General features: G+C 31.4%; 2 protein-coding genes and 1 pseudogene across 2 annotated transcripts; 2 read left to right on the top strand and 1 right to left on the bottom strand.

The window, feature by feature from the left end:
* The first annotated feature begins 19,899 nt into the window (after positions 1 to 19,899).
* LOC124934950 (secreted RxLR effector protein 161-like) lies at positions 19,900 to 20,595 on the top strand. The gene has a single exon (XM_047475433.1). It carries the CDS (start codon positions 19,900 to 19,902, stop codon positions 20,593 to 20,595), a length of 696 nt encoding a protein of 231 aa, XP_047331389.1.
* Positions 20,596 to 23,153: 2,558 nt separating this feature from the next.
* On the bottom strand, positions 23,154 to 32,106 carry LOC124934948 (annotated as a pseudogene).
* Positions 32,107 to 38,752: 6,646 nt separating this feature from the next.
* LOC124934947 (agamous-like MADS-box protein AGL103) lies at positions 38,753 to 39,208 on the top strand. The gene has a single exon (XM_047475432.1). It carries the CDS (start codon positions 38,753 to 38,755, stop codon positions 39,206 to 39,208), a length of 456 nt encoding a protein of 151 aa, XP_047331388.1.
* Positions 39,209 to 72,089: the final 32,881 nt, after the last annotated feature.

Raw genomic sequence — 72,089 nt, 5'->3', positions numbered from 1 at the left:
AATAAAATAATATATAATTAATACATATTAGATACTATTAATAATAAGAAATATTATTTATTTGTGAAAAAAATAATATATAATTAATGGTTAATTATAGAGTTAAGATTATAAAATAAAATAATATATAATTAATGGTTAATTATGGAGTTAAGATTGTGAAATAAAATAATATATAATTAATAAATATTAGATATTATTAATTAATAATAAGAAATATTATTTATTTGTGAAATAAAATAATATATAATTAATGGTTAATTATGTAATTTTATTTAATACAAAATGAATAACTTATTTGCAAGAAAACGGAAGTGAATAGAGAGAGAATTGTTCCTCTTTTAAAACGGCTTTTACTATATTACGGTGAGAACTCCAAGAGGAAGAAATTATCTTTTAATCTAGCAATTGGATTGCTTCCCCTTTGTCTTTTTCGTCCTAGCAGTCGAAAGTAAAGAGATCTAGTCGGGCTCGTGTGGACCAAGTAGAGGAGCAACACGTGGGGCTCTCGATTATTCATTACTACCAAATCTGATCCGGTTCACGCATCAAAGGTATATTTTTATAAACTATATATCATGATTTTATCAATTATGCATGATCATATGATTAGATGTTTAGATTAGATCTATAAATTATTCCGCTGCGAACATCTAATTAACCTACAGTGGTATCAGAGCGCAAGTATGCATATACTGAAAGGATCAATAAATTAACTGTTAATTTTGATGCGGATCTATATCGATGATATAATTTTACATAGATTAAGATGTAAAACTATCTTTAAAAAAATAAAAGAAATATTTATTTTAATTGGATTATATAAATATTTGGATTAAATAAATATGATATATTTGTTTTTTAAAAGTTAGGAAATCCCACTTATTAAAGATTAATATTTTTCTAGTATGGCCCAGAAATACGACCTGAGCATCGTTATGTTTTCTTATAACACGTATCGTTATGTATTTTGTAATTTATTTTGATAATTAGATTATTATGAATAATTATGTAATAGAAATAAGAACCATGAAGTTCAAGGATGGAGATCCATAAAGGGTGCAAGCATGGAGACCAAAGAAGTTTAGTTCTTTATATATATATATATTTTTTTGCATCTTAGGGGCCATACTAGGATCACAATTTTCATTGCATTATTTTTATTTATAATAATTTTCACTAATAAATAAAAGACAATCAAAACTTAAGTTCCTAAAGAAAATTGGGGCAATGTCTTTCCGTGTCATGACCCATGAAGTTTATGGTTTTGGTTGGATAGGTTTCGCAAAAGCGAGGGTGTCTTTCCTCAACCTTAGGCTCCTGAGGATGAATCTATACGGGGATTCATAAACCTTGATACGGTTGTACCCAACAAGAGACCAAAAGGCAAAGTTTTGGATCTTGAGGCATGGGGATGAATCCCACATTGGATGTCGATCATCAACCAAGAATTATAAGAAATTATAATTAGTAATTGTTACTTACCTTGAACACACAAGACCTAAGGCAGTGCAAAAGTACGTTGGGGATTGTCTGTAATGGGATCTTGGAATCATTTTATTCATAAGGGACTATAAAAACTTGAATAAAATGTGCATTCACTTATTTTAAATTGTTCACTTATAAGTATTTTGCAAATTTCAAAACATAAATTGATTTGTATGTCATTTATATTCTGTAGAATATGTCGAACGATAATTTGAAATTCTCTCTGCGTTCAATTGTTGAGAAAAACAAGCTTAATGAAACGAACTTCCTTGATTGGGAAAAGAATCTGTGAATTATTCTCAGGTCTGAGGGACGTGAGGACGTCCTAACTACCCCTATCCCTACTGTGACCGGAACCTCATCAAATGAGGACAAGGCAACATCAACTCGGGTGAAAACTGAAGCATTACCTGTTACTTGCCTCATGCTAGCTGCAATGGAGCCTGAATTGCAAAAGAGGTTTTTGCATTCTGATGCTTATACTATCATAACTGAACTGAAAACGTTGTTTCAGGATCAGGCAAGGATAGAGCGATATGAGACTCACAAGGCTATACTTGATAGCAAGCTTGTGAAGGGAAAACCAGTGAGTCCTCATGTGATTAGCCTGACTGGGCTTTTCAAGAGGATGGAAAATCTAGGGACCCCATATGACCAAGAGTTGGCCACTGATATTATTCTTAGATCCTTACATGATGGTTTTACACCATTTAGAATGCAATACCATATGAATGGTCTAAAGCATGATCTGAATGAGCTCCATACCATGCTTAAAAATGCTGAAGGCAATATTATTGATGACAAGAAGAATGAAGTTCTAAATGTCAACAATGGGAAGGGGTTTAAGAAGGTGGCTAAAAAAAAAACAATAACCAAGGGAAAGACAAGCAAGTTGCCAAACCCAAGGGTGGTGAGAAGCCAAAGATGGTTGTTGATCATGATTGTTTTTACTGCAAGGCCAAGGGACATTGGAAAAGAAATTGTCCCAAGTACCTAGAAGACAAGAAGAACGGGACTGTGAGTTCCACTTCAGATATTTATGTTATTGAGATTATGACAACCGATGTTCTCACATTAAATAATGGTCTTACTTGGGTATTAGATACTGCATGTGGTGCTCACATTATTTCATATGTGCAGAGACTTAGAAATAAAAGACAAGTGAAGAAATGAGAGATAGACCTGCGCGTTGGAAATGGAGCAAGTGTTGCTGCACTTACCGTAGGAGATTTAAGTCTATCTTCACCTTCTGGTTTAATATTAGAACTGAATAATTGTTATTATATTCCTTGCATTACTAAGAACCTTCTTTCGGTTGCTGTATTAAATTCTGAAGGTTTTGAATTTAACATTAAAAATGGAAATATTTCTGTTTTTAAGAATGATATTTTCTATGCGACTGCTCCAATGAGTAATGGACTCTTTGTATTGCAAATCAGAATTGTATAACATAAATAACAAAAGACAAAAATTAAATAGTTTGAGTGAGGCCTACCTATGGCATTGTCGATTGGGTCACATTAGTGCGAATCGCATGAAGAAGATCCACAAAGATGGGCTTCTAAAAGACATGGATTTTGAATCCATTGATACATGTGAATCATGTCTAATGGACAAGATGACAAGGTCACCTTTCAAAGGAACGTTTGATAGGGCTACTGGACTACTGGGCGTAATACATACTGATGTATGTGGTCCAATGAGCACTGAAGCTAGAGGTGGCTATAGATACTTCATCACATTTAATGATGACATGAGTAGATATGGGTATATTTACCTTATGTCACATAAATTAGAGTCCTTTGAAAAGTTCAAGGAATTTCAAAACGAAGTAGAAACTCAAAGTGGCAAGAAAATAAAAGCACTTCGATCTGATCGTGGTGGTGAGTACTTGAGCCACGAATTTGATCATCATTTGAAAAACTGTAGGATAGTCACACAGTTGTCTACCCCAGGAACACCTCAGCTAAATGGTGTGTCTGAAAGGAGAAACAGGACTTTGTTAGATATGGTCCGATCAATGATGAGTTTTGTTAATCTTCTGGTCTCCTTCTGGGGATATGCCCTCACTACCGCTGTACTTACACTAAATAGGACTGCGTCAACAACTGTAAACAAAACTCCATATGAGATATGGATTGGAAAGGTTCCAAATTTGTCTTTTCTGAAAATATGGGGATGTGAAGCTTATGTAAAGCGTTTACAAACAGAGAAGCTTGCCCTAAAATCAGATAAATGCTTTTTTATAGGGTATCCAAAAGGAAGTTTTGGATATTACTTCTACAATCCAACTCAGCAAAAGGTGTTTGTTGCAAGGGATAGTGTCTTTTTAGAAAGAGAGTTCATTTCCAACAAGTCAAGTGGGAGAAATATTCATCTTGAAACAGTTCAAGATGATGAAGAGCAACAAACTCAACAACAAAATGACATGGATGATGTCGATGCAGAGATGATTACTTTTGAAGGCTCAGGGCCTCAGAACATCCAAGAACCAGAACAAGAGGATCTACAAACAGTTGTAGATCATGTTCCGGATTTAGTTGTTGAACATGTTGAACCCGCTCGTAGATCGGAAAGGCCAAGGGTACAACCAAGACGTTATGATGATTTCATCTTAAATGTAAGCCTTGATGTTCTTATGCTAGAACATAGTGAGCCTTCGACCTATAAGCAAGCAGTGACGGGTCCAAACTCCAATAAATAGCTTGACGCCATGAGGTCTGAAATGGATTCGATGTTTGAAAATCAAGTATGGGACTTGATAGATTTGCCAGATGGGGTAAAACCCATAGGAAGCAAATGGATTTTCAAACTAAAAAATGACAAGGATGGAAATGCATCTGTTTACAAGGCAAGACTAGTTGCCAAAGGTTTTAGACAAATTCATGGTATAAACTATGACGAGACATTTTCACCAGTTGTCATGATTAGATCCATTAGGATAATCCTAGCTATTGCTGCATATTATGACTATGAGATATGGCAAATGAATGTCAAAACCGCTTTTCTAAATGGTTTTTTGGAAGAGGATGTGTACATGACACAACCTGAAGGTTTTGAAGATCCAAATTATGCTGGGAAGGTATGCAAGATTAAGAAGTCCATTTATGGACTTAAGCATGCATCCAGGAGTTGGAACTTTCGATTTGATGAAAAGATCAAAGAGTTTGAATTCATTAGATGCGAAGAGGATCCTTGTGTTTATAAGAAGTTTAGTGGGAGTAAGGCAACCTTCTTAGTCTTGTATGTGGATAACATACTACTTATTGGGAATGACATTCCGATGCTAGAGTCCGTAAAAGAATGGTTGAAGAAATGTTTCTCAATGAAAGACTTAGAAAAGGCCGAGTACATACTTGGAATTAAGATCTATAGAGATAGATCTAAGAGGCTTCTTGGATTAAGTCAAGGAACTTATATTGATAAGATTCTTAATAGATTCAAGATGCAAGATTCCAAGAAGGGATTTTTACCCATTCAATAAGGTGTATATCTCAGCAAGACGCAGTGTGCTAAAACACTTGCTGAGCTTGAGAAGATGAACAAGATCCCATATGCTTCTACTATAGGATCTATCATGTATGCCATGGTATGTACACGTCCAGATGTTGCATATGCTTTGAGCATGTGTAGAAGATACCAATCAAGTCCTGGAGAAGCACACTGGAGTGCAGCTAAGAATATCCTGAAGTACTTAAGAAGAACAAAGGATGATTTCTTAGTATATGGGGGAGATAAAAAATTGATCGTACAAGGCTATAATGATGCAAGCTTTTAGACTGACCGAGATGGATTGGAGTCTCAATCGGGTTATGTCTTTATCCTTAACGGAGGAGCTGTGAGCTGGAAGAGCTCCAAGCAAGGTACTATAGCAGATTCTACAACAGAGGCTGAGTACATTGCTGCTAGTGAAGCAGGAAAGGAGGCCGTTTGGATGAGGAAGTTCCTAGATGAACTCAGTGTTGTTCCTAGAATTTCAATGCCTATCGACATCTATTGTGACAACAATGGTGCCATAGGTCAGGCAAAGGAACCGAGTTCGATTTCCAAATCTAGACACGTTATGAGAAAGTATCACCTTATTCGACATATCATCACTATGGGTGATATTAGGATGTGTAAGGTGCATACTGATGACAACATTGCAGATCCATTAACCAAACCTATGCCTAGGCCCAAGCATGAGAGTCACACTAGGGCTAAGGGTCTCAAGCACATTGGAGAATGGCTTTGAGTTTGCTTTTGTATTACATTATGTATTTATGAGTGTTAGACACCAGTTTTATATTTGACTTGATGATTTTTTTATCGAAATTGAATAATATGTCCAAATAATTCATTATTAACAAATGGGATCACCTTAAGTGTTCTGGTGAATGAAACCCCATTAAGTGAAATGAAGTTTTGAATTATTAAAAGTCTATAGTTTGAAATCATCAAATGGACATAGATGATTTTATAAGTTACTTTATTGTAAGTTGACTGATAACGTCATGTTTCATGGGATATAAGGACATGGAGATGTCTAGTCAATTACATATATGTGTATGGATGATACATGTAAGACTGACCCACCTTAAGACTCTCCAAAAGAGATTGTAGAGTTTTAAGTTAAACCATGTTTAGTAGATTCCTCAAACATGAGTATGTTGTGGCTTCACTTGATGATTGATATTTCTTTGACACTGTTAAACGCTTTCCGTAAAAGGGAGTTATAAAGGCAGTAGTTGGGATTGCTAAAAATTGAGTGGGAGCCATAGTCATACAAGAATGGAGAAGTCCTCCTACTTCATGTATACTGTGATACATTGAACAGGAATGGCGTCTCGGCCACTTGAAGAGCGAGAACTAAAAATGCATGGCCATGCTCGGATGGATTAATATGAATCATCCGTTTAATTGACAGTTCAAACTCAGAGTTTAAGAAACATATTTGATAGAAAGGTATGAATGTTACCATATCATCAAATAAGACATTAAGAGACAAAGGTATCTTATATTGCACACTTGTTTAAGGACAAGTGGGAGATTGAAGGAATTGTGTCCTTAAATTTAATGTGCAATGACTAAACTTGGATAGGACAAATTAACAGATATAATTTAATCCGATTATTTTAGGAGTCGTAGTGCTTTGCTAGAAGCCAACTACGATTAATGGGGTTAAACCTATAACTATTATAATCGGGTCCTATGAGGTCACACACTTAGAGTTGACCGACTAAACAAACGAGAAAGATGGTTAATTATTAATACATATTAGATATTATTAATAAGAAGAAATATTATTTATTTGTGAAATAAAATAATATATAATTAATACATATTAGATATTATTAATAATAAGAAATATTATTTATTTGAGAAATAAAATAATATATAATTAATGGTTAATTATGGAGTTAAGATTGTGAAATAAAATAATATATAATTAATGGTTAATTATGGAGTTAAGATTGTAAAATAAAATAATATATAATTAATACATATTAGATATTATTAATAATAAGAAATATTATTTATTTGTGAAATAAAATAATATATAATTAATGGTTAATTATGGAATTTTATTTAATACAAAAGGATTCACTTATTTGCAAGAAAACGGAAGTGAATAGAGAGAGAATTGTTCCTCTTTTAAAACGGTTTTTGCTATATTACGGTGAGAACTCCAAGAGGAATAAATCATCTTTTAGTCTAGCAATTGGATTGCTTCTCCTTTGTCTTTTTCGTCCTAGCAGTCGAATGTAAAGAGATTTAGTCGGGCTCGTGTGGACCAAATGAGGAGCAACACGTGGGGCTCTCGATTATTCGTTACTACCAGATCTGATCCGGTTCACGCATCAAAGATATATTTCTATAAACTATATATCATGATTCTATCAATTATGCATGATCATATGATTAGATGTTTAGATTAGATATATAAATTATTCCGCTGCGAACATCTAATTAACCTACATGACTACCACCTGAAGTGGCATTTGAGATTTCCCATGCAGCTTCTTTCTTCAAATCAAACTCAGCAGTTTGCAGCATATTAATAAGAGGACCAAATAACTCGTATCATCGATTATATCCTACCGCCATTAGAAGAACATAAGAGAGCCATTTCATGGTTTCTATATATATTCCGTTGAGAGATGGTTTAGGGTTTAGCTGACTATTTAAGTTCATCAAAGATTAACTTCGTCATTTTCAGTTAATTAGAGAGTTGAAAGTGATGAGATTTAACGATATTCCCCTTTCGCATCTCTTTCAAAGTTTCAACATATCTGAGTTAAGTGAAGGTCACCTTCTTTGATAAGTTTAATATAAGTATTAAAATTAAATTCCAGATACTTCATGAAGATAAAAATTTTTGATCAAACAAGTCATTACCATGTTAAATGTGGCATTATCTTCATTTTCTAGCCATGGAATTACATGGCATTATCTTTACTAGCCAAGGAATTACATGCAAACATTCAACAACGTTGGCAACCTGGGCTGCTTGTACAAGAACACAAAATGCCCCCATCAACATAGACCTATAAGTGGCCTCGTTTGGATTTACATTCTCTTTCATTTTCTCAACTACAGAAAACACTTCATTTATTAAAATTGTGTATGTAAATACATTTGGAACCCTCCATTTGTTTAACCAAATGAAGTGATTCATCTACAACACCAGTTTTGCAAGTTCAATGAATGAGGAATTAGGCTTGCATTTGTCAGAATTTCAAATAAGCTAAATCTAATTAATTGGATATCACAAGTGCATCGATAACTACATTGTATAATCTGGTTGTTAGACTAATACTGTGCTAACCCAATTACGTGTTAAAGCCAAGAGCAAATCTTCATTTTACCTATAGCCTAAATCTCTTATATCTTGGATAAACTCAACTGACAATAGAACCCCTTTCAATAATAACATTGGTTAAAACAATGTGAATTGATCAATTTTTTAACAACAATGGATTAACATTCATAACCCACAAATAAAATGTCAAAGGGTGTGGAGGGTTTTCTTGATTCTGTAAAATGATCAGGACTTTATTAGGATCCAAGCTTATCAGTAAAAATGATTAGCCTTGAGTTCATGATTTAACAGTAAAAATTTTAATTATAAGCTTTGGTCGTTGGGTGAAAACTGATAGACGTTGAAGATTCGGGCTTTATGGAGTTGCCTCTCCCTAGTTTTAAAATGTACTTGATCACGAGTTTCGTCATTAGGAGAGCACATAAGATTCGCAAATATAGGGACGGCTCCATTAATTTTTTTTGTGAATGGGAACGACTCCATTATCGATAACTGTCAATCATTGTTATGCTGCTCTGAACAACTAAACATCAATTATCTGCCGGGAGGGAGAGAACTTGATGGATGTTATCAAAGGCAAGATTTAAGGTCAAAATATCTAGGGTCCTTAATAGATTGAATGTATTGTTCATCTTATTCTTTTAGAAGTAAAACTAAAAAGAACATTCAAGAAAGCCAATAAAATAGTTGTGCTAGCTTACATCTTCAGACAATTAGATAGAGCCATATTTCCAAGCCTAAATCCCCATAAAGGAACGGTAAACCGTTCTTAACAGCATCACCAGAAATATACAACAATGGAGCGGAATTCAACACAGATGTATATAGAATTAGCAAATAGGAGCGGAATTTGAGCAACCATGTACAAAATAAGTTTTATTGTGAAATTCATAAATTATAGTAGATCAGCATTCGATACGGATTAAGAATGTAACTTACGGTGATTTGAGAACCAGTGTTAAGTACTTTTGTCCTCACACAAGACCTTCAGTACGTACGCACCATCCGTAGCTATCGTCCTCATCAAATGTTGGGCCATTTCAAGCACCATCTTCAGGATACAGGCACTAGGCTAATTAAGACAATCTCTGCATTAGTAGATCAGCATTCATTCGATACAGATTAAATAAGAATGTAACTTACGGACGGTGGTGGTGGTGATTGGAGAACCAGCCAGTGTTAAGAGTACTTTCTGTCCTTCTTCGCTACCATCCATAGCAATCGAGTGATCCTTCAAATCCATCCATCCATCCATCCATAGCAATCAAGTGATCCTTGACCTAGCTACATTCGTCAAACCTCGCGGCGTCTACAACAGCACCAATGACACCTGACAGACAGACCTTTCCGTTAGATCGATCCAGCGCCAGTGAACTCGTCGTCGGTGATCTTTCCATTTGAGATCCATCCATCCATCAGACTTGGTTGGAGCAATCCAACAACACACGATTGAGTAGGAAGGAATCCCTTGGGAGAAGCGCAAGTTGTTGTTGTTGTTGAAGATGGTGAAACAGATCGATCGATCTAAGAACGGATCTAGATGGAGATGGTGATCGAAGAAGAAAAGATTATATCAAGTATAAGAAGAAATCGATCAACTACAAAAATCAATCCGAATCCCAACGGTAACATAATCACTTTAATTAAAATCTAACTACAAAATCCTAATATATCTAACATAATTACTTTTAAATCCCTAACATAATCTAATTACAAAATCCCAATATATCTAACATAATTACTTTACAAAATCCGATAACATAGTCACTCTAAATCTAACTACAAAATCCTAATATATCTAACACAATTACTTTTAATCGGCCCAAATCCCTAACATAATCTAAATAAAATCGGCCCAAATCTCTAATACATCTAGCTACCCTACAAAATCAATCCAAATCTCTAACCCATCTAACAGAAAATATATTTTCCCTCTCTTTTCAAAAATATAACACAAATTCTCTTAACCCTAATAACGGTAACAAACTTAAAATCAGCCACCTATATATATTACCAAATCTATTCATTGGTTTATTTGCTCTAATTACCAGCAATTAACAACTCAAACAAATCTCATTTTCTCTCTTCTTTTTTTTAAGACAACTTCATTAATCCTTCAAGTACAACAATGGTGAAAGAAGGTGCGAAAGAGAATACGATCAAGTGCGATAAGAAGAAACAGCAATTTACAATGAAGATGGCCAGCATTAAGAAGAAGAGCATGGAGCTCTCCTCCCTCTGCGACATCGACGTATGTTTTCTCAGTTTGGAAGAAAATGGAAGAATAGAGTCTTGGCCGGATAATTTAAATCAAGTTAAGCCCATTCTTGAACGCTACAAAAAAGAAGTTTCAAAGAGGAAGATGAAGACGTCCACTACTACTGCAGCAACAGATCATGTTCAAACATCTAAATCTGGATTCTCTAAAGCTAGAATCGGATCTCTACTTGATGGGTTGTCTCAGAAGTCTTTGAAAATATTCTCGAATCAAATTTCAGAAAAAAATATTGTGTAAAATAAAAAAGACAGATCCATGAACTTGAATATTTTCTTTATCTTAATTTAGTTAAAAAAAATATATAGAGATCATAGGGTGAAATGCAACAAATATTCAACAAAAACCCAATAATATTTCACATAAGCATTTTTCTAGATGGTTTGTTTAGGGTTGCATTTGTATTTAGATTTAACACCAAAATATATAGTATAACATAAAAACTTTGACAAATTACTATATGGTAATTTAAAACGAGAGACATTAAGGATATATCATTTTTAAACATAGAGAAATGTATTTGTCGTTTAGAAAATGTAACCATTATGAACATTTATCCAAGTTGTTCTATTTTGGATCAAATGTTGAGCAATCTACTTTATTTGAACCTTTCATTAACTTTTGAAAGACCTATAACACATGTAAAATATTTGCAAATGAAGGTGTTTTCATTTAGTTGAATTATAAGATATAAAATAATAAGAATTTTTTATCATAACATAATATTTATATATAATAAAAGGGGCATAGCTAATCTAAATAACCTGTGATTAGGGGTGAACAAACGAGTAAACCCAACCCGTATTACCCAACCCATATTCAAACCAAATTAAATTTACCCAACCCATAATTCAACCCATATTATTTACTAATATGGGTTGGATATGGGTTGGGTTGAGTATGGGTTGGGTAACCCAAATTATTTTATTTTTATTTTTTTATTTAACATGTATTTCACTCATTTAACACATTTTTATTCGTTTAACACATTTTCACGTTTTTGACATTTTTAATACGTTTTTCACACGTTTAACACGTTTTTGATACGTTTAACACGTTTTTAGCACGTTTAACACATTTTTGACACGTTGAACACGTTTTTGGCATGTTGAACACGTTTTTAACACGTTTAACACATTTTGACACGTTTTGACACGTTTTTTCACGTTTTCGACACGTTTAACACATTTTGACACATTTTTGACACATTTAACACGTTTTAACACATTTTGACACGTTTAACATATTTTTAACATTTTTGACACGTTTCACACGTTTTTCACGTTTTGGCACGTTTTGACACATTTAACACGTTTTCCACGTTTTTGACACGTTTTGACACGTTTAACACGTTTTCGACACGTTTAATACGTTTTTCACAATAACAACACGTTTCACACATTTTTCACATTTTTGGCACGTTTAACACGTTTTGACACGTTTAACACGTTTTGACATGCTTAACAGGTTTTCCACGTTTTGAGACGTTTAACACATTTTTGACACGTTTCACACGTTTCACATGTTTTTTACGTTTTTGGCACGTTTTGACACGTTTAACACGTTTTCGACACGTTTAATACATTTTTCACATTATTGACACGTTTCACACGTTTTTCACATTTTTGGCACGTTTCACACGTTTTGACACGTTTAACTTGTTTTCCACGTTTTGAGACGTTTAACACATTTTGACACGTTTTTCACGTTTTCAACACGTTTAATATGTTTTCGACACGTTTAATACGTTTTTCACAAATTCAACACGTTTAACACATTTGACACGTTGGATACTATTTTCATGTTTTGACATGTTTAACACGTTTAACACGTTTTTAACACGTTTGACACATTTTTCACGATTACGACACATTTTAACACATTTTTCACGTTTTTGGCATGTTTAACACGTTTTGACATGTTTAACATGTTTTTCAAGTTTTTCACATTATGAACACGTTTAACACGTTTGTAACATGTTTAACACGTTTGTAACACGTTTAATATGTTTTCACACGTTTTTCACGTTTTTGTCACGTTTAACACGTTTTGACACATATTCCACTTTTTTGGCACGTTTAACACGTTTTCCTCATTTTTGGCACATTTTGATACGTTTAAATGTTTTTCACATTTTTGACACGTTTAATACGTTTTCACACGTTTAATGTCAAACGTGTGAAAAACATATTAAACGTGTCAAAAATGCCAAAAACGTGTTAAACGTGACAAAACGTGTTAAAACTTATCAAAACGTGTTAACGTGCAAAATAATATGTTAAACATGTCAAAAATATGTTAAATGTGTAAAACGTGTTAAAATATCAAAAACGTGTTAAACGTAGCAAAAACGTGTTACAAACGTATTAAACATGTTACAAACATGTTAAACGTGTTAATAATGTGAAAAACATGTTAAACGTGTTAATAATGTGAAAAACATGTTAAACATGTCAAAAACGTATTAAACGTACCAAAATGTGAAAAACGTGTTAATGTGTAAAAAACGTGTCAAATATGTCAAAAACGTGTTTAACATGTCAAAAACGTGAAAAACATATTAAATGTGTAAAACATGTGTTAAACGTGTGAAAACGTGTTAAACATATCAAAAACGTGTTAAAATGTTAAAAACGTGTTAAACGTAAAAAAAATGTGAATACCGTGTTAAACTTAATAAAAGCGTGTTAACGTGTTAGTTATGTTAAAAACGTGTTAAATGTGTCAAAAACGTAAAAAAATGTGTTACATTTGTCAAAAACGCGTTAAATGTATTAAACATGTCAAAAACGTGTTAAACATGACAAAAACGTGTTATTAGTATGAAAACGTGTTAAACATGTCAAAAACTTGTTAAACGTGCCAAAAACATAAAAACGTGTTAAACATGTGAAAAACATGTTTTAAGTGTAAAAACGTGATATAAATATTAAAAACGTATTAAACGTGTGAAAAACGTGTTAAACATACCAAAAACGTTTTAAAATGTCAAAAACGTGGTAAACATGCCAAAAACGTGAAAATCGTGTTAAATATGTTTAAAACGTGTTAAACGTGCCAAAAACGTGAAAATCGTGTTAAACTTATCAAAAACGTGTTAACGTGTTATATATGTTAAAAACGTGTTAAACGTATTAAACTTGTCAAAAACGTGTTAAACGTATTAAACATGTCAAAAACGTGTTCAACGTGACAAAAACGTAAAAAACGTGTTGTTAGTGTGAAAATGTATTAAACATGTCAAAAACGTGTCAAAAACGTGAAAACGTGTTAAATATGTCAAAAATGTGAAAACGTGTCAAAAATGTGAAAACGTGTTAAATATGTCAAAAATGTGAAAACGTGTCAAAAATGTGAAAACGTGTGAAAAACGTATTAAACGTATGAAAAACGTGTTAAACGTGTGAAAAACGTGTTAAACGTGTGAAAAACATGTTAAATGTGTGAAAAACATGTTATAAGTGAAACGTGTTAAAAATATTAAAAACGTGTTAGATGTGTGCAAAACGTGTTAAACGTATGAAAAATATGTTAAACATGTTAAAAACGTGTTCGACTTAAAGTTGGAAGATGATTAGTTTATATTGGATTAATAATAGAGAATTAAACTAAATTTATATAATTTGGGTAATTTGGGTAACCTTAACCCAACCCAAATTAAACTCAACCCATACTCAACACAACCCATACTCAACCCAACCCATATTAACCAACCCAAATTAATATTTTGGGTTTGGGTTAGGATTGGGTTTGGATAAACCCATATTATGCTCACCCCTACCTGTGATGTTAGTTCTACTATCAAAAAGAACAAGACATTGACAAACACCAGCTTCAACAACGTCATTATGTTATTTCACAAACAATTTGATGTATTTTTTTTGTAGTTAAAAGCCTAAGAGTGTAATTTTTGTGTTGTCATTATATTTTACGCAAATATAATTAATACACCTGGTCAAAAAAGATTATGGCTAGTCCCTACAGTATTTCTAAGCATTGAGAGTTTGGAATGCTCATTCAATTATGACAATAAAGCCATTATAACTTGAAGGAATTGTGTCCTTTAATTTAATGTGCAATGACTAAACTTGGATAGGACAAATTAACAGATATAATTTAATCTGATTATTTTAGGAGTCGTAGTGCTTTGCTAGAAGCCAACTACGATTAATGGGGTTAAACCTATAACTATTATAATCGAGTCCTATGAGGTCACACACTTAAAGTTGACCGACTAGACAAACGAGAAAGATGGTTAATTATTAATACATATTAGATATTATTAATAATAAGAAATATTATTTATTTGTGAAATAAAATAATATATAATTAATACATATTAGATATTATTAATAATAAGAAATATTATTTATTTGTGAAATAAAATAATATATAATTAATGGTTAATTATGGAGTTAAGATTGTGAAATAAAATAATATATAATTAATAAATATTAGATATTATTAATTAATAATAAAAAATATTATTTATTTGTGAAATAAAATAATATATAATTAATGGTTAATTATGGAATTTTGTTTAATACAAAAGGATTCACTTATTTTGCAAGAAAACGGAAGTGAATAGAGAGAGAATTGTTCCTCTTTTAAAACGGCTTTTACTGTATTACGGTGAGAACTCCAAGAGGAAGAAAATCATCTTTTAATCTAGCAATTGAATTGCTTCCCCTTTGTCTTTTTCGTCCTAGCAGTCGAAAGTAAAGAGATCTAGTCGGGCTCGTGTGGACCAAGTAGAGGAGCAACACGTGAGGCTCTCGATTATTCATTACTCCAGATCTGATCCGGTTCACGCATCAAAGGTATATTTCTATAAACTATATATCATGATTTTATCAATTATGCATGATCATATGATTAGATGTTTAGATTAGATCTATAAATTATTCCGCTACGAACATCTAATTAACCTACAGTGGTATCAGAGCGCAAGGTTGCATATATTGAAAGGATTAATAAATTAACTGTTAATTTTGATTCGGATCTATATCGATGATATAATTTTACATAGATTAAGATGTAAAATTATCTTTAAGAAAATAAAAGAAATTTTTATTTTAATTGGATTATATAAATATTTGGATCAAATAAATATGATATATTTGTTTTCTAAAAGTTAGGAAATCCCACTTATTAAAGATTAATATTTTTCTAGTATGGCCCAGAAATACGACATGAGCATCGTTATGTTTTCTTATAACACGATCTACGTATCGTTATGTATTTTGTAATTTATTTTGATAATTAGATTATTATAAATAATTATGTAATACAAATAAGAACCATGAAGTTCAAGGATGGAGATCCATGAAGGGTGCAAGCATAGAGACCAAAGAAGTTTAGTTCTTTATATATATATATATATATATATATATATATATATATATATATATATATATATATATATATATATATATATATATATGTTTTTTTGCATCTTAGGGGCCATACTAGGATCACAATTTTCATTGCATTATTTTTATTTATAATAATTTTCACTAATAAATAAAAGACAATCAAAACTTAAGTTCCTAAAGAAAATTGGGGCAATGCCTTTCCGTGTCATGACCCGTGAAGTTTATGGTTTTGGTTGGATAGGTTTCGCAAAAGCGAGGGTGTCTTTCCTCAACCTTAGGCTCTTGAGGATGAATCTATACGAGGATTCATAAACCTTGATACGGTTGTACCCAACAAGAGACCAAAAGGCAAAGTTTTGGATCTTGAGGCATGGGGATGAATCCTACATTGGATGTGGATCATCAACCAAGAATTATAAGAAATTAGAATTAGTAATTATTACTTACCTTGAACACACAAGACCTAAGGCAATGCAAAAGTACGTTGGGGATTGTCTGTAATGGGATCTTGGAATCATTTTATTCATAAGGGACTATAAAAACTTGAATAAAATGTGCATTCACTTATTTTAAATTGTTCAATTATAAGTATTTTGCAAATTTCAAAACATAAACTGATTTGTTTGTCATTTATATTTTGTAGAATATGTCGAACGATAATTTGAAATTCTCTCTGCGCTCAATTGTTGAGAAAAACAAGCTTAATGAAACGAACTTTCTTGATTGGGAAAGGAATCTGAGAATTATTCTCAGGTCTGAGGGACGTGAGGACGTCCTAACTACCCCTATCCCTACTGTGACCGGAACCTCATCAGATGAGGAGAAGGCAACATCAACTCGGGTGAAAACTGAAGCATTACCTGTTACTTGCCTCATGCTAGCTGCAATGGAGCCTGAATTGCAAAAGAGGTTTTTGCATTCTGATGCTTATACTATTATAACTGAACTGAAAACGCTGTTTCAGGATCAGGCAAGGATAGAGCGATATGAGACTCACAAGGCTATACTTGATAGCAAGCTTGTGAAGGGAAAACTAGTGAGTCCTCATGTGATTAGCCTGACTGGGCTTTTCAAGAGGATGGAAAATCTGGGGACCCCATATGACCAAGAGTTGGCCACTGATATTGTTCTTAGATCCTTACATGATGGTTTTTCACCATTTAGAATGCAATACCATATGAATGGTCTAAAGCATGATCTGAATGAGCTCCATAACATTCTTAAAAATGCTGAAGGCAATATTATTGATGACAAGAAGAAGGAAGTTTTAAATGTCAACAATGGGAAGGGGTTTAAGAAGGTGGCTAAGAAAAAGAACAATAACCAAGGGAAAGGCAAGCAAGTTGCCAAACCCAAGGGTGGTGAGAAGCCAAAGATGGCTGCTAATCATGATTGTTTTTACTGCAAGGCCAAGGGACACTGGAAAAGAAATTGTCCCAAGTACCTAGAAGACAAGAAGAACGGGACTGTGAGTTCCACTTCAGGTATTTATGTTATTGAGATTATGACAGCCGATGTTCTCACATTAAATAATGGTCCTACTTGGGTATTAGATACTGCATGTGGTGCTCACATTATTTCATATGTGCAGGGACTTAGAAATAAAAGACAAGTGAAGAAAGGAGAGATAGACCTGCGCGTTGGAAATGGAGCAAGTGTTGCTGCACTTACCGTAAGAGATTTAAGTCTATCTTTACCTTTTGGTTTAATATTAGAACTGAATAATTGTTATTATGTTCCTTGCATTACTAAGAACCTTGTTTCGGTTGTTGTATTACATTCTGAAGGTTTTGAATTTAGCATTAAAATTGGAAATATTTCTGTTTTTAAGAATGATATTTTCTATGCGACTGCTCCAATGAGTAATGGACTCTTTGTATTGGATCTCAAATCAGAATTGTATAACATAAATAACAAAAGACAAAAATTAAATAGTTTGAGTGAGGCCTACCTATGGCATTGTCAATTGGGTCACATTAGTGCGAATCGCATGAAGAAGATCCACAGAGATGGGCTTCTAAAAGACATGGATTTTGAATCCATTGATACATGTGAATCATGTCTGATGGACAAGATGACAAGGTCACCTTTCAAAGGAACGTTTGATAGGGCTACTGAACTACTGGGCGTAATACATACTGATGTATGTGGTCCAATGAGCACTGAAGCTAGAGGTGGCTATAGATACTTCATCACATTTACTGATGACATGAGTAGATATGGGTATATTACCTTATGTCACATAAATTAGAGTCCTTTGAAAACTTCAAGGAATTTCAAAACGAAGTAGAGACTCAAAGTGGCAAGAAAATAAAAGCACTTCGATCTGATCGTGGTGGTGAGTACTTGAGCCACGAATTTGATCATCATTTGAAAAACTGTGGGATAGTCACACAGTTGTCTACCCTAGGAACACCTCAGCTAAATGGTGTGTCTGAAAGGAGAAACAAGACTTTGTTAGACATGGTCCGATCAATGATGAGTTTTGTTAATCTTCCGGTATCCTTCTAGGGATATGCCCTCACTACCGCTGTACTTACACTAAATAGGACTCCGTCAAGAACTGTAAACAAAACTCCATATGAGATATGGACTGAAAAGGTTCCAAAGTTGTCTTTTCTGAAAATATGGGGATGTGAAGCTTATGTAAAGCGTTTACAAACAGAGAAGCTTGCCCCAAAATTAGATAAATGCTTTTTTATAGGGTATCTAAAAGGAAGTTTTGGATATTACTTCTACAATCCAACTCAGCAAAAGGTGTTTGTTGCAAGGGATAGTGTCTTTTTAGAAAGAGAGTTCCTTTCCAACAAGTCAAGTGGGAGAAATATTCATCTTGAAACAGTTCAAGATGATGAAGAGCAACAAACTCAACAACAAAATGACATGGATGATGTCGATGTAGAGATGATTACTTTTGAAGGCTCAGGGCCTCAGAACATCCAAGAACCAGAACAAGAGGATCTACAAACAGTTGTAGATCATGTTCCGGATTTAGTTGTTGAACAAGTTGAACCCTCTCGTAGATCGTAAAGGCCAAGGGTACAACCAAGACGTTATGATGATTTCATCTTAAATGTAAGCCTTGATGTTCTTATGCTAGAACATAGTGAGCCTTCAACCTATAAGCAAGAAGTGACGGGTCTGAAATGGATTCGATGTTTGAAAATCAAGTATGGGACTTGATAGATTTGCCAGATGGGGTAAAACCCATAGGAAGCAAATGAATTTTCAAACTCAAAAATGACAAGGATGGAAATGCATCTGTTTACAAGGCAAGACTAGTTGCCAAAGGTTTTAGACAAATTTATGGTATAGACTATGATGAGACATTTTCACCAGTTGTCATGATTAGATCCATTAGGATAATCCTATCTATAGCTACATATTATGACTATAAGATATGGCAAATGGATGTCAAAACCGCTTTTCTAAATGGTTTTTTGGAAGAGGATGTGTACATGACACAACCTAAACGTTTTGAAGATCCAAATCATGCTGGGAATGTATGCAAGCTTAAGAAGTCCATTTATGGACTTAAGCAAGCATCCAGGAGTTGGAACTTTCGATTTGATGAAAAGATCAAAGAGTTTGAACTCATTAGATGCGAAGAGGATCCTTGTGTTTACAAGAAGTTTAGTGGGAGTAAGGCAGCCTTCTTAGTCTTGTATGTGGATGACATACTACTTATTGGGAATGACATTCTGATGCTAGAGTCCGTAAAAGAATGGCTGAAGAAATGTTTCTCAATGAAAGACTTAGGAAAGGCCGAGTACATACTTGGAATTAAGATCTATAGAGATAGATCTAAGAGGCTTCTTGGATTAAGTCAAGGAACTTATATTGATAAGATTCTTAATAGATTCAAGATGCAAGATTCCAAGAAGGGATTTTTACCCATTCAACAAGGTGTATATCTCATCAAGACGTAGTGTCCTAAAATACCTGCTGAGCTTGAAAAGATGAACAAGATCCCATATGCTTCTGCTATAGGATCTATCATGTATGCCATGGTATGTACACGTCCAGATGTTGCATATGCTTTGAGCATGTGTAGCAGATACCAATCAAGTCCTGGAGAAACACACTGGAGTGCAGCTAAGAATATCCTGAAGTACTTAAGAAGAACAAAGGATGATTTCTTAGTATATGGGGGAGATGAAAAATTGATCGTACAAGGCTATACTGATGCAAGCTTTCAGACTGACCGAGATGGCTTGGAGTCTCAATCGGGTTATGTCTTTATCCTTAACGGAGGAGCTGTGAGCTGGAAGAGCTCCAAGCAAGGTACTATAGCAGATTCTACAACAGAGGCTGAGTATATTACTGCTAGTGAAGCAGCAAAGGAGGCCGTTTGGATGAGGAAGTTCCTAGATGAACTTAGTGTTGTTCATAGCATTTCAATGCCTATCGACATCTATTGTGACAACAATGGTTCCATAGCTCAGGCAAAGGAACCGAGTTCGAGCTCCAAATCCAGACACGTTATGAGAAAGTATCACCTTATTCGACACATCATCACTATGAGTGATATTAGGATGTGTAAGGTGCATACTGATGACAACATTGCAGATCCATTAACCAAACCTATGCCTAGGCCCAAGCATGAGAGTCACACTAGGGCTAAGGGTCTCAGGCACATTGGAGAATGGCTTTGAGTTTGCTTTTGTATTTCATTATGTATTTATGAGTGTTAGACACCAGTTTTATGTTTGACTTGATGATTTTATGATATATGATATTTCATCCTTATTTATATTGTTTTTATCGAAATTGATTAATATGTCCAAATAATTCATTATTAATAAATGGGATCACTTTAAATGTTCTGGTGAATGAAACCCCATTAAGTGAAATGAAGTTTTGAATTATTAAAAGTCTATAGTTTGAAATCATCAAATGGACATAGATGGTTTTATAAGTTACTTTATTGTAAGCTGATTGATAGCGTCATGTTTCATGGGCTATAAGGACATGGAGATGTCTAGTCAATTACATATATGTGTATGGATGATACATGTAAGACTGACCCACCTTAAGACTCTCCAAAAGAGATTGTAGAGTTTTAAGTTAAACCATGTTTAGTAGATTCCTCAAACATGAGTATGTTGTGGCCTCACTTGATGATTGGTATTTCTTTGACACTGTTAAACGCTTTCCGTAAAAGGGAGTTTTAAAGGCAGTAGTTGGGATTGCTAAAAATTGAGTGGGAGCCATAGTCATACAAGAATGGAGAAGTCCTCCTACTTCATGTATACTGTGATACATTGAACAGGAATGGTGTCTCGGCCACTTGAAGAGCGAAAACTGAAAATGCATGGCCATGCTCGGATGGATTAATATGAATCATCCGTTTAATTGACAGTTCAAACTCAGAGTTTAAGAAACATATTTGATAGAAAGGTATGAATGTTACCATATCATCAAATAAGACATTAAGAGACAAAGGTATCTTATATTGCACACTTGTTTAAGGACAAGTGGGAGATTGAAGGAATTGTGTCCTTTAATTTAATGTGCAATGACTAAACTTGGATAGGACAAATTAACAGATATAATTTAATCCGATTACTTTAGGAGTCGTAGTGCTTTGCTAAAAGCCAACTACGATTAATGGGGTTAAACCTATAACTATTATAATCGGGTCCTATGAGGTCACACACTTAGAGTTGACCAACTAGACAAACTAGACAAACGAGAAAGATGGTTAATTATTAATACATATTAGATATTATTAATAATAAGAAATATTATTTATTTGTGAAATAAAATAATATATAATTAATACATATTAGATATTATTAATAATAAGAAATATTATTTATTTGTGAAATAAAATAATATATAATTAATGGTTAATTATGGAGTTAAGATTGTGAAATAAAATAATATATAATTAATGGTTAATTATGGAGTTTAGATTGTGAAATAAAATAATATATAATTAATACATATTAGATATTATTAATAATAAGAAATATTATTTATTTGTGAAATAAAATAATATATAATTAATGGTTAATTATGGAATTTTATTTAATACAAAAAGATTCACTTATTTGCAAGAAAACGAAAGTGAATAGAGAGAGAAATGTTCCACTTTTAAAACGTCTTTTGCTATATTACGGTGAGAACTCCAAGAGGAATAAATCATCTTTTAATCTAGCAATTGGATTGCTTCTCCTTTGTCTTTTTCGTCCTAGCAGTCGAAAGTAAAGAGATCTAGTCGGGCTCGTGTGGACCAAGTAGAGGAGCAACACGTGGGGCTCTCGATTATTCATTACTACCAGATCTGATCCGGTTCACGCATCAAAGGTATATTTATATAAACTATATATCATGATTTTATCAATTATGCATTATCATATGATTAGATGTTTAGATTAGATCCATAAATTATTCCGCTGCGAACATCTAATTAACCTACATGACTACCACCTGAAGTGGCATTTGAGATTTCCCATGCAGCTTCTTTCTTCATATCAAACTCAGCAGTTTGCAGCATATTAATAAGAGGACCAAATAACTCGTATCATCGATTATATCCTACCACCATTAAAAGAACATAAGAGAGCCATTTCATGGTTTCTATATATATTCTGTTGAGAGATGGTTTAGGGTTTAGGGTTCAGGGTTTAGCTGACTATTTAAGTTCATCAAAGATTAACTTCGTCATTTTCAGATGACGGTTTAAACATGGTTGGGTATTGTTTTGTCAAATTATTCGGACACTTTAGGCAGTATTGTTGACACAATTGAGAACGATTTATCCATGACTAATTGTATTAATACAAAAAATATAACTTTATGAAAATAAACTTTGTCCAATTAAACAGGAAACCATACATAACAAAACACAAACCCAACCCAAAATTTAGAATCACAGACTGTAATAAAATTTGTAACAAATATAGAAAGTAATTTTTATAAGTCAGTCACATCTATTCCCATGAAACTCTATATATAAATTTAGGTAAAATAATGTGTTACAAAATAAGAAAATTTGGCTTCATCAAGAGAGAAAGCTTGATGGAGAAACAGGTGAAGAATTTTAGGATCTGGAAAAAACTGTAAATGATTTACAAAACTAGAATTCTCTATACAAAATGGCTTCAATGAGAATTGAGAGCTTATTATTATTATTTTTTTGGAAAAAAGCTTATTATTATTGATTACAAATAAGAGAGTTAGTTATATTTAAGATTAACTAAGATGATTATTGCTCAAGAGGAATCCATTCTAGTTCTAGATCAATCTCTCTGATTCCACATTCTATAGCTTAAGACTCACTTCCTCCTTCACCCTTCCATCGACTATATTCACAGTGATGTCTTCTATGAGGGCATTATCATCCGCCTTTATCCATTTCCCAATTTTCATGTTTCCAAACATTACAGCATCCCCGTATACCATTGCAGAACTTATCATCCATTGTATATCAATATCTGCCTCACCCATTATGTCATCAGCATAAAATGTATCATAGTCATACACTTCCTGCATGCATGTATAATTTCATTTATTTTCGAAAATTGTTAAAAACACAAAGAAATCTTCATTTTTTTTACCAATTTCACGGCCCATAATTCTGGGGCACTAAAAGCATCAGCTCCTCATTACATATAGGATTAAGATTACTCCTCATAACAGTTGTTTGTGCTTTCTATATAAAGTTGATCATATTAATATTTTCAAAATATACAAAAACCGGGACTGGACTCAACTCACTCACCTGCTGCCCGAGAGTAAGAACAACATAAGGATCACTCGACATCATATCTCTGACAGCTAAATTTGTGCCTTTAACCACTTTTATCTTGAGCATTCCTATAAATTTCACAATTTCTTCCTGTCAGTCAGCCACCCATCATGAACTCATTATTATTTATTTAGTATGAACAGAATTAACCACACAAAAAAGATGTAAATATTTGGATAGAGAATGACTACGGAATGAGATGAACTAGACTACAAATTGTTGCTTGACTTCTTGTTGCGTAACTGACCTGAAAGTAGAAACAACCAACCCTCTTAATTCTTATCACAACTCTATCAATATTTTTAAAATATCGAATACTAAGTAATAAACATACGCCCACTTTGGTCTAGAGAGCCACAATATGCACAAAAACGATTATCCTTTTGCATCTATAGATCTTTCAATCTTCCTTTACCTACAAAAATCAAGTAGTAGTAAAAGGAATGATATGAATTACTCCTTTGAAACCCTAATTGAATTCAAATAGATACTTGATTTACTCATTTCTCTGTTTCAGATTCAAAATCATCAAAACAAAACGTTTCCTTTTTACCAGTCCGCAAGTTTCCTCTACCGATGTTGAGAGTGTTAAACTCTGTCGGATTCTCCTCTTCAATTTACATATCCATCGAAACGTTTAACTTCTGCTTCCATAGATCAATGAAGTACAAACCCATGTGTTGTTGATTGTCATCATCTTTACATAGATAAACTTGTAAGATTTCTTTAAAACCCTAGATCCTGCATCCAACATAATATCACTTGGATAATATTCATAACTTAGAATACATAAGAATGAATTGAGACGAGAATGTCATACCTTAGCGGAGCAGCGGGATCGGAGGGGATAGGGTTTGAGAGAGAGTCGAAACCCTAAAAATTGGAGATTTAAAATGAGGGTCAAAATTAGGCGCTTTATATAGTATGGAAGACACATATTACATAATGCGCGTATATGTAATATGCGTCTTTCAATGTACGCATATTACATATTTCGCGTAAGTGTAATTTGCGTAAGTGTAATCCGTGTAAGTGTAATTTGCATAAGTGTAATCCGCATAAGTGTAATTCGCGTAAGTGTAATTCGCGTAAGTACAGTCACAAGGGCAAGACAGACATTTCGCAGAGCAAAAAGGCCCATTTTACAAACATTATCAGGCGAGGGCCTTTTTTTGAAATTAAGGCTATTATATGGGCCATTTCATCAAATTTCCCGAAGAATGAGTGAGTGAGTGACTTTTTTTTAACGTTGTATTTTGAATGAATATGATAGTAGAAAATCAAAAAGAGTAGCGAGAGATTCTGCCACTTTTGGGAGGCAATTTGATCAGTTGTCTCCTTGGACGATCCGGGGTCATTCAAAAATTGAAATAATTAAGAAAGACCGTGATCATTTCCCCATCAATAATTCTTCGTCAAATCTTTAAGAAACCCAAAATTAGGGTTTTTCGTTTGTTTAGCCCAAGGTGCGATGAAAGGTCGTCTAGGAGGAAAATACGAACATAAGCAGGAAAAAATATCAATGTTGCAATTCAAAGTCCATTTTCAAATTTTCTGTCATTGGCGCTAAATGTCTTTGTTCATTATAGGATCAATTAGGTGAAAATGATTAATTTAGAGTCTTTAAAACAAGAAAATAACTTTTAATTAACTAAATATTATTTTACTAATTGATAGTATAACCGCATCTAACTTTCAAACTACACAACCTCATTGATTTTGCACAATTTAATAACATGACTCATTTAACAAGATATATATCTCATTCATAAATAAAAAAATTCAAAATCACCTGAAGAAAAAAAACTACCAAATCAAATAAGCGATTAATAATGAATTCATGTGATCCTTTCCAATTATCTTGATTTCAAGATAAAAAAATTTATCCATTTCAATTATCTTGATTTTAAAATTTAGAATTCATTTTATACTTTCAATTTTTTTAATTTCAAGATTAAGAATTCATTCCACTTGTATCATCTTCATCATAAATATATGAATAGACAAGATTGACTGAAAAAAATCATAATCTTACCTTTTTTTTTTATTTAAATCAATAACAATGACTTAAAATCATAATCTATTAAATGGTTTATAAATGAATTTAAATTAAAATGTACTTAACAACTTAATTAAAGGATTAAGAATCTATATATGTAATACTTAATTTTTAAAGTATCTGAATTGCCGGGTCGAGAACTGTGGTTAATTTGGATATTTATGTGAGAGTAAATGGATACTTGGGTCGGATTGTGGGTTGACCCGCCCATAAACTTAAAACGGTTAAAAATAAAATTTAAAATGCTCTTTGTATGTTTCGAACTTGCAACCTAACAAAACAAGTACAACCTTTAACCAAGTGTGATTGAGATGTGGTTTGCCGAAGGATAATAGACCGGTATCATTTGAAAGTGGTTAAACATATATGAATCAAATATTTATTTGACCAAAGTGTGAGGTCACGATGCTAATTATTAAAAAATATGAATCAAATATTTGATTGACAAAGTGTAAAGTGTAAAGTCACGAGATGAGATATTCATTCGGAAAAAATATGTGATGAAACATGTGAAAAAATAAGTTGTTTTATCGAATTGAATAAAATGTGGAATGAAAGTGTTTTGTTTTTTATTTTAATATATTATTCATGATTTATTAAGAATTTTAAACATTAAATATATATTATTATAAATTTTTTAATTTATTTTGTTTTTATTCTTATCCGTGTGCGATAATTTTCCTAGTTTAATTAATAATAAAGTCATAGTTATTGATTAAAAAAAAAGTAAAGTTATGATTTATTTTTAACTTTTTAAATTTAATAATTTTAATTTTTATATATATTCTATTTATAATTGTTAAACTAATAATAATACAATCAAACAATTTTATTTTGTAATATTATAATGAAATTTGTAATAAGATTAATCATTTTAATATATATATATATATAATTAAATTTATAATATTGTTATTTAAAATATATAATTTTTTTATTTAAATAAGTTTATAATATAAAAAGTCATTATATATTTTAATAATATATTATAACTATATATGAATTTTCAATTTCTCAAAATATTTAATTATTATTATTCTCATTAATTATATATTTATTTATTAAATATTTTAATACTTACTCAAAATAAAATATATTATAAATAAATTTAAATATTTAATCTTATTAAAAAATTCAAAAAAAATTATTTTTTCAAATTAGTGTGTTACTTTTTATTTTATTATAAAATAATTAAGTTAAAATATTAAATATATATTGAAAATAAGAATTTATAAGAAATTAAGTCACTTTTGAACATAATTAATTTTGAGCTTTTTATAATATTAAATTACTTTTGAGAAGATTTATATATATACATATATTATTTTTCTTGATTTTTTTTAAGAGTGATAATGATTTAATATTGTTTGAGATAATTTTATTATAAAACATTTGTCAATTTTTCTAGTTCTATTTGAATTTTGATAATTAATGAGTAAACTTAATATATAAGTTTTTTTATTATGTACACTTTTAAGGAAAAATACAAACAATTCATATTTGAAGAGCTTATTTTTTCCAATTTGTCTACCATTTAACGATGAATATATGTATTAGTACTTGTTTATTAATATTATTAATAATATATATAAAAGCATGAAATATACCTCAATTTATAATATTATTAATAATTTTAAAATAATATTCTGAATTTTTTTAAAAAATCAAAAGGAGAAGTTAAAAGCAAAATAGGTTTAATTAAACCCTAATTAAAAAAATAAATAAAAAAAAATAATAATTTGAGATTAAGATATTGTATTTATTTTACCCAAATTAGTAAAAAAAAAAGGTTGAAATAATTTAATTATAATTTTAGACATAAGTTATTTGTAATTTATGACTTAAAATAATTAAATAAATATCCCAAAATACCCAAAAAAAAATAAATGAACATAATTTTTATTATGTTTACAAAAATATTTGTGTATTAATTTAGTGAAAAAATATTAAAAAAAATTGATTTCAAATAACCCTTTTATTAAAAATAAAAACTGATAATCTAGTGTGGCTGAAAATAAGGGAGTCGACTGGAACATGATTTGTATCCATCGGATCAGCGCTGGATTTTCGTACAGCGCCCAGAAAGAAGTCACGCATCCGGTTGTGACAAAGGAAGCGCGCGCCCAGGTCCACACTGGATCAACTAACGGGACGCTAACCCCGTTAGCCCATATGCCTGAACGCTAGACGGAATGCCTAGCGATGGACGGAACGCCAACGACACATTTATTTAAACAAAATGACGATGTTTTGTTCATCTCTTCACGAGGCTAGAGTAACGCGCTCGACGATGACGACTTTCCAGAAGCTCCATCTTCCCCATGTTTTATCCTTATCCACCCTTGAACTAGGTTGGTGAAGACAAAATATAAATCGAAGGATACTGTTTCAGAAGCTAAATTCGATATGAATTTGACTTTGAAACCGTCTTAGATTGAGTATAAATACTCCTTATGTGTTCTTCTTCCAATCCATCGAACATAATCCACTAAATACAGCCTGCTTGAAGAACTTTGAAGAAGCTCCGACGACTGGTTTTAGAAGAAACTACTCTATCGTTCTAAACTTCGATCCAGAGCTTTGGAAAGCTCCATAAAGATCATTGGAGTGTTCTCCAATCGCTGGTAATCTTCCAGGCCTACTGTAATTCAAGTTGTGATTCAAAATTAGAATTTTTTAAGTTTGATCGGGTTGATTTATTTAGGGTTCAATTTCGTGCTTCCTATAGTTGAAACCAATCCCTAGATTTATAAGTTTTCCGTCGAAAGAGATTTCATCAATTCAACCACAATAAAAAAACTCAAATTTAATTTGAAAATCTGGAAATTTTGAATTTCGTATTATTGAGCTTTTGCTTTTGAATTTTGATTCAAATAGTTGCCTAACATGTTTGTAAACATATTAGGATAATTTTCAAATGATATTACATACAACCCGATTATGTTTGATTGATCTTAAATTTTAGAAAAATAAAGATTAAATTTTAGTTTGAAAAGATGTTACAGAGCTTATTAATGTTCTTGTTTTGGTCATGATCGATTGTAAACATCATTTCGAAGTTGTTGGAACAAGACATGGCCTAATTCAAAACATCCCAAAATTTTCCCTAAAAATTATTTTGAAAAAACAATCGATTTAGATTTCGATTGATTGAGTTTAGGATTAGGGGTTATGATCCCTACATTCAATGGAGTTGATAGCAACTTACAAATCATGTTTTCATGATCTGTTTTAAAAGTTACAACTGCAACTTTTGAACCAGAAGAATATTTGGTGTTCTTGGACAGAGTCCTATACGATCGAGGACCGAGGATTCTTGGTCCTGATTGAGACCGAGAACCGAGAAAACTAACATAGGACTAAGACCCATGACCGATGATTCTAAGTAAGGACCGAGACCTAGGACTAGTGTTCTTGAGTTAGGACCGAGCCCTAGGACCGGTGTTCTTGAGCAAAGACCGATAAATTTGACCGAGGATTTTCACCTAGGACTGAGAGGTCTGACCTGGGACGAGCCTCCTAGGACCCACGGCCGAGAAATCTAGATCTGGTATGAGACTCTCAAACCTAGGACCGAACAATCTGAGTTCAGGACCAAGCCTCCCGAACCCTCTAATCCTCTATAGCACCCTCGGTCTAGATCGAGCCCATCCGATCTTCAACCGATAAAAACAGACCAAAGCCCTAGGACTCGAGTCCTAAGCCTGTTTGGTTCCACTTTTTAAAACCCAAAATTATTTTTGTAATTTTGGAACTCAATCTATTTTAAAATAATCCCGAGAGATCAGAAAATAATTTCAAACTATTTTCGGAATATTTTCCAAACAAATATTTTGACTAAGGCCCCATTTAGAATTTATTTTTAAATTCTAATATTTTTTAGATCTTGTTTGTACTCAATCTTATGCAACTGCAATCACATGTATACACTTTTAAATAATTTTGTATAATTATTTATGTAATATAAACTTATCCTTGTTTAGGACCCTAGATTACTAATTAAAGGAAGTAATGTTATAAATAAATCTTTTGATAGCTAGACTTTTAAAATAATACAAATGTTTTTAACGGGCATGGAGGACATATTGCGGAAGTCCTTTCCGAGCGTAATCAAATAACAAACCCTCTTTGGAAACTTTAGTATAAAGTGCGTTTAGATACGTACATTTTACTGATTTTTCTAAAATCATTTAACAACTTTATTTTCAAATAAATAATATTTTTTTTAAATTAATTATTTTTATTAATTTAAACCAGATTTCAATAAATCGTTTTTTATTACCATAAATCCCTAAATTATTAAAATTTGAACAAAATTAATTATGTTTACATAATTGATTTTAAAAGTTCTCAGATACCATTAAAAACATTATATATAAATATTTTATTTTAAACAGATGTCTGACAATAAACCAAAGTTGAGACGCATTGAATCTCGAGCCACCTCAAATCCCCGCGTATTGCCATATATTATTCGACACTTGCTATGCTACGCACCTAAGGACTTTTTCGTTGTTTATAGGATTGTTGATGTTATTGTTCTATCATCATTTATAAACTAGTTTTAAGAAAACATATATTTCATGATAAATCTATTATCATGTATATTCTCATATAAAAACACACATATGTAAATTATTAATATCATCTTTTTAATTTATTTATTTTTCTAAAATATTTATTTTTTAAAAATATTAATTTAAATTTTTTAAACATAAGTAATATTATATATTTATAAAATAAGAGTTAAATAAATATTTATATAAAATGTTGATAGGTAAATATATATATATATATATATATATATATATATATATATATATATATTATAATAATAAGTAATTTTAAATTTTAAAATTGTGTAATTATTTATATATAATATATAAATGAAGATTGGAAGAATTTATTTTTATAAATGTAGGGATGACTAGTAATAGTTTGTTAAATATTTATCATATTAGTTTAAAATATTATTATAATTATTAAGTTTTTTAACATAAAATATTGTGTCATAAATAATGATATTAATTAATAATTGTTAAAAATAAAAATTAATTTAATACAAAATATATAAATAAATTTTAATTTAAACAAATTTAGTTAAAAAAATACACATGTTAAAAAAATTAAGAAAACAATACAGTTACAAATAATTAATTATTTTTTTAAAATATAACATGAATAATTAATTAAAATATAAATAAATATTTTAAACTGATCACCTTATATTATAAAGTTAGTTAAAAATATATATATATTTTTTTATTTTTCTTATAATAATAGAAAAAGTAAAAATAAAATATATCTACTTCTCTACCTAACTAGATAATTAAACAAAGCTCAATAATAAAATTATCTCTATACACATTCTATAAATTATAAATTATTTTAGACCGTAAATTATATGTAATGTATAAGTTAAATATATTAGTGTTTGGCTTAAAATAATATAAAAGTTATAAAACATTAATATATTATTATTTATATAAAAATATTTTGTAAAATTAAAAAGTCACATTAAAATTACATAAACTTAATTTTTTTTTATCTCAAATTAGGACATAAAATAAAAATAGTATAATATTTATTTTGTCCAATTTCTCAAAATCATAGTCACTTACTAAAAATACAATAAATAAAATAATATGACTATTATATAACAAACATAGATACTATAACATTTTTCATCACGTTTAAAACCTTATTTATCTCATATAACATTGAATAAGAAAGAGAACACATATGAAGAAACTTCATGTGCCTCATTTTTTTAAAAGTTTCAGAGATTTGTAAACATCCACAATTGTGCAAAGAACGAATTAAGATGTTATACTTAATGGAATTAGGGGAATCGTCACAATCGACCATTTCCATCATATATCTGATATATTCGGTTAAGGCCGTTAAGGCCTTTGATTATCGAAGTGAAAGTGAAAATATGAGAACGAAAATCATTTTTCAATAGTAATGGTAACATTTGTTTGGCTTAGTTGATTTCAACAATTTGCAATAACAGTTAATTAGAGAGTTGAAAGTGATGAGATTTAACGATATTCCCTTTTCGCATCTCTTTCAGAGTTTCAACATATCTGAGTTAAGTGAAGGTTACCTTCTTTGATAAGTTTAATATAAGTATTAAAATTAAATTACAGATACTTCATGAATATACAAAATTTTGATTAAACAAGTCATTACCATGTTAAATGTGGCATAATCTTCATTTTCTAGCCATGGAATTACATGCAAACATTCAACAACGTTGGCAACCAGGGCTGCTTGTACAAGAACACAAAATTCCCCCATCAACATAGACCTATAAATGGCCTCGTTTGGATTTACATTCTCTTTCATTTTCTCAACTACAGAAAACACTTCATTTATTAAAATTGTGTATGTAAATACATTTGGAAACCTCCATTTGTTTAACCAAATGAAGTGATTCACCTACAACACCAGTTTTGCAAGTTCAATGAATGAGGAATTAGGCTTGCATTTGTCAGAATTTCAAATAAGCTAAATCTAATTAATTGGATATCACAAGTGCATCGATAACTACATTGTATAATACTAATACTGAGCTAACCCAATTACGTGTTAAAGCCAAGAGCAAATCTTCATTTTACCTATAGCCTAAATCTCTTATATCTTGGATAAACTCAACTGACAATAGAACCCCTTTCAATAATAACATTGGTTAAAACAATGTGAATTGATCAATTTTTTAACAACAATGGATTAACATTCATAACCCACAAATAAAATGTCAAAGGGTGTGGAGGGTTTTCTTGATTCTGTAAAATGATCAGGACTTTATTAGGATCCAAGCTTATCAGTAAAAATGATTAGCCTTGAGTTCATGATTTAACAGTAAAATTTTTAATTATAAGCTTTGGTCGGTGGGTGAAAACTGATAGACGTTGAAGATTCGGGCTTTATGGAGTTGATCACGAGTTTCGTCATTAGAAGAGCACATAAGATTCGCAAATATAGGGACGGCTCCATTATTTTTTTTTTGTGAATGGGAACGACTCCATTATCAATAACTGTCAATCATTGTTATGCTACCGGGAGGGAGAGAACTTAATGGATGTTATCAAAGGCAAGATTTAAGGTCAAAATATCTAGGGTCCTTAATAGATTAAATGTATTGTTCATCTTATTCTTTTAGAAGTAAAAATAAAAAGAAGATTCAAGAAAGCCAATAAAATAGTTGTGCTAGCTTACATCTTCAGACAATTAGATAGAGCCATATTTCCAAGCCTAAATCCCCATAAAGGAAAGGCAAACCGTTCTTAACAGCATCACCAGAAATATACAACAATGGATCGGAAATCAACACAGATGTATATAGAATTAGCAAATAGGAGCGGAATTTGAGCAACCATGTACAAAATAAGTTTTATTGTGAAGATTCATAAATTATAGTAGATCAGCATTCGATACGGATTAAGAATGTAACTTACGGTGATTTGAGAACCAGTGTTAAGTACTTTTGGTCCTCACACAAGACCTCCAGTACATACGCACCATCCGTAGCTATCGTCCTCATCAAATGCTGGGCCACTTCAAGCACCATCTTCAGGATACAGGCACTAGGCTATATGTGATGGCTGATTCAAAGCTGGAAAGGATGAATCATTTACCTCGCAAGCTTTGCTGGGTTTGGTCGTGCCATTGCAAATGTGCATCAACTGGTCAACAAATTATATGAATCATTAGTATATACATACTTGATGCATGATAATATCCACCATCTAAAAATGGCTTCCGGTAATTCCAACAATTTCACATTAGAAGATCAAACAAGGAAAAATGCTATTCATATTTTACGGTCAATCATGTTTATCACCTGAAAAAGTATCAAAAACGAAGTTGTAAGGGGGCATGATTAGATAAGTATCCAAAAAAAGAAGAAATTAAAGCTGGAAGGGTTCCTGAAGTATCAAAAACACAGTCTAAATAAGTATTATTCACAATTGGACTCTTAAAGAGAAAACACTAGAAGTAGAACTAACTAACTAAAGCATGTCTTCTTCTTCTTGTAACTTCAAAACCACCTCATATATATAAGGTCTGTATCCTGAAGATGGTAAACTAAGAACGATCTAAGAACGGATCTAGATGATGAACGGAGGAGGAGGAGGAGAGACGATAACAATCTACGAGAAGGTAAACTAGCTAGGGAGGGAGGGTGATTTATAAATTAATTATAGTAGATTAAGAATGATGTAACTTGGTGATTGTGATTGGAGAACCAACCAGAGTGTTAAGAGTACTTTCTGTCCTTCTTTGAAGGGTGATTCATATATATTATTTTTGATTTATTCTTTAGCATAATTGTAAGCATTTATTTGGTGGTTATATTTATATTTTTAATATAAATATAAATATTTGAATTAAATAAATTAGGTCCAAATTAATAAATATTTCAACATTTAAATTTTATACGTATATATTTTAGTTTATATATTTAAAAATATTATTAATTTAAGAAAAACAACTAGAATAAAATGGATAAGATCTTTTACTTTCATAATTTTTAGGAAACCCAAAATTAGGGGTTTTCGTTTGTTTGGCTCAAGGCGCGATGAAGGGTCGTTCAGGAGGAAAAAATTAACAAAAGCATGAAAAAAAAGGTCATGACAGCAATTCAAAGTCCATTTTCAAATTTTCTGTCATTGGCACTAAAGGTCTTTGTTCAATATATGATCAATTAATGAACTACACGCAGAGAATGATTAAAATGAGAGTCTCTAAAAACAAGAAAATAAACACTACCAAATCAAATAAACGATTAATAAAGAATTCATTCAATTAACTTGATTTTAAGATCTAGAATTCATTTTATACATTTTCAATTTTCTTAATTAAAAAATTAAGAATTCATTCCACTTATATCATCTTCATCATAAATATGTGAATAGACAAGATTGAAAAAAAAAAATCATAATCTTACCTTTTTTATTTAAATCAATAACAATGACTTTTGAACTCTTATAGTGAAAAAACAAGTAAGAGAGAGAAAAGCTCGGGAGATATCAGCCAATTCTCTCATCACGAACGGCACGATCGACACGAACGACACAATTGACACAAAAGAAATGATCGACACGATCGACAAAATATCAATGTCGCGGTTCACTTGTGTTGTTCGCGGTTGCTAGTCGCTTTGGGTCGCTTTCGGAACGATCGTCTCAATCGACACAATCGGCACGAACGACACGGTAACTCTAATAACTTGGTCGTTCATTTAGTTGCAAAACTTTATTGGAAAGTTAGGGTTTCTGTTTTACCTCTCTTTTCAAAAAAATAACACAAATTCTCTTAACCCTAATAACGGTAACAAACTTAAAATCAGCCAACTATATATATTACCAAACATATTCATCCATTTATTTGCTCTAATTACCAGCAATTAACAACTCAAACAAATCCCATTTTCTCTCCTTTTTTTTAAGACAACTTCATTAATCCTTCAAATACAACAATGGTGAAAGAAGGTGCGAAAGAGAATACGATCAAGTGCGATAAGAAGAAACAGCAATTGACAATGAAGATGGCCAGCATTAAGAAGAAGAGCATGGAGTTCTCCTCCCTCTACGACATCAACGTATGTTTTCTCAGTTTAGAAGAAAATGGAAGAATAGAGTCTTGGCCTGATAATTTAAATCAAGTTAAGCTCATTCTTCAACGCTACAAAAAAGAAGTTTCAAAGAGTAATAAGAAGATCTCCACTACAACAGATCATGTTCAAATATCTAAATCTAGATTGTCGAAAGCTAGAATTGGATCTCTACTCGATGAGTTGTCTCAGAAATCTTTGAAAATATTCTCGAACCAAATTGCAGAAAAACAAGAGTTGATTACCAACCAATTATCATCCAAGAATCAATCTTTACCCTTATTGAACTCGGAAGAGGAGATGACGACCCTTCACTCCATGACAGGTTCGGTGCAATCAAGATTTATTGAAGATGATTTTGATATTGAACGTATGTGGTCAGAATTTGAGTCATTGGAGGATGAAGAAACCAAGACCCTTGATCAATCCTTCTTCAACACGGATGAGGAAATGACAGCCCTTGATGAAATTGCAAGATCCACGTTAGAAAAATATACTGAAGATGATTTTGATATGAAACATATATGGTCCGAAGGTGGAACATTGGAGACAGAGATCATGGCCCATGATAAATCACTTCCCTTCTTGTTAAACTCGGAGGAGGAAATCACGACTCTTAATTCTATGCCGTTTGCAGGATACTCTATGTCGTTCAAGTGAAACCAACTGCAGATCCATCCATCCATCATTCTATTATAGATTTGTGTGTAGTAAATATATGTTATAGTTCTATATTGATATTCATTGTTCTTAATAAGATTCCAGAACATTTTTATTGAGTTTATCAACATTTCAAGATATATTGAATATGCTTATTATATACGTCTAGATTTGTAATTTTTTATATGTAAAATTTGATTAAGAATTCGTTTGAACCATTTCAATTATCTTAATTTCAAGATCATGAATGTATTTGATCCATTCAAATTATCATCATTTTCGTCATGTATAGACAAGATTAACAAAATAAAATGCCCCATCTTAATTAATTTTTCATTTAAATCGACAACGATAACTTTTTCATATATTAAAGTTATAACCCTTTAATTGGATTGAGATTACAATCTTAATAGTAAATTATTTATAAAAGAACTTAGGTTAAAATTACTTAATAAAAAATAAAATAAGACATCTGGTCAATCTTGTCTATATATTGACAAAGACATTAGATTGTTTAAGAGGTGATAGTGCATAAACATCTTTAAATCTTTATAATAATATTTCATATCTATGAAAGACCTTAAATTGATAACATATTTTACTTACATTAATTTAGGTTCAGAGTAAACACAAATCTTCACATCCATATTTGGATGAACATTTAATTAAAAATGGATTAATTGAGTTACAAAAATTTAAATGAAAGGTAGATAAAGTTGAAAATAAATATGAGGATAATTATAAATGAATTTAAAATAATTAAAATATATATAAACAAATAATTACAAATCCTTCGTATTTGTTATTTATATATAATATATAACTGTAGATTGAAAGAATTTAATTATATATATATTAATGTAGAAGTTAAATATATTATTGTTTGGTTAATAATAATAATTATTATCATCACGATCGGCACGGTTGACACATCACAATTGACGGCACGATCAACACGGTTGACACAACACAATCGATAGCACGATCGTCACGAACGGCATGATCGTCACGAACGGTACGATCGTCATGAACGACACAATTCGCAAAAATGGCACGATTGACATAGTCACAGAATCCTCTATTTCGCAAGCGCTACTAGGGTTTCAATAGTGCTGGTGTGGAAGAAATCAGTGTTGAAAACAAATGTCAGAATAATGCAGTAAACAAGAAAGTAGAGGAAATAGGGGAAACCGAAGAGAAGACAAAAGGCAAATGGAAGGTTGGTTTTAATGAGAGGGCAAACCTCAAAGGGTTGAGAAACCAAACTTTAAGGATGTTGATGCAAGCTATGAATGGAGAAATGATTCTCAACAAAGAAAGGTCTCAACAAATCACTATTTAAGTAAACTTGCACTACCTTCAAGATTGGAACCTTCTAAAAAAAGAGGAGTATGACATTATTGTTAGCTGGTCCGTCAACACAATGAAAGAGTTGACAAAATGTACCAAGACAAAGGTGTATACTCTAAAGAATAACTCAAATTGTCAGGTTGGTCAAGTCTGGAAGAAGAATCCAAACACAAAGCAGGGTCAAAACTTAGCAAAATAAAGTGAAAACAAAATCCCAAAAACGGACAAATTTTCCTGGGTGAGTTCAAATCAAAGGTGGAAAAACTCGAAAATCCCTTTGAGTTCAAGCTACCATCAGACGTGGAAGAAAATTGCGTTCGATCATGGGAACAGGTGATAGTGGGTAATTATATTGGGAAAGAATCTGCCACTTTTGATGCCACCAAGGAAAAACTCATGAAGCAATGGGAAAAAGAAGGTCTAATGAAGATCACCTCTAACAGTCACGACATGTATTTCCTGAAATTCAATCAAGAGGCTAATCTTGAGAAAATTTTAGAGTTGGGACATACACACGTGGGGAAAGAATGCATGAAGCTCGAAAAATGGAATGAGGGTACGAGCTATGACAATATTCCAAAAGAAACAGTGCAAATCTGGTTCAAGTTGCGAAATATCCCTCCCCACATGTACAACGTAGAAGCCTTAAGCCATTTCGCTAGCCTTCTAGGAAACCCGCTATACATGGACAAAATCACTAAGGAAAACAAAAATCTCACATATACTAGGATGATCGTTGAAGTTCAACCGAAAAGCGTTCTCCCCAACGAAATTACAGTGGTGGATCGAAAGGGAAATGCTACCAAGATGGGCATCCACTATGAATGACGATCGTACAGATGCGTGAACTGCAATACCTTTAAACATTATATAATGAGAAGAAGAAATCGATCAACTACAAACAAAATCCGAATCCCCCCAACGGTAACATAATCACTTTAAAATCTAATCTAACTACAAAATCCTAATAATTACTTTTAAATCCCTAACTAACTTAATCTAAATACAAAATCCTAATATATCAAACATAATAATTACTTTTAAATCCCTAACCTAATCCGCCCAAATCTCTACAAAATCCCACAATCTACCAACTTGGCCCAAATACCTAACACATCGAACTGCAAAATCAACCCAAATCCCTAACCCATCTAACAACACAAAATATATTTTCACTCTCTTTTCAAAAACATAACACAAATTCTCTTAACCCTAATAACGGTAACAAATTTAAAATCAGCCACCTATATATATATTACCAAACCTATTCATTGGTTTATTTGCTCTAATTACCAGCAATTAACAACTCAAACAAATACCATTTTCTCTCTTTTTTAAGACAACTTCATTAATCCTTCAAGTACAATGGTGAAAGAAGGTGCGAAAGAGAATACGATCAAATGCGATAAGAAGAAACAGCAATTGACAATGAAGATGACCAACATTAAGAAGAAGAGCATGGAGCTCTCCTCCCTCTGTGACATCGACGTATGTTTTCTCTGTTTGGAAGAAAATGGAAGAATAGAGTCTTGGCCGGATAATTTAAATCAAGTTAAGCCCATTCTTGAACGCTACAAAAAAGAAGTTTCAAAGAGGAAGAAGAAGACGTCCACTACTATTGCAGCAACAGATCATGTTCAAACATATAAATCTGGATCGTCTAAAGCTAGAATCGGACCTCTACTTGACGGATTGTCTCAGAAGTCTTTGAAAATATTCTCGAATCAAATTGCAGAAAAAATAGAGTTGATTGCCAACCAATTATCATCCAAGAATCAATCTTTGCCCTTATTGAACTCGGAAGAGGAGATGAACATTTAATTAAAAATGGATTAATTGAGTTACAAAAATTTAAATGAAAGGTAGATAAAGTTGAAAATAAATATGAGGATAATTATAAATGAATTTAAAATAATTAAAATATATATAAACAAATAATTACAAATCCTTCGTATTTATTATTTATATATAATATATAAATGTAGATTGAAAGAATTTAATTTTATATATATTAATGTAGAAGTTAAATATATTATTGTTTGGTTAATAATAATAATTATTATTATCACGATCGGCACGGTTGACACATCACAATCGACGGCACGATCAACACGGTTGACACAACACAATCGATGGCACGATCGTCACGAACGGTATGATCATCACGAACGGTATGATCGTCATGAACGACACAATTCGCAAAAATGGCACGATTGACATAGCCACATAATCCCATGTTTCGCAAGCGCTACTAGGGTTTCAATACAGATTGTGCTTCGTTGTATTCTCCGCGGCACGAGCGACACAGTCAATACCGCATAATCGAAGTCAAGGTCGGCACAAACGACACGATCGCCACGAACGACACGATCGACAGTATCGCGGAAACCCGATTGGATCATTCACAAGCACCGCTAGGGTTTTAACCTTTTTAATCGCGCATCGCGATAAACCTGTTGTTTGAATCTGTCTGTTTTTGTCATTTCGAATCAAGAAACATGAGGTTTCTGTAATAGGGAATCATTCTTCTTTATCAACCTTTGGCTCAAGCCTGACCAATTCTCTTAAACATGCACCTGAGGTATCAAATTTCTGCTCCACTCACCCAAAGAAAGTTCAGGATGCAGATAACCAATAGGAAGGAAATAAAGGCACATACCCCATTACGTCTCATAAAAACAAAGACACTCTGGCTAAAGAAGGAAAAGATGACAACTCTAAATTCGTGAGCAAGAGCATAAATGTCAACTCTGGAAAAGCTCCAGGTATGCATTCTTCCACTATAACATTCGATAATTCTGTTAAGATGAATGTCAACGGAGATAAGAGCAAAAATGAAATACATACTGATTGTCCAAATAAACAAACTTTTTCAAATGAATTTGTTGCTGATTCTTTTGGGAATCAGAATCAATCCGATAAAACTGGTAAGTCATAGAGGAAAAAAAGAAAGCAAAATAAAATAGAGGCGACCAACAAGAAGAAGGAAATTACATAGGAACAAAAGGAAAATAGTGCTGGTCTGGAAGAAATCAGAGTTGGAAACAAATGTCAGAATAATGCAGTAAACAAGAAAGCGGAGGAAATAGGGGAAACCGAAGAGAAGGCAAAAGGCAAATGGAAGGTTGGTTTTAATGAGAGGGCAAACCTCAAAGGGTTGAGAAACCAAACTTTAAGGATGTTGATGCAAGCTATGAATGGAGAAATGATTCTCAACCAAGAAAGGGCTCAGCAAATCACTATTCAAGTAAACTTACAAGCACAAAGAGTGTGGGATAACGTGATGCTAGAAGATGTCGACGAACGAATGGATAGAATGGCTCTCGCCGCCATCTATCAAGCAATCCCTAAGGACGTCCTTCTCATGGTGGCTGAGAAAGATTCCGCCAAACTAACGTGGGAGACATTAAAGACAATGTATGTTGGAGTGGAGAGAGTCAAGGAGGCAAAAATGCAAACCTTGAAGACACAATTTGAAGCGATTCATATGAAGAATAGGGAATCAGTGGATGATTTCGCCATGAAATTGACATCCATCGTGACTAGTATCCGCTCGTTAGGAGAGAAGGTGGAGGAGATCTCCGTCGTCAAGAAGTTCCTTAGATTCTTACCACAAACATACATGCAGATTGTTACAGCGATCGAGCAATTTGGTGACCTCAAGAATATGACCGTCGAGGAGATCGTAGGTCGTCTCAAAGTCCACGAGGAGAGACTTCGCGGATACGGAGACCAAGAGGAGGAGCACATATTGCTCATGCATGATGAATGGATGTCACGAATGAAGAAAAGTGGCGAAGCCAATTTTTCTTCTAGATCGTCGAGTCGCAACGGTAATGGTGGAGATAACCGAGGTCGTGGAAAAGTGAGAGATGAAGGTCGAGGTCATGGAGAAAGCTCATCTCGACGAGAAGAAACCAAGCCTTGCAAAGACAAGAGCACAGTGAAGTGTTACGCTTGTCAAAAGTATGGGTACTATGCATCTGAGTGCCCTAACCAAAGGCCCAGCGATGAAGCAAACCTCACTAGCTTCCATGATGAGGAGCCATCATTAATATTTGCCAAGGAAGTGACGAACACTTTTCCCAAAGATGAGGAGACAAACCTTGAAGAGCTCGAGCAAGAATCGTCCAAAGAGGAACCAGATGTGGTGGTGCTTAATGAAGAGAAAGTCATGGCGAACCTCCTCGCAAGTGGCGATGAGTATAATTACACCGACATGCAGTACCTTGACAATGGAGCAAGAAATCATATGACGGGTCATCGAGAGAAGTTCAATGAGCTCAACGAGAAAATCACAAGAAATGTGAAGTTCGGAGACGGCTCACTCGTCGAGATCAAGGGTCGAGGATCCATCTTGTTTGAATGGAAGAACGAAGATCAACGTATATTGACTGTGGTATATTACATTCCAAAATTGAAAAGTAATATTATAAGTCTCGACCAGATGACAGAAAAAGGCAACACGATAATCTTAGCTAGCTCTCTCCTAAATATGTTTGACCAAAATGGTGTTCTATTGATGAAGGTGGAGAAATTGAAAAATTGGTTATACAAGATTTCTCTCGACAAAGGTGCTAGGAACTTGCACTCCTTACCAGGTATGGACCGGTAAGCGACCTCATCTAGAGCACTTGAGAGTATTTGGGTGTAATGGACATGTCAAGATAGCGAGACCACATCTCAAGAAGCTTGATGATCGAAGTCAAGACATGGTGTACCTTGGTGTCGAAGACGAAATCAAGGAACATAGGTTTCTTGATTCAACTTGTGGGAAAATCCGTGTGAGAAGAGATGCCTTGTTCGAAGAGAAAAAGAAGTGAGAGTGGTGCAACGACGACAACGAGCTCGTACAAAACTCCTTGGAGTTCAGAATCCTACAAGATGACGACAACCTAGCGGAGTTGGAAAACGCAACAAGTACACCAAACTCCCATCGTCATCAAGAGAGCTCGGGTGAGTCCAAAACCGAAGTTGGCCCCATCAAACTTCGTTCCCTCGCCGATGTCTATGTGGAGGCACCACTGGTAAAGATGGATCTTGATGAATTGTTGTTTCTCACCACCGACGAGCCAACAACATATCACGAGGCGATAGTTTAAGAGTCATGGAATGAGGCCATGAACAAAGAGCTCGAATTTATCAGGAAGAACAAGACATGGGATCTCACCGACTTACCACCTGGTCACAAGACCATCGGGTTAAAGTGGGTTTTCAAGTTGAAAAGAGATAGCGAATGCAACATCCTCAAGCGTTTTCAAGTTGAAAAGAGATTGTGAATGCAACATCCTCAAGCACAAAGCGAGATTGGTAGCAAAAGACTATATGTAGAAGCAAGGCGTTGACTTTGAGGAGACATTTGCACTGATGGCGAAACTTGACACAATCAGGACAATTCTTGCCATCGCAGCTCACCGTGGATGGGAGATTCGCCACTTGGATGTCAAATCAGCATTTCTTAATGATGACATCGAAGAAGAAGTCTATGTCGCTCAACCTGAAGGCTTCATCATCAACAATAAAGAGAACAAGTTATACAAGGCTCTCTACGGACTAAATCAAGCACCAAGGATGTGGAACACCTGCCTCAACAAGAGAATGATGAGTCTCGGCTTCATGAATTATTCTCAAGAGCAGGCTGTGTACACGAGAAACCATAGAGAAGAAGTACTCATTGTTGGCGTATATGTGGACGACTTGATTGTAACATGATCAAGCATCAAGGGTGTTGAAGAGTTTAAAAAACAGATAATGAAGGAGTTCGAGATGAGTGATCTCGGACTACTCTCGTACTATCTTGGTATTAAGGTGGACCAAAAGAAAGATATCATCGAGGTGAAGCAGGAAGCTTATGCGAAGAATGTATTGAAACGGTTTGTAATGGAGGATTGTAACTCGAGCAAGTATCCTATGGAAGCAAAGTTGCAGTTCAGAAAGGATGTGGAAGGAAGTTTAGTGGATCTGAAGGAGTATAGGAGTATCATCGGGTGTCTCAAGTACTTGACGCACACTTGACCCGATATCTCTTATGCAGTTGGCATAGTGAGTCAATACATGGAGAAGCCTACCACTCTACACCAACAAATAGTAAAACACATTATTCGTTACGTGAAGGGAACGACGAGCTATGGGATTCAATTAAGAAGAGTACGAGAAGTTGAAGAACTCGTTGGTTTTACTGACAGCGACTTAGCCGGTGACACAAACGGCAAAAAAATTACTTGAGGCATGGTGTTTTATCTCAACGGGAATCTAATCACCTGACAATCTCAAAAGCAACGAACTGTTGTTTATCTTCATGGAGGTGGAGTGTATGGCAACTACTGTAGCGTCGTGTTAAGGACTTTGGCTGAGAAACTTGTTGAGCGAGGTGCTTGGATGTAAGCCGAGGCCAGTAATCCTCTATGTCGACAACAAGTCCGTAATAGCATTAATGAAGAATTCGGTGTTTCATGGACGTAGCAAATACATCGACACTTGGTTCCACTTCATCTGTGAATGCATCGAGAATTGACAGATCGTTGTAGAGTTCGTAGATACTAAAGAGCAGCGTGCAAACATTCTCACTAAGGCGCTAGTAAGAGTCAAATTTGTAGAGATGCGAGAGCTGTTCAGCGTGAAGAATCTCGAACCCAATCAAGCTTACGAGGGAGATTGTGAGTTAAAGCATTGATTGTCAAAAAATTGAAAATTATAGGCCCTTATTATATTTTATACCATTAGAGTTTATTTAATTATTAATGGGCTTGGACCTGTATGTATAAGTAATTTAGGGTTTCTATGTTAATTACTACTATATAAGAGTTGTTTGTAAAGGTTAATAATACAACACTTAAGATTCTCAATACTTTTTCCTCTTTAGCAAATATCTATTTTCCAGAGTTTCATATCTTCATAGCTGTTCTTAGAAAGATCCAACAGTCAAAGCCAACAGGTCATAGACTTTGCTGGTGCAGTCGCAGTTCAACCCTGATGTTTGTGGTCCATTGTAGGTGCTAGTTCTTCATCTACTTGTGAAGGCGGCTGTTGTTGTACTATGTAAGACTGTTCAGGTGTGGTTACTAGTTCTTTTGCGAGTTGCAGACTGTGCGGTTGTTGGTATTGTGCAGACAACAAGCTTTCTAGTGCAGGTGCAAGCCTATTTATAGTCTGATTTTAGCTACAGTTTGCGGTCGGTTGCCACACTATGGTTGACGATTGTAGTCGGAGGTTGTGCGGTTACTAGCATTTTAACCAAGCTGCAAGTTCCTACGAGTGCATGTGCAGTTTTGTTGACCTTCTAAGTGCAGTTGGTTCCGCAAGTCCGATATCATGGTCGTGCAGGTCTAAAACTGTGATCATCTTCTATCTGCGTTCTTGATTCTAACATGACTGGCTTCCGTTAGTCTAGTGTCCCAATTTGGATAAAGGGAAGCTCCATGGCCCTCTCGGCTAAAGATATCGGACATGACTAATTTCGTTACTATTATAAGATATTTTCTACAATAAGTGCACAATGTTGTTGCTACTACAAATAAGACTTAATAACTAGTTTCAAATTAATTTGTCTTAGAACTATTATTTTTGTTGTGGTGTCTTAAAGCTTGTAGTACTATTTTAACACTTTTATCATAATAATAAGACTTGTAGAGATGTTCCTAGGGTTTGAAAATCGATGAGAAAGAAAATGAATAATAGGAATGTAGCAAACAAAAAAAAAGTTAGACTATTATTGCCAAGTGAAATACAAGCAAAATCTTGATGATCCAAAGTTAGATGGATACTAGTAGCAGATCACCCACATTTATAGTTAACTAAATAAAATTACCTATTGCACCTCATTAAGATACTTTCGAGCAAGCTTATATGCAACTGGTCGTGGTGTAAGCTTATTATATCTGCAATCATGTCTTTCCCTCTAATGAGCATCATACTTTGCGTTTAAACAAACTCAAAAAAAACTAAACATGTGTTTTTAAGAATAAACTTAGAAAATATGAGTTCCCCAATAGCTTTCAATGAATCTAAATATTTATGAAATTCAGTTGCAGAAGAATCTTCACCATCGGTGTACAGCCAATCTTGAACCGCTTCAACTAAGAGACGATGTGAGAGGGACTATGTTCACGGTTATCGTCTTTGCCGGAAAGTTTCAGTCGCTTCGATCTCGGACAGATCCGTCAGCCGTAATATTCTCTTTTGATTGTTTAGAAAAAAGACATGGGATAGAAAAATGTTTATCTATTAGAGTTTTCGCGTATTACACTTACGAGTAATGTGTAATACACTTATTACATATTACGCATAAGTGTAATTCGCGTAAGTGTAATACTTATTACATACTAGCATGTAGCCCGTGCATTTGCACGAATAATGATATAAAAAAACTAAGGAAAAAAATTTATAGTATCATTTTTTTATTTTTAACCTTTTATATATATGTATATGAGTAATGATAGGAAGCAGAAAAAACTTGACAGGAATGTATAGGGAATGAGGTGTCACTTTTTAATTGGACTGAAAATCTGAAAATTCTCACTTATTAAATTTTCAATTCGTTTAGAGAGTGACACATCATTCCCTATGCATTTCTATCAAGTTTTTTCCTGTTCTCTATCACGTTAATCAAATTTGGTGTTAAATTTAAAATATAAAGTCTTATTATCTTAGTTGGTTAAAGAGTTGTACTTGATTTGTTATGTTGCAAGTTTGAAACATACATATAGCATTTTTTATTTTATTTTTAATCGTTTTAAATTTAAAAACGGGTCAACCCACAATTCGACTCAAATATTCATTTACTCTCACATATATATCCAAATTAACCACATCTCTCGACCCGGCAATCCGAACACTTTGAAAATTAAGTATCATTATATATATATATATATATATATATATATATATATATATATATATATATATTAGTTAGTTAAAAAGTAAAACTTATATTTTTAAAATTTACCGCGATCATCAAATTTGGTATTAAATTTAAAATATAAAGTCTTATTAACTTAGTTGGTTAAAGGGTCGTACTTGCAAGTTCGAAACATACATATAACATTTTTATTTTTATTTTTAACCGTTTTAAGTTTATGGACGGGTCAACCCAGAATCCGACCCAAGTATCCATTTTCTCTCACATATATGTCTAAATTAACCATAGCTCTCGACCCGACAATCCGTAAACTTTGAAACTAAGCATTGTTATATATATAGATAGATTACGCGTAAGTGCAATCACAAGAGCAAGATGGACATTTCGTATGGCAAAAATCCTATTTTTGCAAGGTTTATGAAACCTGGGAATTTTTCGAATTAGACCCATTATCAGGGTCATTTCATCAAATTTCCCTCTTAAACAACCTAAAACCTTTGTCATGAATAGACAAGATTGACCAAATGTCTTATTTTATTTTTTTTCTGATTGTAATCTCAATCCAATTAAAGGGTTATAACTTTAATCTATTAAAAAAAGTTATCGTTGTCAATTTAAATTAAAAAAAAAAGTAAAATGAGACATTTTATTTTGTTAATCTTATCTATACATGACGAAGATGATGATAATTAGAATGGATCAAATAAATTCATGATTTTGAAATTAAGATAATTGGAATGGATCGAATGAATTCTTCATCTAATTTTGCATATAAAAAATTGTAAATCGAGACGTTTAAAGTAAACTGATTCAATATATCTTGAAATGTTGATAAACTCAATAAAGAATGTGTTTAAAACTTACTAAGAACAATGAATATCAATATAGGCTATAACATATATTTACTACACACAATTTTCTCAAATCTATAATAGAAAGGTAGATGAATGGATTTGTAGTTGATTTCACATGATAAATCAAGGTAGGGGCAATTAGATCATACAGGTTGGACATGCTAAGGACTGCCACTCTAATGTCTCACATGTCGACCATTTATGTTGATGTCATTGATACCGTTCGTACCGGTAGAATCAATAACTTCAAATTTCTGAAACTCATGCCTAGTAGTAAAAAAGACATAGTTACTGTTGGAAGATTCTGCCAATGACATCGAATCTATGGTCGTGATTTCCTTCTCCGAGTTGAACAAGAAGGGAAATGATTGATCAAGAGTCATGTTCTCCTCCTCTAATCTCCTACATTTCGACCATATATGTTCCATATTATAATCATCTTCAATGTATTTTTTAGTGTTGATCATGCAATGGCATCAAGGGCCATCATCTCCTTCTTTGTGTTGAAGAAGAAGGATTGATTAAGGGTCATGATCTCTTCATCGTCCAACGTCTCAAATTCGGACCATATACGTTCAATCAAAATCATCTTCAATAAAATTTTGACTGCACCGAACCTATCATGGAGTGAAAGTTCGTCATCTCCTCTTCCGAGTTCAATAAGGTCAAAGATTGGTTCTTGTACGATAATTGGTTGGTAATGAACTCTAGTTTTTCTGTAATTTTGTTCAAGAATATTTTCAAAGATTTCTGAGACAACACATTGAGTAGAGATCCAATTCTAGCTTTAAACAATCCAGATTTCGATATTTGAACATGATCTACAATAGTATATCTTCTTCTTCTTTTTTGTATTGTTGAAGAATGGGTTTTAGTTGATTTGGATTCTCAAGCCATTTCTCTATTTTTCCATTTTCTTCCAAACAAAGAAAACACACATCAATGTCGCACAGGGAGGAGAACTCCATGCTCTTCTTCTTAATGTTGGTCATCTTAATTTTCAATTGTTGTTTCTTAAAGTTGGAAGAGCATGGAGTTCTCCTCCCTGTGCGACATTGATGTGTGTTCCTCTGTTTGGAAGAAAATTGAAGAATAGAGACATGGCCTAAGAATCCAAATCAATTGAAACTCATCCTCCAACGTTAAAAAAAGATATTTCAAAGAAGAAGAATAAAGTCTTCGCTACTTCTGCAGATCATGTTCAAATATCGACTTCTGGATTGTCTAAAGATAGAATTGGATCTCTATTTGATGGGTTATCTTAGAAATCTTTAAAAATATTCTCAAACCAAATTGCAGAAAGACTAGAGTTGATTACTAACCAATTATCTTCTAAAAATCAATCTTTTCCCTTGTTGAACTCGGAAGAAGAGATGAGGACCCTTCACTCCATGGCAGGATCGACACAGGAAAAAATATAGAAGATGATTTTGATATCGAACATATATGGTTCGAATTTGAGACATTGCAGGATGAGAAGATCATGACAGTACTTGATCAATCATTCTTCAACGCGAAGGAGGAGATGATAGCTCTTAATGACATTGCAGGATCCACGGAAAAATACATTGAAGATGATTATGATATGGAACATGTGTGGTTTGAATGTGGGACATTAGAGGAGGAGGTCATGGGTCATGATCAATCTTTCACTTTCTTGTTTAACTCGGTGGAGGAAATCAATACCCATGATTCCATGAAAATGGCAGGATCTTCTAACCGTAACTCTGTCTCTTTTACTATTATACATTAGCCGCAGAAATTTGAAAATATTAATTCTACAAGTACGAACGGTAACAACATCAACAGAAATTGTCGAATTATCCTCTGCCTGAATTGATCAGGTAAACTAGCTATCATCATCCTATTTAAGGATGTTCATCGGTTCGGTTTCGGGTTATTCGAGTTTCTCAATTCGGTTTCATCGAATTTTTTGTTTTTTCTCGTCAATTCAAAAACCGAACCGAATTCAAATAAATTCTAATTAAACCGAACCGAATTCGAATTTTATATTCGGTTTGAACTTCAAATAATTCAAATTCAAACCGAATTCAATTTTCTTTTATTTTAAACTCAAAATAAAATGTACCAATCAAGAATTGAACCCGGAGTCTATACAATGGTAGAGTACTATTATACCACTAGACCATTAGTGTTTTTGTTTCATTTTTTTCTTTTCTTATAAATCTTAATTCAAAATATTCTAGTTTGATTATTTTGAACTTATTCTTAAGTTAAGTTTAGAAGAATAAATAATAAAAAATGATTTCGATTTTCAGTTTGGTTTTCGAGTTTAAGTTTAGAAGAATAAATAATAAAAAATGAATTCGATTTTCAGTTTGGTTTTCGAGTTAAAACCCAAACTCAAAAACAAATTCGAAAACCGTATTTGAATTCGAATTGGTTTGAAATTCGATTCGAAAACCGAAAATGAAATTCAAATTCGATTTATTCGAATTCGGTGAATTCGAATTCGGTCAGATATTCGGTTCAGACCAAATATTGAACACCCTTAATCCTATTATAGATTTTAGAAAATTATGTAGTACATATATGTTAGTGTATATATGAATATTCATTGTTTCAAAAACATTCTTTATTGAGTTTATCAACATTATATATTGAATCAATTTATTAAGTGCTATGTTTATATAGGTCCCTATTTAAAAAAAAAAAAAAAAAAAATATTATATGCAAAATATTATGATCAATAATTCATTTGATATATTTCAATTATCTTACCATTATGAATTAATAGTGGTTAAACTTAGATTGTTATTTTAAAATAAAAATGAATTTAATATAAGATAATTAAAAAATAATTATAATTTAAATAAATTCAGTGAAGAAAATAAAATTTTTTAAAAAAATACAGTTAAAAAATATTTTAAAATAAACTAATCACTCTATATTATAGAATTAGATAAAAAAAAATATTTTAAATATTATTTTCATTTTATTAATATATAAAGTAAAATCGAAATTACTATCTAATTTCTTTAATAATTAATATGAGAATTAATTTAATTGAACAAAGTTCAATAAGAAAATAGCACTGTAAAAAATATATAGGTTATAAATTGTACCAAATATATAAAGACAAATATTTAAGTTAAATATATTTTTTTTTGTTAATGTGTGCTCATCAACTAATTATAAATTTAGATGAATTTGAATATCTTTTATAAGCATTGCATCAAAACTTGAGGATAGTTCAAATTTTCAAATGTGTGCTCATCGAATATTAGGTTTGAATGATAGTAAAATAATTAATTTAAATTATAATAATTGAATATTTTCTTGTTTGAATTTTTTCATAATTCCTCAATTATTTAGTATTTGTTTTATAAATCAATTATATAACTCTTCATTTTGAAATAATATTTATGTGAGATTTACTTCTTAATATATCATTAATTTGACATTATAGGTAACAAATCTGGACTAATAAAATTAAGGCGATATTGAATCTTGAAAGTTTATTATGACATTTGATAAAACAAAATAGCCTTAACCATAACAAATAAATATTACTAGGACTTAGATTTAATTAGTAGACTTATTTAGGAATTTGAAAAGTTGTATAAAATTATATAATAAATATTACTAGGACTTAGTCACTTACTTATATAAATTAGAGATACAACCTTTGAAAGCAAGGTCACAGGATCAGTTTCAACAGAAACTTAGATATTAAGTCATATATGACAAAAAAATCTTCAGTAACCAAAAAACAAAATTTCCTATCGAGCAATGAAAAATCTACATTTATTATATTTGCACTTTCACTTTTTACTTTGGAAATATTTCAATAGGATCATAATTGCGACTAAGATTGTGATGAAATGTCAGTTTTCAAATAGGCTCAATATGTACTTTAGGATAAAGAACTTTAGAATATGAAAGTTACCTTCTAATATGAATGTAGCAGAGTTCTTTCTAGTTTCTTGTCAAGCTTCTTTAGTGATAACCCACTGCATAAACAAATGGAAGAACATCCTTGTTAACAGGTAAAAGAGATCACATGTCCTAAGAAATAAACTTAAACATAACGCTCTTGCTTACATTTCTTCAGTTATGTCTTTTAGGGCCGCCATGAATGTTTCCACACGCTTTCACAAGCAATTAATGCAGCTAATTTAGCATAGATAATATGCAATTGTAATTTGAAAATTTTTAAACTAATAATAATTGCCAAGACGGCAAGACCTTTTTAATAATAATCTAATAGTTTAAAAAGGAATAAACTGAAAGACAAATTTTCAAACTCCTGTTCTCTAAAAGCCAGAGTGAGTTTTACAAGTAGCTGAAGCCCATCATACTGATAGGATCTGTTGTCAAGTACTCAAGTTGCACATGTTCCAGCCAAACCTGCAATATAAAATCCAGAACATTAACCACAAGTCATAAAAATGAAGCATGCCTACCAAAAATGTTGATTTCTACAGATTTATTTTTTGTTTCTCGGCCAACGTACACATCTCAATCCCCATGAAGGGAAAATCATTGGTGGAATGAAACCAGGGGCAAGATAGGAAATAGAAGGATTACATTTGACCCATTCTGATATTGATAGTGGAAGGAATATAAGTAACTACCAAGAAGTTTAAGTCACTTCTATTTTTCAAAAAAATAGATGAAATAACATAGCATACTTGGGAGTGCTGGGAACCAACTCCAGCAGCTGCGCCATTAGGTCCTCTGAACACAATAGAACGGATGTTTGACCAGCAGACATGCAGTTCAATTTTGCAATTAATTATGTGGTCAGTGGTCTATTGCCTGCAATGAAATCCAAAGATGATTAGTAGATGCACAAAGAAGAACATTTCATTGCACTTGACAACATAAACAAATGGTGCCAGCAGACAACAAAGTAAACTTCTTTTAACTAAATGAGAAAAAAAGATGCCAAATACGTCACTACTTTTCGTAAATACTCTCAACAAAAAGTGTTGGAGAATTTCTCACACCAATGTAGTAACTTCTCACTCCTTTTTCTATAATTGGCGTATCGACAACTTTCTCTGCACCATACTTTGCCAGAAGATCTTTTGTAATCTAATAAAATTAGGTTAGCAAGCGATTGCAATTTAGAAAAAACATATACAGGTGGACCTGGTCAGTGTCGAACCCAATCTACACCAGAAACTGCTCTTCAAATGGCTCAAAATTTGAAAATATATAATAACAAGACAAAAGAAAAAGCAGGTGGATTGAAACTTTTGAATGATTGACTTTCAAAAGTTAACTTCTGAATGATTTCCTCAAAGACAGAAGGAAATTAGGTGGATTGAAACTTTAATTGAGAACAAGGTTAACGTTTGAATGATCACCTAAAATCAAACATTTTGTCCTTGATTAGGTTGGATTGAAACTTTTGTATACACAAATGAACTTTTTTATGTATATTTTGATTTTGAAAATGAGAACATCTCATTCAATTATTGTAAATGAAAAAAAAAATATCATTTTTAATACAAATTATCTTTTTTGCAAAAATAGAAAGAAAAGGAAAGCAAATAATTTCAACTTAGCCCAGTGTGAATTCTTTTTTTGGCTAGCAAAGGACCCTTGTTCGATTCTCAGATTAAAAGTTGTAGGCACACAAATGTTATCAAAAGCTGGAATAGAAGGAAACCATGTTAATCTGATGCGAATGAATGTTGAGCATGCTTACATTGGAACCAGTAGCAATGATCAAAGATTGATATTTGAAGGATTCCTCTGTAGCACTTATAAGAGTCTTAGAATCAAGATCTACCTTAACTATCTCTATGTTTAGAATCAATTCAATTCCTGCACCAACAAAACAGGCATGGTTAAATCATTTGTCTATTAGATTCTTACCTGAGAGATGTGATCTAAATATCCAGAATTAGCAAGAATCGATCTTACCTTTCTCCACATACCACTCTGGTAGTAAATTTAGATGAGCTTGAATATTTTTGTAAGCCTTCTATCAAAACCCGAGAGTAGTTCAAAAATTTAAATGTGTGCTCATCGAATAAATATATATTGTATGGTTTGGATGATAATAAAATAATTATTATGAATTATAATAATTGAATATTGAATTGTTTAAATTTCCTTCTTTGAGTTTTTTTCATAATTTCTCAATTATTTAAATTTAGTTTTATAAATCAATTATAACTCTTTATTTTGAAATGAGATTTACTTCTTAAGGAACAAAATAAGGCGGATATAAAACAAAATAGCCCAACCTACAACAAATAAATATTACTAGCACTTAGATTTAATTAGTAGACTTGCTTAGGAATTTGAGAAAAGTTGTATAAAATTATATTACTAGGACTTAGTCACTTGATAGGATCAGTTTCAACAGAAACATGAGATATTAAGTCCTATATATGACAAAAAATCTTCCGTACCCAAAAACAAAATTTCTTATCGAACCGTGAAAAAATATACATTTATTATATTTGCACTTTCAATTTTAACTTTGGAAATATTTCAATAGGATCGTAATTGCGACTAAGACTGTGATAAAATGTACGTTTTCAAATAGGCTAAATATGTTAGGATACAGAACTTTAGAATATGAAGGGACATCCTAATACTCCAAATGGAAATGACATGTAATAGTATCAAGCTACCTTCCTATATGAATGTACAGAGTTCTTTCTAGTTTCTTGTCAAGCTTCTTTAGTGATAATCCACTGCATAAACAAATGGAAGAACATCTTTGTTTACAGGTAAAAGAGATCATATGTCCTAAGAAATAAATATAAACATAACGTTCTTGCTTACATTTCATCAGTTATGTCTCTTAGGGCCGCTATGAATGTTTCCACGCGCTTTCGCAAGCAATTAATGCAGGTAATTTAGCATAGATAATATGCAATTGTAATTTGAAATTTTTCATTAGATTTTTATCCACCAGCATAATGCAGTCATTTCTTCAGAAATGAAGGATGTAAATTCTATTTTGGGCTTCAATTGCATTAAAAAAAATTGTCAGCAGATTGAAACAAATCTAGTGTGACAAGGCCATGCAGAGGAATCAATATGGCTCTGCTGGTGTTTTTCAGCGTTGGTTTTACTTTCTAGAAGATTTCTTTTTTAAATGTTAAAGTTTGTCTATGTACAAATAGATAAATGCATGCAATTATACTTGTATCATTTTTGTTATACATAAAAACATTGCTATTATTTGGAGCAAGATTACTTGTTACTGACTGACCTTTCTCTCCAAAGCTTCAATTAGTGGAAAAGATTTAGCTGAAAGAGGTTCTGGAAGATTCTTTGCATACAGAAATGAACTTTTTTATGAATATTTTGATTTTGAAAATGAGAACATCTCATTCAATTATTGTAAATGAAAGAGCAAGATTACTTGTTACTGACTGACCTTTCTCTCCAAAGCTTCAATTAGTGGAAAAGATTTTAGCTGAAAGAGGTTCTGGAAGATTCTTTGCATACAGAATAAGTACAAACTGCACAAATCAAAGCTTGAGCACAGCCACAGGGTAACCTCAGGTATAAGAATTCTAAGTATCAAATTAGCAACTCTGTCCCCAGAACTAAGTGATGCAGATCCTGGCTTTTCAGAATCCTGAAGTGCACTTCCATTTCTCAACTTGTTCTGCATATCCTGAAAAGCAACAAGATTCACCATATAAGATTCTCTTTAAGAATACTACAAACTAATATGAACTGGTTTTTTTCTTGAGAATCATTTGATCGAAGACAAACACCTAAAGAAATAAAGCTCATGATATCTTCGATCGATATCATAATATATCTAGCAACCTTTTTAATCAAAACAAACACTTACAGATAATGTAAACTAAAAATAAAGAAACTATGTTATATCAGATAATTTCGTTTGATCTCCTTCATCTTCCGAGGTAAGAAATTACACGATCCATCCAAATGGAGGAATGATATCAGCTAGCTAGCTAGCACATGATTAGCGGGATTTAAGAGGCGGAATTACCTGATTCATAACATCAGGATTCGCTTTCTTCTTCTTCTTCATTATATTTTCGGAACAGAGAGTATAATCACCGAAAAGAGCTAGGGTTTGCTTCGCATTGAAGAATGGCTGGCAGCATTAGCTGCTTAATTAAAAATTAAGGATTATTTTTTTCATAAAATAATTAGTTGCTTAGATTTAAGGATTATACTTTTCATAAAACAAGTTTAAATTATACTTTTGTATTATCTATTTTTGTCCCTCAATAGTCAATTTAATTAAATGTTCTAAAATTTATTAATTTTTTATTTTTTATAATGTTTAAAAAAAAACTCTCATTAATTATACACAATAAATAGATGTTAAACTACAAAATAAATCCGAATCCCAACGGTAACATAATCACTTTAAAATCTATTCTAACTACAAAATCCTAATATATCATCAAACATAATAATTACTTTTAAATCCCTAACTAACCTAATAATCTAAACACAAAATCCTAATATATCAAACATAATAATAATTACTTTTAAATCCCTAACATAATCTAAATACAAAATCCGCCCAAATCTCTACAAAATCCCACAATCTACCAACTTGCCCAAATACCTGACACATCTAACTGCAAAATCAGCCCAAATCCCTAACCCATCTAACATAAATTATATTTTCAAAAACATAACACAAATTCTCTTAACCCTAATAACGGTAACAAATTTAAAATCAGCCACATATATATATATATTACCAAACCTATTCATTGGTTTATTTGCTCTAATTACCAGCAATTAACAACTCAAACAAATCCCATTTTCTCTCTTTTTTTTAAGGCAACTTCATTAATCCTTCAAGTACAACAATGGTGAAAGAAGGTGCGAAAGAGAATACGATCAAGTGCGATAAGAAGAAACAGCAATTGACAATGAAGATGGCCAGCATTAAGAAGAAGAGCATGGAGCTCTCCTCCCTCTGCGACATCGACGTATGTTTTCTCTGTTTGGAAGAAAATGGAAGAATAGAGTCTTGGCCGGATGATTTAAATCAAGTTAAGCCCATTCTTGAACGCTACAAAAAAGAAGTTTCAAAGAGGAAGAAGAAGACGTCCACTACTATTGCAGCAACAGATCATGTTCAAACATCTAAATCTGGATTCTCTAAAGCTAGAATCGGATCTCTACTTGATGGATTGTCTCAGAAGTCTTTGAAAATATTCTCGAATCAAATTGCAGAAAAAATAGAGTTGATTGACAACCAATTATCATCCAAGAATCAATCTTTGCCCTTATTAAACTCGGAAGAGGAGATGACGACCCTTCACTCCATGACAGGTCCGGTGCAGTCAAACTTTTTTGAAGATGATTTTGATATTGAACGTATGTTGTCCGAATTTGAGGCGTTGGAAGATGAAAAAATCAACACCCTTGATCAATCCTTCTTCGACACGGATGAGGAGATGATGGCCCTAGATGAAATTGCAAGATCCACGTTAGAAAAATTCACCGAAGATGATTTTGATATGAAACATATATGGTTCGAAGGTGGAACATTGGAGAAGGAGATCATGGCCCCTGATAAATCATTTCCCTCCTTGTTCAACTCGGAGGAGGAAATCACGACCCTTGATTCTATGCCGTTTGCAGGATATTCTATGCCGTTCAAGTGAAACCAATTGCAGATCCATCCATCCATCATTCTATTATAGATTTGTGTGTAGTAAATATATGTTATAGTTCTATATTGATATTCATTGTTTTTAATAAGTTTCCAGAACATTTTTATTGAGTTTATCAACATTTCAAGATATATTGAATATGCTTATTATATACGTCTCGATTTGTAATTTTTTATATGTAAAATTTGATTAAGAATTCGTTTGAACCATTTCAATTATCTTAATTTCAAGATCATGAATGTATTTGATCCATTCAAATTATCATCATTTTCGTCATCTATAGACAAGATTAACAAAATAAAATGCCTCATCTTAATTATTATTTTTTATTTAAATCGACAACGATAACTTTTTCATATATTTAAGTTATAACCCTTTAATTGGATTGAGATTACAATCTTAATAGTAAATTATTTATCAAAGAACTTAGGTTAAGATTACTTAATAAAAAATAAAATAAGACATTTGGTAAATCTTGTCTATTTATTGATAAAGACATTAAATTGTTTAAGAGGTGATTAGCATAAACATCTTAAACATTTAATAATAATATTTCACATCTATGAAAGACCTTAAATTGATAACATATTTTCCTAACATTAATTTAGATTCAGAGTAAACACAAATCTTCACATCCATATTTGGATGAATATATTATTAAAAATGGATTAATTGAGTTAAAAAAATCAAAATAAAAGATAGATAAACTTGAAAATAAAGATGAGGATAATTATAAATGAATTCAAAATAATTGAAATGAACTACAAGTAATTCTTAATCTTAAAATTTTACATCAGGTAGTCTTTCTTTACTTCCTGATTTTTATTTTTTTTATTTATCAACAAAATATATATATATATATATATATATATATATATATATATATATATATATATATATATATATATATATATATATTCTTTAGCATAATTGTAAACAATTTATTTGATGGTTATACAATTATATTTTTATTTTTAATATAAATATTTGAATTAAATAATTTAGGTCGAAATTAATAAATATTTCAACATGTAATTTTATACGATATTTTAGTTTATATATTTAAAAATATTATTAATTTTATAAAAAAATAACCAGAATAAAATGGATAAGATCTTTTACTTTTATAATATTTTAATTTATTTATTTTTCTTTCACAATAATTTTATAAAATTAAAATACATATAAACAAATAATTACAAATCTTTCGTATTTATTATTTATATATAATATATAAATGTAGATGGAAAGTATTTAATTTTATATATATTAATGTAGAAGTTAAATATAATTTTGTTTGGTTAGTAATAATAATAAAATCAATAATATTATTGCCTAAATATTGTGTAAAATAAAAAAGACAGATCCATGAACTTGAATATTTTCTTTATCTTAAATTAGTTAAAAAATATATATAGAGAGATCATAGGGTGAAATGCAACAAATATTCAACAAAAACCCAATATTTCACATAAGCATTTTCTTAGATTGTTTGTTTATATATAGTATAACATAAAATCTTTGACAAATTACTATATGGTAATTTAAAACGAGAGACATTAAGGATATATCATTTTTAAACATAGAGAAATGCATTTGCCGTTTAGAAAATGTAACCATTATGAACATTTAGCCAAGTTGTTCTATTTTGGATCAAATGTTGAGCAATCTCCTTTATTTGAACCTTTCATTAACTTTTGAAACACCTATAACACATGTAAAATATTTGCAAATGAAGGTGTTTTCATTTAGTTGAATTATAAGATATAAAATAATATGAATTTTTGATCATAACATAATATTTATATATATTAAAATGGGCATAACTAATCGAAATAACCTGTGATTAGGGGTGAGCAAACGGATAAACCCAACCCGTATTACCCAACCCATATTCAAACCAAATTAAATTTACTCAACCCATAATTCAACCCATATTATTTACTAATATGGGTTGGGTATGAGTTGGGTTGAGTATGGGTTGGGTAACCCAAATTATTTTATTTTTATTTTTTTATTTAACATGTATTTGACTAATTTAACACATTTTTATTCGTTTAACACATTTTTCACGTTTTGACATTTTTAATACGTTTTTCACACGTTTAACACGTTTTTGACACGTTTAACACGTTTTTGGCACGTTTAACACATTTTGACACGTTGAACACGTTTTTCATGTTTTTGGCATGTTGAACACGTTTTTAACACGTTTAACACGTTTTTGACAAGTTTGACACGTTTTGACATGTTTTTTCACGTTTTCGACACGTTTAACACATTTTTGACACGATTAACATGTTTTAACACGTTTTGACACGTTTAACATATTTTTCACATTTTGACACGTTTTTCACGTTTTGGCACGTTTTGACACATTTAACACGTTTTCCACGTTTTTGACACATTTGACACGTTTTGACACGTTTAACACGTTTTTGACACGTTTAATACGTTTTTCACAATATCGACACGTTTCACACGTTTATCACATTTTTGGCACGTTTAACACGTTTTGACACGTTTAACACGTTTTGACATTCTTAATAGGTTTTCCACGTTTTGAGACGTTTAACACATTTTTGACACGTTTCACACGTTTTTCACGTTTTTGGCACGTTTTGACACGTTTAACACGTTTAACACGCTTTGACATGTTTAACACGTTTAATACGTTTTTCACATTATTGACACGTTTCACACGTTTTTCACATTTTTGGCACGTTTTTCACATTTTTGGCACGTTTAACACGTTTTGACGCGTTTAACCTGTTTTCCACGTTTTGAGACGTTTAACACGTTTTTCACGTTTCAACACGTTTAATATGTTTTCGACACATTTAATACGTTTTTCACACATTCAACACGTTTAACACATTTGACACGTTGGACACTATTTTCATGTTTTGACATGTTTAACACGTTTGACACATTTTTCACGATTACGACACATTTAACACATTTTCACGTTTTTGGCATGTTTAACACGTTTTGACATGTTTTTCAAGTTTTTCACATTATGAACACATTTAACACGTTTGTAACATGTTTAACACGTTTGTAACATGTTTAATATATTTTCACACGTTTTTCACGTTTTTGGCACGTTTAACACGTTTTGACACATATTCCACTTTTTTGGCACGTTTTCCTCATTTTTGGCATATTTTGATACGTTTAACACGTTTTGACACGTTTAAATGTTTTTCACATTTTTGACACGTTTAATACGTTTTCACATGTTTAATGTCAAACATGTGAAAAACATATTAAACGTGTCAAAAATGCCAAAAACGTGTTAAACGTGACAAAACGTGTTAAAACTTATCAAAACGTGTTAACGTGCAAAATAATATGTTAAACATGTCAAAAATATGTTAAATGTGTAAAACGTGTTAAAATGTCAAAAACGTGTTAAACGTGCCAAAAACGTGTTAAACATGTTACAAACGTATTAAACATGTTACAAACATGTTAAACGTATTAATAATGTGAAAAACATGTTAAACATGTCAAAAACGTATTAAACGTACCAAAATGTGAAAAACGTGTTAATGTGTGAAAAACGTGTCAAATATGTCAAAAACGTGTTTAACATGTCAAAAACGTGAAAAACATATTAAATGTGTAAAACATGTGTTAAACGTGTGAAAAACGTGTGAAAACGTGTTAAACATATCAAAAACGTGTTAAAATGTTAAAAACGTGTTAAACGTACCAAAAATGTAAAAACCGTGTTAAACTTATCAAAAGCGTGTTAACGTATTAGTTATGTTAAAAACGTGTTAAATGTGTCAAAAACGTAAAAAACGTGTTACATTTGTGAAAAACGCGTTAAATGTATTAAACATGTCAAAAACGTGTTAAACATGACAAAAACGTGTTATTAGTATGAAAACGTGTTAAACATGTCAAAAACTTGTTAAACGTGCCAAAAACATAAAAACGTGTTAAACATGTGAAAAACATGTTTTAAGTGTAAAAACGTGATATAAATATTAAAAACGTGTTAAACGTGTGAAAAACGTGTTAAACGTACCAAAAATGTGAAAACCGTGTTAAACTTATCAAAAGCGTGTTTACGTGTTAGTTATGTTAAAAACGTGTTAAATGTGTCAAAAACGTAAAAAAACGTGTTACATTTGTCAAAAACGCGTTAAATGTATTAAACATGTCAAAAACGTGTTAAACATGACAAAAACGTGTTATTAGTATGAAAACGTGTTAAACATGTCAAAAACTTGTTAAACGTGCCAAAAACATAAAAACGTGCTAAACATGTGAAAAACATGTTTTAAGTGTAAAAACATGATATAAATATTAAAAACGTGTTAAACGTGTGAAAAACGTGTTAAACATATCAAAAACGTTTTAAAATGTCAAAAACGTGGTAACGTGCCAAAAACGTGAAAATCGTGTTAAACTTATCAAAATCATGTTAAATATGTTTAAAACGTGTTAAACGTGTCAAAAACGTGTTAAACTAGTCAAAAACGTGTTAAACGTATTAAAATGTCAAAAACGTGTTCATTAAGGAGATATATATCTTGTTAAATGAGTTATGTTTTTAAATTGGGCAAAATCAATAAGGTTGTGTAGTTTCAAAGTTAGATGCGGTTATATTATAAATTAGAATAATGATATTTAATTAATTAAAAGTTATTTTATTGTTTTTAGAGACTCTCATTTTAATCATTCTCTGCGTGTAGTTCATTAATTGATCATATATTGAACAAAGACCTTTAGTGCCAATGACACCTTTAGTGCCAATGACAGAAAATTTGAAAATGAACTTTGAATTGCTGCCATGACCTTTTTTTCATGCTTTTGTTAGTTTCTTCCTCCTGAATGACCCTTCATTGCTCCTTGAGCCAAACAAACGAAAACCCCTAATTTTGGGTTTCCTAAAAATTATGAAAGTAAAAGATCTTATCCATTTTATTCTAGTTATTTTTCTTAAATTAATAATATTTTTAAATATATAAACTAAAATATATAGGTATAAAATTTAAATGTTGAAATATTTATTAATTTGGACCTAATTTATTTAATTCAAATATTTATATTTATATTAAAAATATAAATATAGTTGTGTAACCACCAAATAAATGCTTACAATTATGCTAAAGAATAAATCGAAAATAATATATATATATATATATATATATATATATTTTGTTGATATATAAAAAAAATAAAAATTAGGAAATAAAGAAAGATGGTAGTCCATTTCAAGATCAAGAATTACTTTTAGTCCATTTAAATTATTTTGAATCTATTTACAATTATCCAAATCTTTATTTTCATCTTCATCTACCTTTTATTTTGATTTTTTAATTTAATTAATCCATTTTTAATTAAATATTCATGCAAATATAAATGTGAATATATGTGTTTACTCGATTCCTAAGAAAAAGTACCTTATTAATTTAAGGTCTTTCATGGATATGAAATATTATTATAAAATTTTAAAGATGTTTATGAATTATCACCTCTTAAACAATCTAATGTCTTTATTAATGAATAAAAAAGATTGACTAGATGTCTTATTTTATTTTTTTATTAAATAATCTTAACTTAAGTTCTTTGATAAATAATTTATTATTAATATTGTAATCTCAATTCAATTAAAGGGTTATAAATTTAATATATGTAAAAGTTATCTTTGTCGATTCAAAAAAAAGAGTAAGATGAGACATTTTATTTTGTTAATCTTGTCTATACAGGACAAAGATGATGATAATTGGAATGGATCAAATAATCTTCGTGAAATTAAGATAATTGAAATGGTTCAAATGAATTTTTGATCTAATTTTGCATATAAAATATTGTAAATCGAGACGTATATAATAAACATATTCAATATATCTTGAAATGTTGATAAACTCAATAAAGAATGTTCTTGAAACTTATTAAGAACAATATATAGGCTATAACATATATTTACTACACACAAATTTATAATAGAAGGATGGATGTAGTTGGTCTCACGTTTAAATTATATAGGTTGGACATTCTATCATACAAGGACTGTCACTCCAATGTCTTGCATGTCGACCACTTATGTTAATGTCGTTGATACCATGTTGATACCATTCGTACTGGTGGAATCAACATCTTCAAATTTCTGAGGCTCATGCCTAGTAGTAAAAGAGATAGAGGTACCGTTGGAAGATCCTTCAAACGTCATAGAATCAAGGGTCGTGATTTCCTCCTCCGAGTTGAACAAGAAGGGAAATGATTTATCAAGGGCCATGATCTTCTCCTCCTCTAGTGTTCCACCTTCCGACCATATATGTCAAAGTCATCTTCAGTGTATTTTTCCAACATGGATCTTGCAATGGCATCAAGGGCCATCATCTCCTCATCCGTGTTGAAGAAGGATTGATCAAGGGTGTTGATTTTTTCATCTTCCAACACCTCAAATTCGGACAACATACGTTCAATATCAAAATCATCTTCAAAAAAGTTTGAATGCACCGGAGACCTGTCATGGAGTGAAGGTTCGTCATCTCCTCTTCCGAGTTCAATAAGGGCAAAGATTGATTCTTGTACGATAATTGGTTGGCAATCAACTCTATTTTTTTTTGCAATTTGATTCGAGAATATTTTCAAAGACTTCTGAGACAACCCATCAAGTAGAGATCCGATTCTAGCTTTAGACAATCCAGATTTAGATGTTTGAACATGATCTGCAATAGTATATATTCTTCTTCTTCTTTGAAACTTCTTTTTTTTTGTATCGTTGAATAATGGGTTTCAGTTAATTTGGATTCTTAGGCCATTTCTCTATTCTTCCATTTTATTCTAAACAAATGAAACACACATCAATGTCGTACATGGGAAGAACTCCATGTTCTTCTTCTTAATGTTGGTCATCTTAATTTTCAATTGTTGTTTCTTAATATTGGAAGAGCATGGAGTTCTCCTCCCTATGCGACATTGATGTGTGTTCCTCTGTTTGGAAGAAAATAAAAGAATAGAGACATGACATGAGAATCCAAATCATCTGAAACTCATCATCCAACGCTACAAAAAAGAGATTTCAAAGAAGAATAAGGTATTTGTTACTTCTGCAGATCCTGTTCAAATATCGACTTAGAATTGGATCTCTATTTGATGGGTTGTCTAAAAAATCTTTAAATATATTCTCAAACCAAATTGTAGAAAGACTAAAGCTGATTACCAACCAATTATCTTCTAAGAATCAATATTTGGCCTTGTTGAACTCAGAAGAATAGACGAGAACCCTTCACTTCATGGCAGGATCGACACAGGAAAAATTTATAGAAGATGATTTTGATATCGAACATATATGGTCCGAATTTGAGACATTGCAGGATGAGGAGATCATGACCATACTTGATCAATCATTCTTCAACACGGAGGAGATGATAGCTCTTGATGCCATTGCAGGATCCACGTTGGAAAAATACATTGAAGATGATTATGATATGAAACATGTATGGTGTGAATGCGGGACATTAGAGGAGGTGATCATGGGCCATGATCAATCTTTCCATTCTTATTTAACTCAATGGAGAAAATCAATACACATGATTCCATGAAATGGCAGGATCTTCCAGCGGTAACTCTATCTCTTTTACCACTATACATGAGCAGCAAAAATTTGAAAATATTGATTTTACAAGAAACATAAATGGTCGAATTATCCCATGCATGAATTGATCAAGTAAAACTAGCTATCATCATCCTATTATAGATTTTATAAAATTATGTACTAAATATATGTTAGTATATATGGATATTCAGTGTTTCAAAAACATTCTTTAATTGAGTTTATCAACATTTTAAAATATATTGAATCGATTTATTTAAAAAAAATTATATGCAAAATATTATGATCAATAATTCATTTGATCTATTTCAATTATCTTAAAATTATGAATTAATAGTGGTTAACTTAGATTGTTATTTTAAAATAAAAAATGAATTTAATATAAGATAATTAAAAAATAATTATAATTTAAATAAGTTCAATGAAGAAAATAAAAATTAATAAAAAAAAATACAATTAAAAAATTTTTAAAATAACATTAATAATGAAATAAAAATAATTAAATACTACTCACCGTATATCATAGAGTTAGATAAAAAAAATATTTTAAATATTATTTTTATTTTATTAATATATAAAGTAAAATAAAAATACTATATATGATAATTAATTTAATTGAACAAAGTTTAATAAAAAAAATAGCCCTGTAAAAAATGTATAGGTTATAAATTGTACCAAATATAAAGATACAAATATTTAAGTTAAATATATTTTTTTTTTGTTAATGTGTGCTCATCAACAAATTATAAATTTAGATGAATTTGAATATGATGCAACTTGAGGATAGTTCAAATTTTTAAATGTGTGCTCATCGAATAAATATATATATTATATGGTTTGAATGATATTAAAATAATTATTTTAAATTATAATAATTGAATATTGAGTTGTTTAAATTTTCTTGTTTTGAGTTTTTGAAATGATATTTATGTGAGATTTACTTCTTAATATATCAATAATTTGACATTATAGGTAACAAATCTGGACTAATAAAACTAAGGCAATATTAAATCTTGAAAGTTTATTATGACATTTGATAAAACAAAATAGCCTTAACCATAACAAATAAATATTACTAGGACTTAGATTTAATTAGTATGACTTATTTAGGAATTTGAGAAAAGTTGTATAAAATTATATAATAAATATTACTAGGACTTGGTCACTTGTATATAAATTAGGGATACAACCTTTGGAAGCAAGGTCACAGGATCAGTTTCAACATAAACTTAGATATTAAGTCATATATATGACAAAAAAAATCTCCAATAACCAAAAAATAAAATTTCCTATCGAGCATTGAAAAATCTACATTTATTATATTTGCACTTTCAATTTTAACTTTGGAAATATTTCAATAAGATCGTAATTGCGACTAAGATTGTGATGAAATGTCAGTTTTCAAATAGGCTCAATATGTTAGGATAAAGAACTTTAGAATATGAAAGTTACCTTCTGATATGAATGTAGCAGAGTTCTTTCTAGTTTCTTGTCAAGCTTCTTTAGTGATAACCCACTGCATAAACAAATGGAAGAACATCCTTGTTAACAGGTAAAAGAGATCACATGTCCTAAGAAATAAACTTAAACATAACGCTCTTGCTTACATTTCCTCAGTTATGTCTCTTAGGGCCGCCATGAATGTTTCCACGCGCTTTCACAAGCAATTAATGCAACTAATTTAGCATAGATAATATGCGATTGTAATTTGAAAATTTTCAAACTAATAATAATTGCCATGACCTTTTTAATAATAATCTAATAGTTTAAAAAGGAATAAACTGAAAGACAAATTTTCAAACTCCTGTTCTCTAAAAGCCAGAGTGAGTTTTAAAAGTAGCTGAAGCCCATCATACTGATAGGATCTGTTGTCAAGTACTCAAGTTGCACATGTTCCAGCCAAACCTGCAATATAAAATCCAGAACATTAACCACAAGTCATAAAAATGAAGCATGCCTACCAAAAATGTTGATTTCTACAGATTTATTTTTTGTTTCTCGGCCAACGTACACATCTCAATCCCCATGAAGGGGAAATCATTGGTGGAATGAAACCAGGGGCAAGATAGGAAATAGAAGGATTACATTTGACCCATTCTGATATTGATAGTGGAAGGGAATATAAGTAACTACCAAGAAGTTTAAGTCACTTCTATTTTTCAAAAAAATAGATGAAATAACATAGCATACTTGGGAGTGCTGGGAACCAACTCCAGCAGCTGCGCCATTAGGTCCTCTGAACACAATAGAACGGATGTTTGACCAGCAGACATGCAGTTCGATTTTGCAATTAATTATGTGGTCAGTGGTCTATTGCCTGCAATGTAATCCAAAGATGATTAGTAGATGCACAAAGAAGAACATTTCATTGCACTTGACAACATAAACAAATGGTGCCAGCAGACAACAAAGTAAACTTCTTTTAACTAAATGAGAAAAAAAGATGCCAAATACGTCACTACTTTTCGTAAATACTCTCAACAAAAAGTGTTGGAGAATTTCTCACACCAATGTAGTAACTTCTCACTCCTTTTCTATAATTGGCGTATCGACAACTTTCTCTGCACCATACTTTGCCAGAAGATCTTTTGTAATCTAATAGAATTAAGTTAACAAGCGATTGCGATTTAGAAAAAACATATACAGGTGGACCTGGTCAGTGTCGAACCCAATCTACACCAGAAACTGCTCTTCAAATGGCTCAAAATTTGAAAATATATAATAAGACAAAAGAAAAAGCAGGTGGATTGAAACTTTTGAATGATTGACTTTCAAAAGTTAACTTCTGAATGATTTCCTCAAGGACAGAAGGAAATTGGGTGGATTGAAACTTTAATTGAGAACAAGGTTAACGTTTGAATGATCACCTAAAGTCAAACATTTTGTCCTTGATTAGGTTGGATTGAAACTTTTGTATACAGAAATGAACTTTTTTATGAATATTTTGATTTTGAAAATGAGAACATCTCATTCAATTATTGTAAATGAAAGAGCAAGATTACTTGTTACTGACTGACCTTTCTCTCCAAAGCTTCAATTAGTGGAAAAGATTTTAGCTGAAAGAGGTTCTGGAAGATTCTTTGCATACAGAATAAGTACAAACTGCACAAATCAAAGCTTGAGCACAGCCACAGGGTAACCTCAGGTATAAGAATTCTAAGTATCAAATTAGCAACTCTGTCCCCAGAACTAAGTGATGCAGATCCTGGCTTTTCAGAATCCTGAAGTGCACTTCCATTTCTCAACTTGTTCTGCATATCCTGAAAAGCAACAAGATTCACCATATAAGATTCTCTTTAAGAATACTACAAACTAATATGAACTGGTTTTTTTCTTGAGAATCATTTGATCGAAGACAAACACCTAAAGAAATAAAGCTCATGATATCTTCGATCGATATCATAATATATCTAGCAACCTTTTTAATCAAAACAAACACTTACAGATAATGTAAACTAAAAATAAAGAAACTATGTTATATCAGATAATTTCGTTTGATCTCCTTCATCTTCCGAGGTAAGAAATTACACGATCCATCCAAATGGAGGAATGATATCAGCTAGCTAGCTAGCACATGATTAGCGGGATTTAAGAGGCGGAATTACCTGATTCATAACATCAGGATTCGCTTTCTTCTTCTTCTTCATTATATTTTCGGAACAGAGAGTATAATCAGCGAAAAGAGCTAGGGTTTGCTTCGCATTGAAGAATGGCTGGCAGCATTAGCTGCTTAATTAAAAATTAAGGATTATTTTTTTCATAAAATAATTAGTTGCTTAGATTTAAGGATTATACTTTTCATAAAACAAGTTTAAATTATACTTTTGTATTATCTATTTTTGTCCCTCAATAGTCAATTTAATTAAATGTTCTAAAATTTATTAATTTTTTATTTTTTATAATGTTTAAAAAAAAACTCTCATTAATTATACACAATAAATAGATGTTAAACTACAAAATAAATCCGAATCCCAACGGTAACATAATCACTTTAAAATCTATTCTAACTACAAAATCCTAATATATCATCAAACATAATAATTACTTTTAAATCCCTAACTAACCTAATAATCTAAACACAAAATCCTAATATATCAAACATAATAATAATTACTTTTAAATCCCTAACATAATCTAAATACAAAATCCGCCCAAATCTCTACAAAATCCCACAATCTACCAACTTGCCCAAATACCTGACACATCTAACTGCAAAATCAGCCCAAATCCCTAACCCATCTAACATAAATTATATTTTCAAAAACATAACACAAATTCTCTTAACCCTAATAACGGTAACAAATTTAAAATCAGTCACCTATATATATATATTACCAAACCTATTCATTGGTTTATTTGCTCTAATTACCAGCAATTAACAACTCAAACAAATCCCATTTTCTCTCTTTTTTTTAAGGCAACTTCATTAATCCTTCAAGTACAACAATGGTGAAAGAAGGTGCGAAAGAGAATACGATCAAGTGCGATAAGAAGAAACAGCAATTGACAATGAAGATGGCCAGCATTAAGAAGAAGAGCATGGAGCTCTCCTCCCTCTGCGACATCGACGTATGTTTTCTCTGTTTGGAAGAAAATGGAAGAATAGAGTCTTGGCCGGATGATTTAAATCAAGTTAAGCCCATTCTTGAACGCTACAAAAAAGAAGTTTCAAAGAGGAAGAAGAAGACGTCCACTACTATTGCAGCAACAGATCATGTTCAAACATCTAAATCTGGATTCTCTAAAGCTAGAATCGGATCTCTACTTGATGGATTGTCTCAGAAGTCTTTGAAAATATTTTCGAATCAAATTGCAGAAAAAATAGAGTTGATTGACAACCAATTATCATCCAAGAATCAATCTTTGCCCTTATTAAACTCGGAAGAGGAGATGACGACCCTTCACTCCATGACAGGTCCGGTGCAGTCAAACTTTTTTGAAGATGATTTTGATATTGAACGTATGTTGTCCGAATTTGAGGCGTTGGAAGATGAAAAAATCAACACCCTTGATCAATCCTTCTTCGACACGGATGAGGAGATGATGGCCCTTGATGCCATTGCAAAAGTCATGTTGGAAAAATACACTGAAGATGATTTTGATATGAAACATATATGGTCCGAAGGTGGAACATTGGAGAAGGAGATCATGGCCCCTGATAAATCATTTCCCTCCTTGTTCAACTCGGAGATGGAAATCACGACCCTTGATTCTATGCCGTTTACAGGATATTCTATGTCGTTCAAGTGTAACCAACTGCAGATCCATCCATCATTCTATTATAGATTTGTGTGTAGTAAATATATGTTATAGTCTATATTGATATTCATTATTCTTAATAAGTTTTCAGAACATTTTTATTGAGTTTATCAACATTTCAAGATATATTGAATATGCTTATTATATACGTCTCGATTTGTAATTTTTTATATGTAAAATTTGATTAAGAATTCGTTTGAACCATTTCAATTATCTTAATTTCAAGATTATGAATGTATTTGATCCATTCAAATTATCATCATTTTCGTCATGTATAGACCAGATTAACAAAATAAAATGCCTCATCTTAATTAATTTTTCATTTAAATCGACAACGATAACTTTTTCATATATTAAAGTTATAACCTTTTATTGGATTGAGATTACAATCTTAATAGTAAATTATTTATCAAAGAACTTAGGTTAAAATTACTTAATAAAAAATAAAATAAGACATCTGGTTAATCTTGTCTATTTATTGATAAAGACATTAAATTGTTTAAGAGGTGATAATGCATAAACATCTTAAAATTTTAATAATAATATTTCACATCTATGAAAGACCTTAAATTGATAACATATTTTCCTTACATTAATTTAGGTTCAGACTAAACACAAATCTTCACATCCATATTTGGATGAATATATTATTAAAAATGGATTAATTGAGTTAAAAAAATCAAAATAAAAGATAGATAAAGTTGAAAATAAAGATGAGGATAATTATAAATGAACTCAAAATAATTGAAATGGACTACAAGTCATTCTTAATCTTAAAATTTTACATCAGGTAGTCTTTCTTTACTTCCTATTTTTATTTTTTTTATTTATCAACAAAATATATATATATATATATATATATATATATATATATATATATATATATATATTTCTTTCTTTATTTATTCTTTAGCATAATTGTAAACAATTTATTTGGTGGTTATACAATTATATTTTTATTTTTAATATAAATATTTGAATTAAATAATTTATGTCCAAATTAATAAATATTTCAACATGTAATTTTATACCTATATATTTTAGTTTATATATTTAAAAATATTATTAATTTTATAAAAAAATAACCAGAATAAAATGAATAAGATCTTTTACTTTTATAATATTTTGATTTATTTATTTTTCTTTTACAATAATTTTATAAAATTAAAATACATATAAACAAATAATTACAAATCCTTCGTATTTATTATTTATATATAATATATAAATGTAGATGGAAAGAATTTAATTTTATATATATTATTGTAGAAGTTAAATATAATTTTGTTTGGTTAGTAATAATAATAATAATAATAATAAAATCAATAATATTATTGTCTATATTATGAATAGAAAAATATTGTGTACAATAAAAAAAAAAGACAGATCATGAAACTTGAATATTTTCTTTATCTTAAATTAGTTAAAAAAAAAAAATATAGAGATCATAGGGTGAAATGCAACAAATATTCAACAAAAACCCAATAATATTTCACATAAGCATTTTCCTAGATTGTTTGTTTAGGGTTGCATTTGCATTTAGATTTAACACCAAAATATATAGTATAACATAAATTTTTTGACAAATTACTATATGGTAATTTAAAACGAGAGACATTAAGGATATATCATTTTTAAACATAGAGAAATGCATTTGTCGTTTAGAAAATGTAACCATTATGAACATTTAGCCAAGTTGTTCTATTTTGGATTTAAATGTTGAGCAATCTCCTTTATTTGAACCTTTCATTAACTTTTGAAAGACCTATAACACATGTAAAATATTTGCAAATGAAGGTGTTTTCATTTAGTTGAATTATAAGATATAAAATAATATGAATTTTTGATCATAACATAATATTTATATATATTAAAAGGGGCATAACTAATCGAAATAACCTGTGATTAGGGTGAACAAATGGGTAAACCCAACCCGTATTACCCAACCCATATTCAAACCAAATTAAATTTACTCAACCCATAATTCAACCCATATTATTTACTAATATGGGTTGGGTATGAGTTGGGTTGAGTATGGGTTGGGTAATCCAAATTATTTTATTTTTATTTTTTTATTTAACATGTATTTGACTAATTTAACACATTTTTATTTGTTTAACACATTTTTCACGTTTTTGACATTTTTAATATGTTTTTCACACGTTTAACACGTTTTTGACACGTTTAACACGTTTAACACATTTTTGACACGTTGAACACGTTTTTCATGTTTTTGGCATGTTGAACACGTTTTTAACACGTTTAACACGTTTTTGACAAGTTTGACACGTTTTGACATGTTTTTTCACGTTTTCGACACGTTTAACACATTTTGACACATTTTTGACACGATTAACACGTTTTAACACGTTTTGACACGTTTAACATATTTTTCACATTTTGACACGTTTTTCACGTTTTTGGCACATTTTGACACATTTAACACGTTTTCCACGTTTTTGACACATTTTGACACGTTTAACACGTTTTTGACACGTTTTGACACGTTTAACACGTTTTTGACACGTTTAATACGTTT

This window comes from Impatiens glandulifera, chromosome 4, assembly GCF_907164915.1.
Source record: "Impatiens glandulifera chromosome 4, dImpGla2.1, whole genome shotgun sequence".
Classification (NCBI taxonomy): Eukaryota; Viridiplantae; Streptophyta; class Magnoliopsida; order Ericales; family Balsaminaceae; genus Impatiens; species Impatiens glandulifera.
The sequence above is the reverse complement of the archived record's forward strand: the minus strand, read 5'-3'. Positions and strand labels throughout refer to the sequence as shown.

What these genes read in the sequence shown, in the direction of transcription:
- LOC124934947 (XM_047475432.1), top strand. Translation starts at nt 38,753, where the DNA reads ATGGTGAAAGAAGGTGCGAAAGAGAATACGATCAAATGCGATAAGAAG.
- LOC124934950 (XM_047475433.1), top strand. Translation starts at nt 19,900, where the DNA reads ATGAACAAGATCCCATATGCTTCTGCTATAGGATCTATCATGTATGCC.